Source organism: Panulirus ornatus, chromosome 46 (genome assembly GCF_036320965.1).
Source record: "Panulirus ornatus isolate Po-2019 chromosome 46, ASM3632096v1, whole genome shotgun sequence".
NCBI lineage: Eukaryota > Metazoa > Arthropoda > Malacostraca > Decapoda > Palinuridae > Panulirus > Panulirus ornatus.
In genome coordinates, this window is record NC_092269.1 from 3,084,648 (window position 1) to 3,145,595 (window position 60,948).

The following is a 60,948-nucleotide window of genomic DNA, read 5'->3' on the forward strand; positions in this document are numbered from 1 at the left end:
TCAATGACCTGGACACGGTCTACATCAATGTCCAGGACACGGTCTACATCAATGACCAGGACACGGTCTACATCAATGACCTGGACACGGTCTACATCAATGACCTGGACACGGGGAGTCAATGGTAATTATAAAGGCTTAACAAGTGATTGCCGCCTGATAACATACATTGACGTCGTCACTTTCCCTATTTTCCTCATCAATCCTTCCTTATTTCCCTCATCAATCCTTCCCTATTTTCCTCATCAATCCTTCCTTATTTCCCTCATCAATTCTTCCCTATTTTCCTCATCAATCCTTCCTTATTTCCCTCATCAATCCTTCCCTATTTTCCTCATCAATCCTTCCCTATTTTCCTCATCAATCCTTCCCTATTTTCCTCATCAATCCTTCCCTATTTTCCTCATCAATCCTTCCCTATTTTCCTCATCAATCCTTCCCTATTTTCCTCATCAATCCTTCCCTATTTTCCTCATCAATCCTTCCCTATTTTCCTCATCAATCTTTCCCTATTTTCCTCATCAATCTTTCCCTATTTTCCTCATCAATCTTTCCCTATTTTCCTCATCAATCCTTCCCTATTTTCCTCATCAATCCTTCCCTATATTCCTCATCATTCCTTCCCTATTTTCCTCATCAATCTTTGCCTATTTTCCTCATCAATCCTTCCCTATTTGCTCGCCACATTTCCCTCGCCTTCCCTTCATATTCCCAATTCTTCCTGTCTGTGCCGTGCACCCCCCCCCCCCGCTAACACCCCCCCTCCCAATCATAAAGAGGGGGAGGTTGGGGAAGTTGGGGGTTGGGGGGGTGTTCGGCTGCCGGAAGCAATCCCCCCTCCCCCCTCGCGGGCCCGGAAGTACACCGGAAGTGGACACCAGAGTCGACCACGTCACGCAGAGGCCCAGCGAGAGAGAGAGAGAGAGAGAGAGAGAGAGAGAGAGAGAGAGAGAGAGAGAGAGAGAGAGAGAGAGAGAGAGAGAGAGAGAAATGGGTAAGAGAGGAAGAAGGGGGTCAAGGAATGGGAGATGAGAGGGGAGAGGTATGAGGTAAAAAGTACTGATACTGGGGTCCCCCCAACCCCCCACCACACACACACACACACACACACAACTACAAAAGTCAATCTACCCCACACTACAAGAAATAAAATCATACACAAATAACAAACAAAAATAACACGAAAATCATCCTGACAATTAATGAATAACGTAATCAATTAATTCATTCGGCCATCTATCGTCTGTATCTATCTGTCTATCTGTGCATTCGGCCATCTATCGTCTGTACCTAATGTCTATCTGTGGGGGGAAAGAATATTATATCTATAATGGCTTCATTTCCTCCAAACGATGATCATAGTCGGTGTTTGTAGGGTACAACTCCAACAACATCCTCCAACATTCATGGCCCTAACTCCATATATTCCCTCCAACGAGACCCGACATATTCCCTCCAACAGACCCCACCATATTCCCTCCAACAGACCCCACCATATTCCCTCCAACAGACCCCGCCATATTCCCTCCAACAAGACCTTTCCACCACATTCCTCCAATAATATTCTGCCCCACCACATTCCTCCAACATGAGCCTCCACCATAACCCTCCAACAACACAACTGGACCGTCATTCTCCCTTAACAGAGCAGCGTCACACCTGGGTCTGTTACAGGGTCACTATCCCGTCACAGCAGCGTCACACCTGGGTCTGTTACAGGGTCACTATCCCGTCACAGCAGCGTCACACCTGGGTGTTACGGGGTCACTATCCCATCACAGCAGCGTCACACCAGGGTCTGTTACAGGGTCACTATCCCGTCACAGCAGCGCCAGAGATGGGTGAGTTACGGAGGGGGGAGGGGAGGGGAGGGGGGTATCTTATGTCTTGTACGGTCCTGGGGGGGGAGACTACCTCCCTGAGGAGGTGGGGGAGGGTGGGGGGATGAGGGGAAGGGGGAGGAAGATGAGGGGGGAAGAAAGGGGGGGAGGGGCGAGGAAGGAAGCTAGCGAGGAGTTCCGGTCCCTTGTGAGGGTTGGGGTGGGGGGTGGGGGGGGGAGTTCCGGCAACCGTTACAGCGGAACTGTACACGACGACCCCCGCCCCCGCCCCCCCCCCCATCCCCACCCTCTTACTCACCCCCTTCATAACTACACTCTGCCCCCCCCCCAGCCCGTCCCACCCACGACCCCCAACTGTCACCAGTACCCCCATTACCCTTCACGATTCCGCCCCCCCTTCATCATCCACGACCCCCTCACCGTCACACACGACCCCCTCAACGTCAAACACGACCCCCTCACCGTCACACACGACCCCCTCAACGTCACACACGACCCCCTCAACGTCACACACGACCCCCTCAACGTCAAACACCACCCCCTCACCGTCACACACGACCCCCTCAACGTCAAACACCACCACCTCAAAGTCACCCACGACACCCTCCGTCACCCATGACCCCCTTACCGTCACACACGACCCCCTCAACGTCACCCACGACCCCCTCCGTCAACCGCGACCCCTCCGTCAACCACGACCCCCTCACTGTCACACACGACCCCCTCCGCCACCCACGACCCCCTTACCGTCACACACGACCCCCCATTCACGTTCTCCAAGTTACCTATGACCCTACACCCCCCCCTCCTCCTCGTCAGCCACGACCCCAACACACTCCCGCACGAGTGCGTCGCAAGACAACGCACTCCCGCGTGACACACCCCTCGCCCCACACACTCCCAGGCACATCTTCGTGCAGCCTAAGTGCGTCGTGAGTGCGTGTGAGGACGTCAACGCACCCACCTGTACAACCCTGGTCCGCTCGGGAGACAGTGGGGGCCTGCCTGGCGCGGCAGACGTCTGTCAGGTAGACAGAACCCCACACCCCTTACTGTAGCTTCCTACTGTACCCTCCTACTGCACCTTCTGTACCCTCCTACTCTACCATCTGTACCTCCCACTGTAACATCTGTACCCTGCCATCGTACCGTCTACTGTACCTCCCACTGTACCGTCTGTACCCTGCCACCGTACCGTCTCCTGTACCGTCTGTACCCTGCTATCGTACCGTCTATTGTACCGTCTGTACCCTGCCATCGTACCGTCTACTGTACCTTCCACTGTACCCTGACATCGTACCGTCTACTGTACCGTCTTTACCCTGCCACCGGACCGTCTACTGTACCTCCCACTGTACCCTGCCACCGTACCGTCTACTGTACCATTCATCATCACACCAGACCGACCTTAACAACACCACCAGTTGAGATAACGATCAAGTGCGATACAGCGCCGCGCCCTCTAGCCTCACCAGGTCAACAAGGGCACGCCCTGCCTCTCCCACACCCACTACGGAATGTCTCCCTCACCACTAGCCTCCCCCAACACCCCTCTCCCAGTGTCATTCCCACCCAGGGGAGCACCACACACACACACACCCATTCCTCCCCCTCTCACTCCTTCCAACTCTGGTGATGACATAACGACCTTACTCCCCACCCCCCCTTTCTCCCCATCACCTATTCCACCCAAACCTATCACTTCTAGAATTACTCTCCCCGAACTGGGGAGAATACTCTCTCTCTCTCTCTCTCTCTCTCTCTCTCTCTCTCTCTCTCTCTCTTACAGAAAGCATGCAACTGGCGGGGGAGGGCGGGTACGGGGTTGTGGAAGGGTCCGTGGCTGACCAAAGGTCAGGCAGGGTCGTGGCCAGGGGAACCCCAGACATCCGGGACGACCCTCCCCCCCACCACAACCTCATAAGGTCCAACAGCACATTATCATCCCAGGGACATGGCCGCCTTGTGGCCGCTCGGGCATAACAATGTCAAGCAACTGCCTCGCCCTGGGTTCTGCTTGGGTGTGTCTGGGGTGCGTCTGAGTGTCTGGGGTGCGTCTGAGTGTCTAGGGTGCTTCCGAGTGTCTGAGTGTCTGGGGTTGTGTCTGGGGTGCGTCTGTATACCTGTGATGTGTTCAGAAAGTGTCACCTGGGAGTCTGGGGGGTGTGGTGCGTGGGTATCTAGGGGTGTGTCTGTGTACCTGGAAGGGGTGGGTGTGCGTGGGTGGCGAGCAAGGGGAGGAGGAGGAGGAGGAGGAGGAGGAGGGTGAAGGTTCAGAGATGCTGTAAGGCTGGGGTAGGATAAGGGATGGAAGGGAGGGGAGGGGGTGGTTGTGGCGATCCTTCCCCCTCCCCCACACACCCTCACCCAAGCCAGTCAATATTCCTCTGGTGATGATGGAGGGCAAGGAAGATCATGATGATGGTCATCATGATCAGTGTCACGTTATTGAGCGAGGCACACAACCCCACCGCCCCCAAGGCAAGGAGCACCCCCCCCCTACCCCCAGACCCCACCACACCTCCACCCTAAGGAATCCTTCCACCCCTTCCCCCAGGGAGCCCACAGCGTCAATCCGACAACCCCCACCTTACCAAACCCCCCAGAGACACATAGCCAAGAAAATACGAGTATTAAAGGAAAAAAAATTATGAAAATAAAAGGAAAAAAATATATCTAGCAAGACGGCAGCGAGCGAGCGCCCTGTGGTGAGTAGAGGGGCCTGGATCACGCAGCCCCGCTGGCGGACGTGCGAGGTGACCCGGTCAGTCAGGTCACGTGGGGGAGGGGGGGGGGCGTCGTGAGAGGGAGGAAGGGGGCCACACAAAGAATCCGACATCCTCAACTTTACCATGTTTCTCCATTAGCGACCCCCCAACCCCCAAAATCACTCCCCTCCCACCAACTCCCTACATTAAATGGCTCCCCTGCATCAAAAACCCACCACATTACATACCTCCCTTCCAAGCTACACCCCCTACACTGTGCGGCTCCCCCTCCACCAACCCCCAACACAACACAGACCCCACCCCCTTCCAGCAACACCCCCCCCCCTCCCACAACCTTCCCAGGGACGTATAGAGAAGTAGTGAAAGACTCGATATGACGTCAATGTTATCAATGAAATTTTTTATGTACGACCACCAGCCCTGGCTGAGCGAGGGCCCCTTCCCCCTGGAGCAGCCAGGTGAGGCCCCTTCCCCAACCCTAGCCAAGTGAGGGGCCCCTTCCCTAACCCTGCCAGGTGAAGGTCCCTTCCCCAGCCCTTGCCAGGTGAAGGCCCCTTCCCTAACCCTGCCAGGTGAAGGCCCCTTCCCCAGCCCTTCCCAGGTGAGGGGCCACATGCGTCTAACCCTTCCTTGTCTTTCAACTCATAAAACAGACTTTCCCAGTCCATCTCACTCTTATAACCAGGTCAAATATGTAGTCACAATCACTGAACACATACAGCTCAAACACATATAAAGACATGTATGTCATTCATTAGCATACCACCTAACAGTCGTTTCATGTGAAGAACAAGTCATCACATGGTAAACATATGTGAAGAACAGGTTCGCACGTTATATGTCTGTAAGGTACAGCTCTAACACGATTCAAAATCCGTCGAACTGAAAGTATTCTCAAACTTATTTGAAGAATAAAAAGAAAAACAACAACAATAATAATAATAATAATAATAATAATAATAATAAAAGAAACAATTAACCCCAATTGGACCTAGACAAAGGCGTTTTAGTCCCTCGACAGACAGGCCAATTAATGAGAAAATATATACACCAGACAAGCCTATAGCATGAGCTGCCATATTCCACTTCCTCAGAACGTAAAACAAGCATTACCATAACATGAAGATGGACGTGATTAAAACGGTAACATGCGACCACTGTCTGCAATGGTCGTACCATGTAGTGCATCATGCATGGATATAACTGTGTTAGAAAGATAATATGGCGCGTCCAGACATTATGTCCCACCTATCCCTCACGGGTCCCGAACGTTTCCCATCATAAATAACTTGATAAATATTTATCTTATTATGACATACATCAAGCTAGTGGACGTACAATACTATAAGAACCATGTACTATTTTACCTTTTTTCCTCAAATAAAGATTAGTTCATCAATAATATAATAATAATAATAATAATAATAATAATAATAATAATAATAATAGAGGAAAGCAGAAAATAATTCGAGAAAGTCGACTGACTGTAAGTAAGCAGGGAACTGTACATATGTGATACTTAAGGTAAGAAAGAGAAAGTGAGAGAACTGAGTAAATGAGGAGAGATAACAGGAAACCTGATGATCCATGACGAGGTTATCTGCAGGATAATAGGAGTCTCTTCTTAATATCCTATTAATAAGAGAGACAGGATGGTGAAGCAGAAGGCTAAGAGAGAGAGGGAGAGAATATCCTAAACACAAGAGACGGGTGTAGATGGCGCGGGAAAGGAAGGAGGTCGATAAAAGTGGGGAGGGGAAAGACAAAAATAATAAGGATTGTAAAATGGGGGTGGCAGGGACGAAATGTTTGGAGCGGTTTCCCCGGCGGAGGAGGAGACCTGGGGCGCAAGCGCGGCGGGTCCGCCTGTGATTCGTTGGGTAGGCCATGGCTCCGCCCACCAGGGCCGGTGCCGGCAACACAGACCAACGTTCATTCATAAGGCGGCCGCCCCCGCACCACACACACACACACATGGAAATATACAAACATCATATATATATAAACTTAGTTACATAAATAAATAATCACATAAGGATATGTGAACACAACCTAAGTATACATCCACATATACTCAAAAATACATTGGCACACACGGAAATAAGCAACCATTCACATTCATAAACATACAAAGGCACATGTATACAGAATCACATATAGACATGTAAATAAACTTACGTACATATCTTCATACATTCAGAAACACACTGGCACGCACGCACACACAGGTATATATACACGCAACGCAGGCTAATCCAGACAGGCGCCGAAAACCGCGTATCACCTACGATAATCTATGCCACAGTGGTAATAATAATGACCTTATCCACTTCTCATCTAAAATATAACTGTCTTCCAGCAGATAACCTGGCCAGGGATCATCTGGTATTATGCTGCCTGTTACATGTACGCTAGCTGACCCACAAAACTGACCCGGAATGACCTGCAATACTACCAAAGATGGAAGAGAAAGACAAGAGTTCACAGAAGCCTTTTGGTTGACTTCAAATATATGAATAAGTCAGGGAATCTTTAAAGGGATCTTCACCACTGGGAAATTTTCATTGGGACTAAATTATGTGCTTCCTGAATATAAATAAATATTGCAATTCACACTGATATACAAAAGGGCCTTAAAAAGGCCGTTTCATAGGGAAATATGCCTCTTTTGCTCTTGAGTACTAGGGAAGAAGCAAAGGCCTACTGGGGAAAATTCCCCACCACCATGATAAAAGATTTCCTGACTATAAGTTCCTGACACATCTCGACCCATATGTATAAATCTCATGCCCATGAAAGCATCTAATGCTATATACTGTACAGGATCAACGGGAACACTCCACACAGGCCCCTGCAGATGATGATGATGATGTTCACGTTCTTGAAGAATAAGGAGTTGGTAGCAATGGAGTATAAGAGATCAGCTACTGCTGTACCCAAGAGCGTTAAGTCGTTAATTCAAACGCTAATTATGACAGAGCAGCCCCTAATTAGTAAGGATATGAGGGGGTCAATGTGACTTAAAGAAATTAAGTCATAAGCAACAAAGACTTGGGGGAAATAAATGGTGTTACATGAAGTATCTCCAGGAAATGTTTGCAATGCAAATCGTCAGATCAAAAGTAAAACAGGACTTGGATTGTGTGTGGTTTTGGAGGACCAAAAGGCATCTGAAATGTCTACCAAAAAGGAGAATGGCGGGAAAAAAATCTTTCGTTTTTTCCGAAGACCACGTCAACAGGAAGGAAGAGACGATATATATAATATGTACCGCCTTGCCTGCCTCCCTAACACTGGGTGAAAAGGGTATACAGTGGTTGAAACTGGTATACACAGGGTGAAGAAATGGGTGTTGCAAACGACTCAGACACGAGACTAAAACTATTACTGAAATACGGAAATAACTTACCATTGAGACACGCATAATAATGACAAAATAGACCAAAAAAAATACTAATTCTTCCTTACAGCTTTCAACACTTCTTATATAAGACAGACTATACTCAACCCAGCTATTTGAAAGATAATAAGGATGAGTAACTGTGGAATGAGGCCAGGATATGTATGCCTTGATGAGAAGCAGATAAGGGACTTCTCCCGCGCGCGTGTGTGTGTGTGTGACTTAAATATGCTACAGTTCTTAGATTCGTCGTAAAACCGCATACTAACATTTCAAAAGACGTAAATGTGGCGAATCCTATCCAACATCAGTCCGGCCAATCCTAAGTTTGAGCGGATACAGACGAGTTACAAGGCTCTAAACAAATAGAATTTATGTGAAAATAGGGACAAAGATAATCTTGATTTGACGATGTCGACTTGGATCTCCGAGCCAGCGGCCAGCTGATCAACTGCTGCAGCACGCAAGAGGAAAATACGACAAAAAAGGAGGAAATATTCAAACAGCAAAGGAAAAGCAGACAAGCAGGGCAAGCTAAATGCACAACATACACATACATAAGACAACCATACACAAATACACAAGTACGCACAAAAATATACAAGAGAAACAGACAACAGACACAGGAACAGATGTTCATTCATTCGAGGGACATCTGCGCGCGCACCTGTCGTCTGTACAGTTGCCATCATCGACCGTTTTGTTATCGTCCACAATAATTTATCAACCATTTTTTTCTTACTGCTGACGTGACTCATTTTAGCATAAACCAATAACGATATAAATTTTCTAGCTATTGTCATTGTATATATATATATTTATATTTTTCACATATACATAAGTCAGTAAGATTTAGTAATGGTATTCCATAAACCGGCAAGCTTCGAATGGCTGCCGTGCCAACTAGTCATATTTCTTGTTTCACATCACTTGTTATACACCGTGCGACACCCACGCCGGATCACAGATACAATGAGACACGTGTTCTTGCTGCATACAATTTCCAGGAAACATCTGTCATAACCTTGATTAACCTCACACCTGTAGCGAGAGATAATGGCGAGAGAAACCAAGAGACATCATACATCAGCCATACACAACGCCCACGCTTCCTCATGCGCGCCTCCTGACGCACACACGCACACACACAGACTCATACATACATATATACTTACAAGGAAATACACACACACACACACACACATCAAAAACAATAAATAATGAGGCCCTACTGAGAGCTATCTACAATCATGCAAGCGATGTAAGAATCTGCTGTAATATGGGAAAAGATTAATTGTTACGGAAGCATAAAGTAGCATAGACACGCTTACAAATAAAAAAATGGCCGAACATACACACAAACAAATACACACGTATGCACATACATTTCAGGCGACTGTAAACGAGAAAACACATGGCTCAACAGGAGTGGTCTGTCAAAGATGGTACCAGAATTTAGAGAGCTGAATTAAACGGAAAGGCTTGAGTGAGGACTTAAATCTGGCCCACCTTGAAGGAGAGAAAAGTCAGGGGTGATCTGATCACAACCTTTATACGTTTTTTAAAAGTGATTGGCAGAGTGAACAGGTCTTGCAAAGACGTGAGGATAGAAAACTATAGGACATAACATAAAATTAAGCAAGACTTAAAAAAAAGACGTAGAGTAACTTTATATTATACTAATGGAGGCATGGAAGCAAATAAAGGAATAAACGGCAAATGCAAACAACATAAAACTGTTTAAGAGATGAGGCCCAAGAAGTGTACAACTCCCTCCCCATAGAGGATGAAAATGTAATTACACACATACACAAAAATTGGCAACATACAAACACGTACGCACATACGCATACACACACAGGAACTAACGCAACCATAGAAACACAAGTATACACACATACATACAGGCAAGGGAGACAGAATACTGCCTATACATCTGCTCTGTGTCAAGAGGGCGAGAACGGGGAGTCTGGTAGTCCTCCCCTCCTGTGTTATTACCTTCCACAAGGGAGAACAGAGGAAGGAGCCATGCGAAGACATCTTATATTACATATATATATATATATATATATATATATATATATATATATATATATATATATATATATATATATTATGTTTCCAAGAATACTCCAGGTATTTACCCAAGTCATAATCATAGCCAATTTCCCGAAAAGCATCGTAATTTTCATTCAATCATCATTAAGGTTAATACCGTCATTAGCAGGACAAGCGTCAGGGCTTAATTGCCGGGCACCGGGAATTGGTCTGGCCTGAGGGGGAGGGGGGAAAGGAACAAGTTGATCCCCCCCCCCCATCCCACAACTCAACCCCCACCGGAACTAGGAAAAGATGGTTACGACAACCTCCCCCACCACCAGACCTGCTGGTGGAGGTGGTGTTCGTTCCTCATGACCCTGAGTCTCAGGGGGGTAATTACGTCGTGCTGATGACGTGAGTAATTACGTCGCGCTGATGACGTGGGTAATTACGGACAATGACGGATGGTTGAGATGGGTCGCTTTATAAGCGCCCCTGAGAACGACAATTTGACCCCTTCGACTTGGCCCCTTGATAACGAAGACCCGACACCTTGAGAACGACGATTTAACCCCATGACCCTAAGGACCTGACCTCTTTGAGCAAGACGACCTGACCCCTGGGGTCCGACATCCTAACTGGAGCATGACGACTCAAACGCCATGATACGAGTCGACGCACTTACGATCCTGACGTTATTTGACCAGAGCACAGCTTGTGTGTGTGTGTGTGTGTGTGTGTGTGTAATAACATGTTCGCCAGCAGGAATGGTGGCTGGGGAAAATCATTTCCTGAACCTGAGATGGTCGATCATTTCCTAGAGAGCAAAACCTTCGCTGTCTCAAGCCTCACCCACGACCAACACACACACACACACACACACTTAACAAGTGGTGTATAAGTAACTTGAAGGGTCAGGTAGGGTGACACCTTTCTGTGCCACGGTCTGACACCCTTGATGGCTAGTGAACAACTATCTGTGCCACAGTCTGGCAAAAATGAGGGACCAGATAACGTCGTGTGTGTGTGCCACAGTCTGTCATACAGCGGTGCTGGGGTAACGTGAAGGGACCCCTTTAACCCCCCCTAACACCCAACCTCATGTAAAGTACACAGACCTCACAGCTGTACCGACACCTACACTGTACACAGGAACACTTAGGTGACGTCTGCCACCCACCTAGACGAACCCAGGTAAAGGACCCCTGACACCTATCCTCCCCCGCGGGTGACGCCTACCTCCATCTGCTGTGTCACCACACAGCACCCGGTGCACAGACCTGCCTTGCATGTTCTATATTCATATTTCTGCTTCGTTATCATTCCCTTCCACGTTTGCGACGCTATCATCCACTTACCTCTCTTATCACTTTATCTGCCTTATCCTTATCTCTTATCATTCCATCCTTTGCTGTATGTGTCCCCGGATACACTTGCTTCCAAGGCAGTGTAATCTGTGTAGGAGAGGGTAAGGTGGCGCCACACACACACACACACACACACACACACACACACCAGCCTAAATAAGGTACTTTTAAATCGATCAATCTCAAGACGAACACCTGGGTTGGATATGGGCCCACTGCCCAGTCCAGGATTCGAACCCGAGCGACCCCTGTGGTGACTCATAGTCAATAACACTGACCACAACACCGTGGAGGGCCCCGTAAAGTGTGTGTGTGTGTGTGTGTGTGTGTGTGTGTGTGTGTGTAACGCCTTATCCCACCCCTAACCCATAACATGTCCAGGTTATGCATTATTACCAGCACGCAAGAATAGCTCAGGCACGTGTCTACATATAGAAAGACATATGTCTTAGCATACACATCTATAAGTATGTTCTATATCCTTTCCCGTGTGTGTGTGTGCGTGTGTATTGGGGAGGAGGAGCACGCGCGCGCTCCAAAAATGCGTGCACTACACGTAATTCCTATATGTCCATATAAGTATGACTGCAAGCAGAGATGTAGGTAAATATAAAAAAAATATATAATGTATACACATAGATATACGACGTTAAATATGCCCACCATGTGACTGTCATGGGCGAGAACATGTCATATGACTCAAAAGTTTCATTCATTGGAATTCTACCTTTTTTTTGCGATATTACATTTCAAAAACCACATACGATGGAAAAAGTATATGTAACGAGTTAAAGATAAATTACAGGTGTATTTATCCACCAAATACTTTCCACCCATATCTACTACACCCAGCCAACATAGCAGCTATATCCACCTCATGCTATGTCACAAGAGGACACAGCCCAGCCACAGTATTCATAACCTGGCTATATTTAGCAAATCAAGTCTGGCTATTTTTAGCCATCGAGTCCGGCTATTTTTAGCCGGCCTGGCAAATAGCATTAGTCGTGGAGAAGCAGAGTGTCCGAAAGCAATCTACCATACCGGTATTTTAAGCTCATATTTACACATGCTACATGAGGCAGTATGAATATCTGCTGAACAATTGCCTTTGTTCTTGTACCCTTCGTCTGCCAAGCCATTTTTCACGAGAAAAATACAAAACACAAAAGTAGTGTCTTCTACGGTCCACTAACACGCCCACAATATATCAAAATTACTGGGAGTAAACGCAAAACATTTGTAAACAGTTTCATGGGCAAAAGTGGGAGTTTTCCTTTATACTCCTAAGCTGATCTGCAGGTTAAGCATTTCTGAAAATGATATCAAAAATATATCAACTACGAATCAAAGGTCACTTATTTGCCACTTCTGTATAAGATGGAAATACCAGTGTAATATTCTACGGCTAATGGGTGAATTTTTCTGGCCAATCGGTGAATTTTCCTAGTGACCTTTATAAGTTCCCTTTAGCTAATAACCAACCTATATAGTTAAGGGTCGTGCCATTTAATTCTTCAGATGAAGGAAAACAAGTGTGATGAAATTTCATAAGTGATTAGGAACTTTCAACCTGAGACCAAAGATTAATTTACAGATTCAAGTGTGACTCCCGAACATGGATGAAGCGATCATTTCACATGTATAACCTAACCATCAGTGAATGCGACAAATCCCTGTATAAACGCGACACGACACAACCATGAGTGAACGACAAAGCCGTCATTAAGCAATGCACGACGCAACTCAACCATCAGAAAACGAGAGAAATCCCTCAATTAAACAGGAAACGACATTACCATTAGCAAACGACACAGCCCTCATTAAGCAATCCACGTATAACCACCAGAGGTCAAGGGAGGACAATACACTAAAGGACAATACAATAAGCGTTAGACAATCTCCCAACAATATCAAATATACAATACTTAGGGAAATATAAAACATATTTCCATATAAACCTCTTCCAAATCTCTCATATGCCCCTTTATTATTAACGGAATACCATAAATACCGACACTATTACCATCATCTATATAAATAGATGTATGAATCAATAAATAGTATAGAAATATATGATTGATAAGCGCTTTAGGACCCACCCACTTAAATAAAGAACAATACATCGGACGGCCGGCAGCGGAGGCCATTGGCGATGTCAGGGAGAGTGTCGTACCGCCCACAATCGATGTCACAGAGGGTGACGTTACAGCAGGACGGCCGCTGACGATGATGTCACGGTAACACGAGAGTGACAAACTGGGCGCAGATGTCACTCTAGGATCCTGACATATAAAACCTTGAGAGGATTAGATGGAATATGAACATATCAAGGGGTATACAGAATGCAACATGGGTAGACAGCACGTGCGCACGCGCGAGAGCAAGAACATACCCGTCCCCCCCCCCCCCCTTAAAAAAAAAAGACCGGATGTATTACTGCCCCAGTAGCGACTGTGGGGAGGGGCTGGGAGAGCGGAGAAAGAGGTTGGGGGGTTGGGGAGGGGAGAAACTGGTAAACGGAGAACTGACAATTTTGTTGTTTGCCTCCGGAAGTGTCAACATTGCGACACACACACACACACACACATACACAGAGCATGTGAGAAGTATCGCCCATTGCTTGCACCATCTAGCTGCAGTTTTATTCTTTACTCTCATAATTTTACAGTGGAATAAATTTGATGTTGAGATGAAAATTTCGTGAGGGGAGATGATATCTTTATCAAAATATAATAAATAAATAATTAGCGGAGCGATATGAAGCACAGGGAATACGTTAATCAATTCTACAAAATTAACTCGACCGCTTTGCCAACTTCAAATAGCACCCGAAATTTAGCTTTTTCTTTTAATATCATAATCGAAATATCAAAAATCGTCTGCACTTCCCCGCCACGTGGTAAGAATGTGCGCTGCACCTTTGTTTATGTTTAGGAGCACTCGAACTCGGCGAATAAACTTCCCAGCAACTACAAACAAATTCCAAATCATAACGCAAACACTTTTCAAGTAACACTGAGAATAAAGTAACTGTTGGATGCAATGGGAAGTTGAGTAGGGTTTTCAGAGATTGTTTAGAATTCTAGAAACGTTTCGCCGACTCTTACGGTAATTACATCCGCATTTTCCAAGCCAGCAAAACCGATCTACCAAAAGCGAACTCAAAACAGCGACCAAGACTCCCAACAACTAGAAGGAAACACCAAAATGATCACTTATCAAATGTCTTAATTAAGAGACATGTTGGTTATTATGGAAGGATACCTATTTTGATAGTGTCTTGTTGATTTCTAAAAGCATTCTGGGAAACATAAATGATATCTTGATTGATTTTATTGATTTCTAGAAGTATTTTACTTTTTTTTTTTGACAACTGATCTACAACATACTACGCTGCACAAATGAAACATCAGCCATAAAATACAGAAAATGCAAACCAAAAACATCAATCGCAAAATAAACAAAAACAGAAATTCCTTAGCGAAAAATTAAAGACTGCCGCAGTCAGAGGTTGATTTATGGGCCATGAACATTTGTGGAACCAAAGACACCGTCATCGCGCATGAGTTTAATCTTATACTCAAAATTTAGTTTTACTATTTCCTCACTCCCTTGGTTTATTCTATAAGTTTTTCGACATTTCTAACATATAATCTTCAATATATTAACACGAAAAAGTTCCTAAAAATATGATGGCGCTTGTAAATAATTACATTTAACAAATTTACTCAACTTTTACATTGTCTTCAACAATACGATTTGATACAGACTCAAGACTATATATATATATATATATATATATATATATATATATATATATATATATATATATATATATATATGTGTGTGTGTGTGTGTGTGTGTGTGTGTGTGTGTGTGTGTGTGTGTAACTTAGTCTCCTGACCTGGATATATATAGTAGATATGCTGGAGAAGGTACACAGGAATGCAACTAGAAAAGTACGAAACTTTGGGCGGAATGTGCTTGAGAGAGACGAGGCAAGCTATCGATCTCTCCACTCCGGAAGCAAGAATAAGGCAAGACGTGATTACTGCAAAATAAATAAATTGAAAAAAAAAAAAAGGTGGGCCATGCAACCCTGAGACACAACAGCTCTTCAAAGTTTGAGGACAGTCCAAAAACACGGAGGCAAGAGAGAGGTGTAGGGAGGGAGGGACGTGAGCCAGCAGGTCTGGCGAGGCAGCACCACACCTGTGCACCCGTGGAAATGACTGACTGCAGATAACAATCATGGACGACACGGGGATGAGGATAAGAACTGGGGACCACACGATAGTGAAGACTTATTTCCTCTTGTGTACAACCAATCAATAATAGGTACTACACACACACACACTTCCCAAGTATCCCTCCCACCTGAACACACTCTACAAGATCCTATTCTTCCCCTGAGGTCTCCCCTCCCATGTTACGCTCCCACATTCACCCCACACACTCTCTCCCAGGTTGCGGCTCTCGCCTCCCACTCCCCACGAACCCCCCCTTCCCCCACCCACACACCCCTCTACCCATTCTCCAACGCCAGACTTTCGCCCTCCCAGACACTCCCACCCAATTCGAGACCTTTAACAGTCTGTAAGTGGCAGTTCCGACCAGTCTCCCACACCACAGGTATTTCCCTTTCCCTCGCACGCCCTCCCTGCCTCCCTACTCTCTCTCTCTCTCTCTCTCTCTCTCTCTCTCTCTCTCTCTCTCTCTCTCTCTCTCCTGAGGAAGATGATTAAGGTCCCCCTCCTGAGGAAGAGGGTTGTGGTCCTCTGCTGAGGAAGATGAGAAAGACAATGAGAATGAGGCAAGTGTACGACTGGAGAGCAGGCACAGCCATGCGTGGTATACGAGAATGATACACACATTGATGTCAGAGATAGCGAGGAAGTGACCTCCCCATACTGATAAGCTACTGGGGTATCAATGATCTCAAAGAGGCCTTACCTGACTGCCTGCCCAGCTGTGACATCAGTGACCTCAGAAGCCTTCATGACTGGCGGCCTAGTTATGACATCAATGACCTCAGAGGCCTTACCTGTCTGGCTGCCTGGCTGACATCAACTATCTACGCGACTATACCTGACAGGCAGCGGTGACATCAACGACCACATGAACTATACCTGAAAGAGAGAGAGAGGAAAAGACTCAACCATTCTCCTATCAATAACTACAGCACAATAAAGCTCAATCCAAAAATTCAATCAATAACTACAGCAGAACAAAGTTCAACCCAAAAATACAATCAATAACCACAGCACAACAAAGTTCAACCCAAAAAATACAATCAATAACCACAGCACAACAAAGTTCAACCCAAAAATACAATGCGGCGTTGGTCAAAGCCACAGATGGTGACGTATGTGACAAAATAACACACAGGTCTCCACTCTGATTCTGTCCCAGCTTCTACCAACATTCTCAGCACCTCAGTAACATAGGGAGGAAGGAGTGTTACACGAAGCTGAGGAGGAGGAGGAGGAGGAGGAGGAGGAGGAAAGGCTTCTTAACACAGTGAGTGTAACGGGGCAGTAGAAGTTAAGGAAGGAAGGAAGGGAGTAGTAGAAGTTAAGGAAGGAAGGAAGTAGTAGAAGTTAAGGAAGGAAGGAAGCAGTAGAAGTTAAAGGAAGGAAGGAAGGAAGCAGTAGAAGTTAAGGAAGGAAGCAGCAGAACTTAAGGAAGGGAGGAAGGAAGCAGAAGTGAAGGAAGGAAGGAAGGAAGTAGGGCATGGGTAAGGCGAGGCGGGCCGGGCCAGGCGGGGGGCGCCCGTCATACCAGTGTGGTGAGGGAAGCAGACGGCCCCGCTCCTGCCCTGTGACGCAAGGGCCGTCACGGGCTGCCCAACCCACCACCACCACCACCACACCCGCCCGCCACTCCCGTCTTGCCTCACCACCACCACCGACGAGTGAGGGAGGGAGTGAGGGGGAAGTGCTACCTACCCCAAGGCACGTCCCACGACAGATAGCAAAGGAGAGGTTTCCCGTCAAGAAGCGAACGCGTTCCTCGTATATCGCTTGTTGCAACAACTACCCCGTTGACCTAGATGTTTGGCCTGTGTGTGTGTGTGTGTGTGTGTGTGTGGCAATAAGTGTGAGCTAACAGATCTTCAGTGTAAGTGCGTGAGGGGGGGCCCACATGTCCGGTACATACATACTGTCTACGAGGTGGCGACACACTCAGGGTCGTCACTAGTGTCTGCTGCTGTTTCTGCTGCCCAGGCGAGGTCACTGCTGCCTCTCCACACACACACACACACACACACACACATGGACACCAGCGTCGCTTGCACCTCTGTTCTACACGTGCCCCTACTGTCTCACTTGGCCCCAGTCCCTTCCAAGCTGTTCAGTCCACCACGCTTCTCTGTGACACCCAGGACGATAAACTAAGCTGGAGGGAACACGTCAGCTTTCCGTCTCAACAGGACCACATACACCTGAAATAAACATCCACACAACCTCCATCCTTCCCAAGCTCACACACACATGCCTCACCCCATACCTGGTCTTCCTCCCTACCCACCACACAACAAGGATTACACACTGGTCCTGCTGCTGCATCGCTCACTGACCATCAACCAGACTTCAGTCGACAGTTCTGAAAGAAGCAGCTCTTGCACCATCCTCGCCACCGTCACTCCCTGACCCCTGGTGATCCTCGTCCCCAGGGGTGCATTTCGACACCACAGCCACAGCTGGTGGATGTTTGCCATCGGCATGAAGATTTAATCAGCAGAATTCCATTACTGTGTTGAGACTGATTCTTTAACACCCCCCCCCCCCCTTTCTCTCCCTCCCTTCATAACCCCATTCTCTATAGTACACATGTTTTATGTCTACGTTCAGTCTTTAACTGCAGTTAATTGAAAACCTAGTATCATTTCTATCAATCATTACTATCATCATTACCATATTCATTTACATTATCATCACAATAAAGTTCTTTTTAAATCAACTTCATGATGCAAACAGCGAAAAGTTAGTTCTTCGGGATGTGCAGAACAACCAGAGAACACAACTTATAACAAATTTGTCATAATGTAAATATTCTTACAGTAAAAGAGCAGTGGATGAATGGACTGTCTTATATGAGGATATAGTAATTCCAGACATCATACAGGAGATTACAGAGTTGTAGACAACATACATGGGATTACAGAGTTGTAGACAACATACAGGAGGTTTCAGAGTTGTAGGTAACATACAGGAGATTACAGAGTTGTAGGCAACATACAAGAGCTTACAGAGTTGTAGACAACATGCAGGAGATTACAGAGTTGTTGACAACATACAGGAGATTACAGAGTTGTAGGCAACATACAAGAGCTTACAGAGTTGTAGACAACATACAGGAGATTACAGAGTTGTAGGCAACATACAGAAGATTAGAGTTGTAGACAACATACAGGAGATTACAGAGTTGTAGGCAACATACAAGAGATTACAGAGTTGTAGACAACATACAGGAGATTACAGAGTTGTAGGCAACATACGGGAGATTACAGAGTTGTAGACAACATACAAGAGATTACAGAGTTGTAGACAACATACAGGAGATTACAGAGTTATAGACAACATACAGGAGATTACAGAGTTGTAGACAACATACAAGAGCTTACAGAGTTGTAGACAACATACAGGAGATTACAGAGTTGTAGACAACATACAGGAGATTACAGAGTTGTAGACAACATACAGGAGATTACAGAGTTGTAGACAACATACAGGAGATTACAGAGTTGTAGACAACATACAGGAGATTACAGAGTTGTAGACAACATACAGGAGATTACAGAGTTGTAGACAACATACAGGAGATTACAGAGTTGTAGACAACATACAGGAGATTACAGAGTTGTAGACAACATACAGGAGATTACAGAGTTGTAGACAACATACAGGAGATTACAGAGTTGTAGACAACATACAGGAGATTACAGAGTTGTAGACAACATACAGGAGATTACAGAGTTGTAGACAACATACAGGAGATTACAGAGTTGTAGACAACATACAGGAGATTACAGAGTTGTAGACAACATACAGGAGATTACAACAGAGTTGTAGACAACATACAGATTACAGAGTTGTAGACAACATACAGGAGATTACAGAGTTGTAGACAACATACAGGAGATTACAGAGATGTACATCAGTTACAGATGGTTGAGTCACCCACCACAGTAGAGCCACCCCCTCCTCCCCCCCGTGCAGTACATGATTACGCACACATCCCCTCATCATTGAGGCGAGCCCAAACCATCCTCATAATGAGGTTGCGGCCGGCGTGAGTCGAGTGCCTCACCACACCCCCCCCCTAGGGGCGGCTCCCCCCCCCCTACCAAACACCACCATCCCCCACCCCCCAAGCTCATGAGTGCAAAATTTCCTAGTGTTGTGAGAAACTTGGCAGCCCGTGGGGGGAGAGGTGTGTCTCCCCCCCCCCCCCCCCCCCCCGCCACGTCAGAGCCGCTCATGACTGGGTCCATTCATAAACCGTCGGCCGCGTACGAAACGCCACGTCGTATTATAACATTGGCTTGGTGGTGGTGGTGGCGGTGGTGGAGTGCGAGCCGCCTCACAATGGCCGACTTCCGAGGGAGGTAATGAGAGGTCAGTATTGGACGACAACACTTCCGCTGGGGTAACACACACACACACACACACCCTCCCTCTGCATACATGGCCCACATTATTGACTCCTCCACCCTACCCCAACCCCAACCCCCACCACCACCTCACCTCCCGTCGCCCCCACCCAACCAACCCTCCTCCACACCCGGCCCCTCCAGCCCACCCACACTTACCCCTCCAGCAACAAATCACTTGTGTCTCAATACGTTATAGAGCAACATCCGGTTTACCTTTACGGACACGACCGGCCGGCTCTCCTCCTCCGCCGCCACCCGCTTAGCGTCACCATCTCACGGAAACACTGCCCGATCATCCATAGCGATCATTGTGGCATGATCATCTAGAAAGCCTATATTCCTCCTGCGTTTTAATTGTCTTCAAATTCCCGCAGGACGAAAACTACCAGCGTCAACACGGTTCCAGTGAGAGACATCTTGCATGGCCACAAATGAGACTTTCTATAAACTTCTCCTGGCGTCTCGCGTGAGGCGTAGATGCGTCTCTACGTCAGGTATACGCGCGAGGAACAGACGAGACGAGCGGGCCACTGTTCCTTCCCTCCCTGGGGAACAGAACAGCTGTGTACAACACCCTCTACACCACTCCCGTGCTCCCTGACACCCCGTGTGCCCTACACACACACACAGACCCTTCTCCATCAACACTTGATATAACAACACTCATACGTACCTTCATCCCCTCCTCACCTCCAGGGGCATGGCGAACACCGCCCCAACACCGCCCGTGCCCCAGCCGCCCATCCCCCCTAGGGGCAACACCCGCGGCAGGTGATCCATCCTAATCATTAATTTCAAAGTCCTTTTTTTTATATAATCATATGTAGACGAAGCTTTACAGCGGTTAGCATAGACGATGGGGAACGTGGGTACGGAGGGAGGGGTGGTCGGGTTGGGGAGGTGGAGGCAAGACGAAGGCGTACAGTTGACACCATACGTCGACGCAGGTGGGAGGCCTCCCGACCCTTAACCACTTGGCTGAGCGAGGCTAAAAGATAAGGCAGGTGACCGTGACACCCAGGGGCAAAGGTCAAGTCAGCCAATCTGGGTCAGGTTTAAGTTTGCGTGGTGACGCGTTCCATTAGTAACACAATTTTTCAATAACTACCATGAGTTTTTCCTTCCCTTAGAGCCAGCTGTCACCAGTGGCCGGATCACTTTCCCCTGACAGCCAGCTGTCACCAGTGGCCGGGTTGGCTTCCAGCTGTCTCCACTGGTCGGGTCAGTTTCCCCTGACAGAGCCAGCTGTCACCAGTGGCCGGGTCAGTTTCCCCTTGCACGACCAGTTGACGCCTTGCAAGACAGTCTGCAACTCATTTCCGTCTCTCATTACGACACCCTCCCCCCCCCCCACCACAGCCACCACCCCCAAACCCCTCTTCCACAGTGGTAGGGATTTCCTGACGTTGTTTCTCAGTGTTGCACCACTACACACACCTACTACACTCCCCAGCCCTTACATGCCCTCCACCACTACACCCCTCACCTCGACATGTCTTCTCACATCACACCATGCGAACTACACACCTACACTACACCTACACTGCCACACCTCCGGATCCTCACACTGCCCAACAGAACAGTCCCACTTCTCCTCTACCACAGTATCACCCAGCTGACCTATCTTGACCTCTAGCCGAGGTCAACCGCGACTCATGAAACTCCCAACACACAACACTTGAAGAGGGGGAGGGGGAGGGGGTATGAAGAACACGCAACACTTATCAATGAATGAATGAATGAATGAGACACTCTGTACGTAAGTCATGAATGATGGCTCTTGATGCGGTGGCTACTGTAGTGGTGGGCGTCTGTGTGTGGTGGTTTATGGGAAGGTTAACTGCCGGTGTGGTGGCTGTTCATGAAGAGGTTGTTAAAGTAGGGGCTTGTTGGTGTGGTCGTTGCTACTGTGGGTGGTGGTTTGGGCAGTTGGGTAATCAATGCGTACTTTGATATATATATATATATATATATATATATATATATATATATATATATATATATATATATATATATATATATATTCCAAAAAAGGCCCAGTCCTCTGTTCTTAACGCTACCTCGCTAACGCGGGAAATGGCGAATAGTTTAAAAGAAAAGAAATATATATATATATATATATATATATATACATATATACATATATATATATATATATATATATATATATATATATATATATATATATATATAAATAACAGACAACTATTAAAAGTTCCACCCAAGTTTTCCACAAAATTCCTAAGTGAATACAGAGCTCAGTGTCCACAAGGAGAAAAAAAAAACGTAATTAAACCTACTGGAAGGCACGTAGCACGCGCGTGCTGGCTGAATCATCGCCCTCCCACACACAACGTCACTCAACATACACAAGGGAACATACACAAAAGAAAATACACATACACATTCAATACCACATACACACACAATCATAATCTCAGACACATATACACATAAGTATAAATGGTATGGCTCCTCTTGTACAGAGCTCCCGGCCTGTATGACCAAATACGTAATAACATATTGGTGATAACACACAAACGCGTATACTTGGCCGGTTTCGTACATGGTGTTCATTCATAAAACGGGAGCGGGACCGAGCGCATGCGCCCTGCGGTCTACCGAGAGGCGGCCAGACGCGAAACATCACCTGCCGAAACTTATTTCTCAAGATGAAACACCGTATTAAATTCAGTTTATACAAATGCATGTCGTTTACCCTCTGTACGTAACAATGAGGGATGTATTCTACATTAAATCACCATCTGGCGGCCGACAACAGAGGCAACGCAAGCGTAAGTCATCGCACATCTGGCCCCGGGCGCGTTCCGATACCAGAAAGACATCTGCGTGAGATGTGGCGAAGCCACCTTGGCGCACCTCACGTAGGTTTGGTTGCATAACTTCACCTTTGCTTAGACACACACCTCCTCTCTCTCCCTCTCGTCGACCTTGTGATTCTAGAATAAAAGTAATGGAGGGCAGAGCGCAACTAAATATAGAGCAAGCGTCCTTCGGCCCCCCCGCCAACGCCCAGCCATAAATCAATACGAGTGAAGAATGAATGGCTACGGAAACGCTGTCGACTCCCTCCCCCAACCCACCCTCTTCCCAGATCCACCCACCAACGCCGCGCTGAGAATTAGTTGATTCTCCAACCTTCTCCTCGTTAACCTTCTTCCTCTCTAACGTTCAACGAGACGCGTTTCGACGTTAGTCCCAACGTTTGTTTTTAATCTCAACGCTCCTTTTCTCGTTGATTAATCTTGATCTTCCTTCAGGTTCCTCGTTAACCTTACTGCTCTCCTGTTCTCGGTATCAACACCATATCCTTTCTCAGGATCCTCGTTAATTAATCTTTATGCTCCCTGTTATCTCGTCATATTCTTTCCCTCAGGCTCCACGTTAACCTTGACCTATCCTTGTAAATCCATCTTACTCAACAGAATCCCTTCATGACCTTCGTTAATCTCGTCCCACATCATCATGCTCTTAACGTTAATCCTCGTTTGACCTTAACACACGTCCACCTCATCTTCACCCTTACCTTTCCTTTCTCCCTCTCGTAAATCATCACTTTTAATATTCACGCTTACTTTACTAGTCTTTCATGTACCTCCTCGTTAATCCCAAATTTCCTTATTCACACTTCCTTACCGCGTTCTCGCTTTCTTCATCCCCTCGTTGGCCTTCGACTTCGTTATACATCGAACGTCTCATATGGTTAGCAAACCCATATTCCACGTTAGTCCCAACGGCCCACTTCGTTAAACTAAAGAGTAAATTACCTGTCGTACGCATTACGTAGAAATTTATTCAAATATGCCCGTTACGGAGACGCATCGCCTTCAATACGCTTGCCTATCGTGACAGACTTCCTCCTCTTCTTCTCATGCAACATAGCGAGGCCCCAGAGGGCTGGGTAGGCCTGTACTTGACGTCACCAGCTCCCCAGAAAGACTGAAAAAACATCGACTTCAAAATTACAATCTCAAGATTTCGGAAGCCATTGTATGTATATATATATATATATATATATATATATATATATATATATATATAAATATATATATATTTTCCCTGGGGATAGGGGACAAAGAATACTTCCCACGTATTCCCTGCGTGTCGTAAAAGGCGACTAAAAGGGGAGGGAGCGGGGGGCTGGAAATCCTCCCCTCTCGTTTTTTTTTTTTTTATTTTCCAAAAGAAGGAACAGAGAATTGGGCCAGGTGAGGGTATTCCCTCAAAGGCCCAGTCCTCTGTTCTTAACGCTACCTCGCTAATGCGGGAAATGGCGAACAGTTTGAAAGAATATATATATATATATATATATATATATATATATATATATATATATATATATATATATATATAAGCCGGTAGAAGGCTCCCCTAATGCATATTTCAACCGAGGTTCGGAATATTTCCGAGAGGGACCCCGTGACGTCACATACCGCTGCCACTTTTCCCCCTATACAAATCCCTTGTACGATGAAGAAAAAAAAAAATTCCCGCTGACATTCCTCCTGAGGTATTTCCCCGGCTGACCATTACGCCCTCTCACGCCAATGACTCGATTCACGTGGGCGTCAGTCAGGCAGGTTGGGGCCCCTCTGTTAGCCAGCAATCTACGGTCATTAACAAAGAGAGATAACCTAACCTAAAGACGGTGGAAACACACCCTCATAACACGGATGATAACTGATAACGACGGATAACAACAGAGCGGGTAACAAAGCAAGCAACATGGTTATAATAGCATTAATCTTGTAATAACATCACGATCAACGAGCTAATAACACGACTAATATCACAGGTTACACGACAGTAAACACAGCTAATAACACCTGATAACAAGACAGCATATTTAACAGCTAATTAAACCAACGTTAAAAAATATATGTGTATGTTTTACAGGTCAACTAAATACACTGAAGTATATATAACTCGTCAGAATAAACAAGACCTGTTGGGCTTTAGAAGAAATCAACGCAAGCAACGATATATATTCATTTTTATTTCATTATACTTTGTCGCTGTCTCCCGCGTTAGCAAGGTAGCGCAAGGAAACAGACGAAAGAATGACCCAACCCACCCACATACACATGTATAAACATAAACGCCCACACACGCACATATACATATATACACATGCACATATTCATACTTGCTGCCCTCATCCATTCTCGACGCCACCTCATCGCACATGAAATAGCACCCCCCCCCCCCCTTCCCCCGTGCACGTGCGAGGTAGCGATAGGAAAAGACAACAAAGGCCACATTCGTTCACACTCAGTCTCTAGCTGTCATGTAATAATGCACCGAAACCACAGCTCCCTTTCCACATCCAGACCCTACAAATCTTTCTATGGTTTACCCCAGACGCTTCACATGCCCTGGTTCAATCCATTAACAGCACGTCGACCCCGGTATACCAACCACATAGTTCCAATTCACTCTATTCTTTGCACGCTTTTCACCCTCCTGTATGTTCAGGCCCCGATCGCTCAGAATCTTCATTCCATCCTTCCACCTCCAATTTGGTCTCCCACTTCGCGTTCCCTCCACCTCTGACACATAATCCTCTCTGTCAATCTTTCCTCACTCATTCTCTCGATGTGACCAAACCATTTCAATACACCCTCTTCTGCTCTCTCAACCACACTCGTTTTATTACCACACATCTCTCTTACCCTTTAATTACTTACTCGATCAAACCACCTCACACCACATACTGTCCTCAATATATATATATATATATATATATATATATATATATATATATATATATATATATATATATATATATATATATATATATATATATATTTCCCTGGGGATAGGGGAGAAAGAATACTTCCCACGTATTCCCTGCGTGTCGTAGAAGGCGACTAAAAGGGAAGGGAGCGGGGGGCTGGAAATCCTCCCCTCTCGTTTTTTTTGTTTTTTTTTTTAATTTTCCAAAAGAAGGAACAGAGAAGAGGGCCAGGTGAGGATATTCCCTCAAAGGCCCAGTCCTCTGTTCTTAACACTACCTCGCTATCGCGGGAAATAGCGAATAGTATGAAAAAATAAAAAAAAAAAATAAATATATATATATATATATATATATATATATATATATATATGTGTGTGTGTGTGTGTGTGTGTGTGTGTGTGTGTGTGTGTGTGTATGTATGTATGTATGTATGTGTGTGTGTGTGTGTGTGTGTGTGTGTGTGTGTGTGTGTGTGTGTGTGTGTGTCCAGTCACAGGAATCAGTAAACACCTTGGCATTGTTGATGCCCGCCTCCAGCTAGGCTATATGGATACCCATGGTAGTTCGTCCTTGTTGATGAAGAAGAGATCAACAAATGTACACCCTGTCGGCACAGCTACTCTTACATCCGTGCAACACTATGCACACGAGTACTGTGAACTAAATAAGTTCACAGACTAGTGAATAGTATATAATCATCCACAACAATGGTCTATCTTAAGTACTTAAAAAAAAAATACTTAACAAAAAAATTATAGCAACCTAGCCTAGTCTAATAACAAGTTCACTTATACAAAACTTTAACCACTGTTTGTTGGACGACAGCAAACAGTTCACTCTCACTATGCAAGCCGCTCTATAATAATCGATGCTGATCAATCTTACAACGTTTTCCTGACTACATATAGAACTCAACCACTGCTGGGGGGTCAATACCCCCCGCAGAGAGACATTCTGTGCTCCCTGTATTCACCTTTTGCGCTACCGCCCACAGCAGGGGCAGGGGTGCAAGATAAGGTCGCCGCCGCCGCTCGAGGCGATGATTAATTCGTCTACCAAACCCACGAGCGAACAACGTTCTGAGAGTACACTCGCCCCACAGCATTATATTTATATAATGGGGACACCTGTGTACATGGTGACTCCATGCGGAGACACCAGTAGGCCTGGTGACCCCCTAGGTGACGTGAGGAGGAGGCCCCATGTGTACGGGGTTAGTCACCAGTAAGAGGCATCAACATCCCCCCCCCCCCAGTCTCCTACCCCAAGGCAAACACACACCCGAGGTGGATTATAATTAGCATTTCTAACACGATACGGCATCCTGCTGTAGAACCATAAATAACGTCTGTAGAGCCAGACATACGTAACGTCTTATTGTTGAACCAAATTCTACATCACATTATAGAGCTATTTATAACATCGTACGGTAGAGCCATAAATAACATCCAACTGTAGATCCATATATAAATGGATGGAATTTTCCGATATGTCTGTTCTATTTATGCCCGATATAATAAAGGCTCTTTGAATTTGTCAAATTACAAACACACACATTCATATATATATATATATATATATATATATATATATATATATATATATATATATATATTATATATATATATATATATTTAAAATGGTTTGGCAGTACAAACAATGACGCAGGTGTTCTATTAATATCTTGGAAACATTCCAACCCTCCGGAAGTACTTTATTTATTATATATGTGGTAAGTAAACCCAGGCAGCAGGCGTGGGCAGAAGTGACCAGCAGGCAAAGCAGGAGTGGCGAGCAGGCAAGTGGTGCGATCAGTACCCATCAAACAGGCAGTCCAAGCAGTTAAGCGAGGCAGGGAGGGAGGGAGACAGTAAAGCAGCATGAGGTATTAAAGAGGTGGTAAGCAGGAGGGGCAAGCAGGTTGGTAAGGAGAGTTAGCAGGTTCAAGGGGGTTCAACATAAATCCGCGAGGTAGCAAAGTAGGTTATGGATCCATTTGTGTTATTGGCGCCATTCCAAGACCCACACTCACAAGCTTACCTCCCTCCCCTTCCCCCCCAGCACACCACCACTCAGTACTACGTATTGCAGAGAGATAACCCATTCAGTAGCCTGGTTAACAAGCAATCTGAATGTTATAATACAGGAAGCATCACTATTATGTAGTACGACAAGGGAGATGAAAAGTAAGTAAAGATCCCCTATTCCCCTCCCCGCCAGGCGTGGGTCTCCATTTTCCCTCCCCCTCCAGCTGTGGGAGTTGGGGGGTAAGAGGGAGGGGGAACGGCATGATGTCTCCGTCCCTGAAGGAAGATGAAGATGTCTCCGCGCGGGTGAGGACGCGACCACTGTCATGGCGACCGTTAGGCCAGTGGGCGGGCAGCACACACACACACACACAGACACAGACACACACACACACCGTGTACGTCAAGAAGACAGCGTGGAATTAATCTATTGAATCCTTACATCTAAAAATCCTCACGAAATACATAATTTCCCACACGCCTCTAAGAGGAAACAAAAAAAAAAAGTAATAAATCACAAAATTCAACAAAAACAATAAACCAATCTCACGGCAAAAGAGATCCAAAATCCCAAGGGCCACTACCCCAGTACCCACATATTCCAAAATCCCAGTACCATATCACACAATCCTAATACCAACATATCCCACAACACCACTACCAACACATCCCACAACGCCAGTATCGACAAACATACCCCACAACGCCATACTAACAAATATATCCCAACTCCAGGGCCAACATATCCCACAACCCCAAATCATATCCCACAAAGTACGTAGACAACACTACAACCTTCTCAATTCCAATTTCAAAATTCTTTTGATCTAATCCTGCATACAAAACGTCGCTTCACACAGCATGGGTGAATGGTACATGGGTTAGGTGGAGGGTGGGGTAAGGTGGAGGTGCTGGAGCTGACAAACCCCACAATCCCCTACCACCTGAAGGAGGAGAAGCCCAACGAACTGATCAGCGGATGGTGGCGCAGCACCACAGGAGCTTGAGGGGGAAGGAGAGAAGGAGGGGTTAAGGGCCTCCCCTCCCTCCCTCCCTTCCCTTATCTTAAGTAGCAGCACACCCCCCACCCTTTCCCCTTAACCCTTCCACAGTGCCTCTGTCGTCCCGCCGACGCGGCACCGGAAGTACAGCAGCACAGAGAGGCTGACCCTCTGGGAGATGCCAGCGTCCGGTCCAGACCCGCATTATCTCGCTCCCGCCACAAACTGGTGCGATAATCGATCTTTTAATCTCCAATATCTTGATGCGAATACTACACAACTCAGGAACATCCTCTCATGTCTTCATCACTCAGTATCAAAAATACAACTGAAGTCTATAATGTACGTTGATGTCAATATACGTAATACATCGGTACCATCTTACTGTATAATGGGAAATGCAATTATTCAGACACACATATAAACTAATTAGTCAGATGTCTATATTGTACTTCTGCTAAAAACAGAACTAACTTGTTTCCTGATAAAATATATATATGTAAAAAAAAATCTAAATTTTTAAATTCCCTCCTTAACAAAGTTGGTGAAATCTATGGTTTCCTCGGCTAGATTCTGTACCCACTGTACGGCCTATCCTTGCCTCCACCTATCCCCTAGCCATGTACCATTAATCCAGCCTAAAATACTTTACGTATACTTCAAAGACATTTAAAGCTTTCAAAAGTCAAGCTTAAATTTCCGTCTTTGGCTCCATTCTTCTAGCTTAAACCCACCATAATTGCTAACCCGGAAATTCAACTCAAATTGTTCAGTATAACAAAAAAATTTTGCACTATCTATTATTCATTTATTATCTAAGCACAACGGTACAACCCTTGATCACACCGGTACGGCCATGCCATTGAGTATGACCGCTGATCACAACGGTACGACCATTCCATTGAGTATGACCGTTGAGCACAACGGTACGACCCTTGATCACAACGGTAATATTCCATTGAGTATGACCGTTGAGCACAACGGTACGACCCTTGAGCACGATGGTGCAACCCTCAGTTGAATATTCACATATGCTCCCCACATAGGAGGCCCCATTGCCCAGGCCCACTCTACCCCCACCTCAAGTCTAGAGGGAGATATCTACTTTAAAATCTGTTTGTAAACAACGTATCCGTCACGGCCACCACCATATGAATAGATATAACACCAAAATTCATATATACATATATACATATATATATATATATATATATATATATATATATATATATATATATATATATATATATATATCGTTTATCATCTCTGACCGCAATCTAAATATACCTTTTCTACCCATCACAGATAGCCTTTATTAACACCGTCTCATACACATTCTCCTGTGTATATAGATCGGGGCATAAATATTTATAAGACTAATCAAGAATCCGCTGACCCACGTTGTAAGTTTTTTCTCTTTTATGTAGTATCAAATCACCTGACGGATACCATTTCCCTTAAAAGTAAGTCTTGTCTTGACTCTATATGCAAACGTCTTCTTTAATAAACGAGAAAAAAAATGTAATAAACAAGAAAAAAAAAGTACTGTAAAGCTTCAACTGGATCAGTTACGAAAAATAAAACGGAGAGGTCCTGAAAATACTGGACAGTACAGAGGCCATACCTCTGTACTACTTGGCACACACAAACACACAACCCAACATAGAATTAATCCTTTACAGAACTGCCCACAGTATTTCCCCGTACGTGTGCATTCACTGAGGTAAACCCACAATTAGCCGCCACCACCACCACCTGCAGTAAGAGAGGTGAGGACAGCACCAACAATATCCTCCCCCCCCCCAACCCCCCTCGTTGCTGCTGCTGCTGCTTCACCTTGCGGAAGTTTTAACACCGCTCAGGCCATCTACCAGCCCCGGGGAGATAGATATACACGGTGAACCCAAACGTTGGAGAAAAAAAAAAAAAAATGTGCGGAGGTGGAAACAATGACGTCAACGGGGCCAGAGTATGAGGGGGTGGGACGGGGGATAGAGGAAGTGGAGGGGGTGGAATACACAGCCCACCATCTGGGGCGAGGGAGGGAAGGGGAGATGAAAACATGACGTCATCAGGCCCCCAGAGTGAGGAAACGAGGTGAAAACATGACGTCACCAGGACCGCGTCTGAAACACGACTATCTAATTAGGCCTGTGAACCCTGCCCAGGTATAAGGTCAGAGGAGAGTGCACCTTTCAACACCATCAAATGGTGCACATATCTCGTATGTAAGTTGAGGCACAGGTATTGGAGGCGTCATTGTTAAGTATACCCCCTTAACCCCCTAGATAATTATCCTTCTCGTAAGAATAGTGGCTGTAAATATCCCCCCCCCCACCCCTCTCCTCAATGATCAGACTAATGCAGATTTTTCACGGTGCAACATACTGCTTCTATCTTACCATACATCACGTCTTTCCAGCTCATCACCGACTAAGGATGGTACACTGCATATTAATGAGAGAAATTACATTATAATGAAGTACCCAAAATTAAGGAAACCTCTCTCTCTCCACTATGATACCCTAACTAAATTCTAAACAAAACACCAGTTTGAAACAGTACATAGTGTCAAACAAAATACCATCATCTTATGTCCTTTTCATATTAAATAGAGCTTGCACAAATCCTGCTCTTAGACAGCATATCTAAGCTACGTAAAAAGTTTGATGTAATTATCAAACATCTATATTGAAACTTGGGGGATGAAAACAAAATACCTACATTGAAAAAAAAAAATAATAATCGGAAGCATATGAGTATCATCCTCTTTACAACTTTACATATTACCTAACGTAAAATCAAAACCAACGGTATCACAATTACTAACAATACAGCTGCAGCTACTGTCATCTATATATTTTTTCCTACCTCAAACAAATCCCGCCAACGCAAAATAGTTCGATATCATCCGATCTAATTTGACCTTGCTGATGGCGTGGACAATGGCGTGAACAAAAAGTGATGTGACCTACTTAGCTGAAACGTCGCCAAGCTGACGCACAAATCACTACCACAAATGTAACGAAAAATGGAGGAAAAACGAAGCCGCGTCACGTTATGCCAACATCTGCTCGATAGCTGCTATCTCGGCAGAGATACTTGTTAAATATTCCAATAGTAACAGTAAAGCGTTACTGGTCAAGAGTAACAGTAAAGCGTCACTGGCCACGAGTAAGAGTGGAGCGTTATTGGTCAATCAAACACGCGTTAAGACGCATCAAAGTTAAGACGGAGGAAGGGAGAGGAAAGATGGTTAGGATCAACCTTCTGTACGTTTAACGAACGTCAGTTAGGGTAGGTTAGGACCGGGAACAATAATGTTAACGAACAATTAACAAAGCGAAGAAGCGTTGGATGATATAATTCAGTCAGATCGAGTGCAGACGTTAAGAACATGTGGTTACAGTAGGATACGAACCAATAAGACAAAATACTTATTTCACGGTACGATATAACGAAGTCTTTCCTGACATCATGACGGGGTTTCGTATGTCAACGAGCAACGGGGAATGTCCGGATATAACCTGCATGTTACTACAGACTCTAGTTACACAAAGTAGAAAAAGTATCCTACAGTAAAATGCAAAAATAAAACTTTCGTGAAATCCGACAACCAACACCCAATGCCTTCTTGGACATGCATTCTACACAACGCAGTCATTCAAACATGTTAAGAAGAGTTCAGTTACTAAACTCACACCACGTCCGCAAACAAAGCATAACGTTTTTCTTCAACTACGAAGTAATGGTGTGTTTGTGTGGGCGGGTGAGGGGGGGTGGAATGCATCCAATATGGGGGGGGGGGGAGGGCTGGTAAACGTGTTCCATGGAATGCATCCAATATAGGGGGGAGGGTTGGTAAACGTGTTCCGAAGTTATAATGAAAAACGAAATCGGGTGGGAGGATAAAAGATGGTTTGGGCGTGCCTGGAGATACGATGGGGAGTGGGGGGGAGGGAGGGGACGCGGACTGGGTGTAGAGAAGACCGAGTTAGGCATGACATATGGCGGTGAGGAAAGGGATGTGCGAAATTAGGTTGCTGCTAGTAGTGTCAAAGGATATAAAAAGGATTTGGGTGTGGGTGGAGGAAGGCGAGCAAGGGCGTGGGCGAGGGGGGGGGGAGAATTTTGGAGAGGTGAGTGGGTAGGGGGAAGCAAGGTGATCTTTCAAAGCAAGGTTCTGTAAACACTGGGCAACACCCAGTTTACTAACACTCGCTACACCGCTTACACAAGAGCCTTAAAATAAAACACCAGTTGAAGGACAAAAGCCTATCGTTTCCTGCATGGTGAGACACAGTGCTGAATATAGTCCTGGTCTAATCAAAGGAGACTAGAAAAGAGGGAACTGCTTCTTACAGAATTAATAACCAAGTCATAGCCCAAAGCAGGACAGCCAATTTAACCATAAATTTGTAATTTTAAAGAGGCTACTTGAACCAAGCTAAACAGCATAGAAACTCATACAAATAAATAAGTGCCTCCCAAACTATTGTTCCTGGTGTAATGACACGAACCACATTAATATAATTACAAGATCAGTTGATGAATTAAAAACTATATCATCGTCTTTTACAAAGATCATGCAGCAACTTCCCAAATAAAATAAAACAATGTCAAGCATTCAGTTTGACATTCAAAAGTGTGCTCTTATAACACTATCAATCACATGCTATACATACAAAAAATCTAAAGATTCTACATAAATAAAACTGTAAGAAAATATTGAATGTTTGTGTGTTACTTTACTACATATAATCTCTACATAATGCCCTTCTGAAAAAAAAAGGTTCCATATGCTGTGAAGCTATTGAATCAGAAATTATATGTTACACTATCCTTAATATTGAAGTAATTTTTCACATGACAACCATGATTCTAAATAACTTTTCGTTTTATCAGACTAATATAAACATTTGCATGTTCCAAACATAAGAAAAATATTCATTTTCTCCCATATTACAAAAGAAAAAATGTACAATATGTTATATTGTATAATAAAGAAAAATAAACACTTGCAATCAAGAACTGTAACTATTGTTGTCTATTCTATATGATAAACAACTAAAAACCACTTCTGGGAATTCATGTAAGTAACCAATTGAATATTTCTGCAGTTACAAGTAGCTTTTAACCATATCCGATCAACATCAGTCACTGAAGTCAAACATCAATTTAGGAGATATCACTAAAATTTTTTAAACACTCTTCATCATTATCACAAAATCAAAACATACATGTTACGAGATCACAGACAAATGCGATGATACTTTATTTTCAGTTATGTATCATTTCTAGTGAATCTTTTTGTGGACCATAACGTCAGTAGTTATCCTAACGGGATACCAAACAAAATTCACCTAATAAAGGATTAATCCTGTTAAGATAACAAAGAAATCTGGGGAAAATTAATGTAAAAAAAACAACGGTTACATGTGAGATTAATGAGTAATGAAATTCAAAGATATGAGTGACACTAAATGCATGAGACTAATGTCAAAGAAATACATCTTACTTTCTTAAGCAAATATAACAAATGCACCACAAAATGCCCTTTTCTTTTTTTTCCAAGTACAGTACTGAACATGTTTCCTTACTGCTTTAGATATAATTATACATGAGACACTGCCATCAGTAGGAAACAGTATTCTGAAGACTTGGGCAACATACCTTAGAATCATTAAATCACCATGGATGAACACAAACTTTTCAATGGGATAATCTGACACAAAAGAGGAGACACCATACGACTGAAGATGTAAACCTTTGTCTACATGTCAATTGGCATCAAAAGTAAGAGCCCAATCTTACAAAGCCTCAAAGTATTCAACATACTATTTATGCAGTACAAGGTTTTGCAAATATCATCTGAATAGCAGATCAACACTGCAAAAAGATACTGAGTTGCTTCTTCAGCAAGTCACAATGCAAAATGTATTCGTTTCAATTTGCTCCTCCCCAGTCATTCAGAAAAAATGAATCTACTCCAGCCACCTGCAGCAAAGCTGGAAGTGGAACACTAAGGATATAAAGGTGTATGACTGAATGTTACACTAAACATTGTAATGCATAAAACTTTTAAGTGGGCATTGCACAAAGTCTTCAAGAAAAAGTGCAGGAAAGATTATGTATAGGACACCTTCTGCTCAGCAGGAAACAGTGTAACAAAAGTACAGGATTGCAAACAAACATCATACTGTACAGTGGGTAATCTCCACAGTAGAGCATCCCAAAAATGAAGCAAAAAAAATTTGAGAGGGACACCTACAGTAAAATGTGTCAAAAATATATAAGTGAACATATAAAATTTTACTTGAAATCATGTAAAAATCTAAGTTGTCTGCCAATGCAGGAAAAAAATCCAAGCACATAATATCTCCAAAGGATACCTGAATATCCAGAAACAAAGCATAAAAAAGGGTGCAGATATTTACATTTCTCATGGTTATCACTTCTCCAGCAAAAATGTTTGAAGTTGCTATTCATCTGTCTTCAAGAAATCATTCGTCAGATTATTCCACACAGTCATATCTTGCATAAAAAATTAATAAAAAAAGGTACGTGTACATCACAAGCACTATGTGTAGTTCCCAACTGTTCCTCCATGCGATTCCTAAAGAATACAGTTAATAAGATTCTATACATGACATTTATTAAACAGCAGAAAATACATGCTGAACTATGGGGAATCTTAGATCACAAGATATTGTGTATTAACCAAGTCACTGCAGATAATGCATAAATGTCCAGGTGTCTTGTTTCCTGCTTATTGCAGCTGGGGTGCACACAATCATAATTCATGAAGTTGCCTCAACCCAAAATACATTGTCATTAATGTCTGTGGTGGCACATCATAAATAATTACCAGATGTAACAACATAAACTATTTCCATACACTGGTCAGTCTACGAAAAAAAACTATACAAGGTCTGTGGCCTCTCTTTATGTGACAATTTGAAATGCTGTAATACTTGCACAAAATAATGAGAACTCTTGATGAAAGTCATATACCACACACCTCATCAAGTATGCCTGACAGTATAAGTGGTGTACCTCATACACCCGGTGGCAGAGAAGCATAACTTACAGGATGTGTAGCATACTTAAGCAACTGTTCACTTGGTTGAATAGTACATGATTTTTCTTAGAAAAGTATGTACTGGTTAATCATAATAAAAAGAGAATCTCCAACACCTAGTGCATACTGGATATTAGGATTGCCCCACCAAAATTATTCAGCTTTTAATACACTATTCCTTATGGCCCGCAAAAAAATCTGAGATATGGTTCCACACACAGCATCTGCTGCAAAGCTAGAAATTATTTGCAAACATGAAGAACACTTGCATCCTTAGATATATGAAGTTTAAATGGCTATCTCCCACCACAGAAATAGTAAAGGCAAGATTCTCTAGGAGTTACCCAACACAAAATGAAAAATTATGTCAAAAATATAAAGTTGATCATAAGCTTTCATTTGTGAGCTTCAACTAACTATATCTAATATCAATTTAAAAACTGCAAAGGCACAGCTCTACACAATTCCACTCTGAACAGCCTAATTCTTATGAAATGCATATCTTATCACAATAACTGTGTATGATGTTTCATTATCCCATTATCTTTTTGAGATGAACATTAAAAATCTGTTTTTAACAAGATACATATATTCTATTGTTGGATATTCGTTCAGTATACCATAAAGGTCTTTAAATTGATCTTATTGAAATATTAACATATTCATCAAAGAACCTGGAACTTTAAAGGCAAAATCTATGATTATGGTATATCAATCTTAAGCCTCAGCGAAAACCTTTAATAATACAGTATCAAAGAAGATTTCTCATATTGAGTTCCATCTGAGGAATCCAGATCTTCAACCAACAGTTCCTCAGACAATATCCATTGAATCTTAAAAGAGATTTTATGACTAATTCAGTCTCTCCAAGGATGTTTTAATGGTCAAGAGATTTTGTGTCAAATGAAGCGTCTGGTTAAGACATAAATTCCTTATGTCGCTGGTGTCCATTAATCCTCTAACTATCTGCTCTGTTTGATGAAAAATACTCTTGACAGAGTTGTGGAAATTGTCATGTCTCATTCTAATCAGGTTGGCGGATCTCTTTCGGAAGAAAATATTACTTTATTATAGAGTTTTCACATTTTCTCTGGTATTACTGCATTCGTAATCCACTTTTATCTTGCTCTTCTATCTTTTCACTTTATCTCAAAAGGAATGATCAACTTAGATTCAGTCAGACAAGTTGGTCATTCTCTCTTCACCAGCTGAAATGCCAGCAATTCTTCCAAAAACTTCTTTAGTTTTATGTATCTTCAGTTGATTTTCCTTTTTTTTTTTTTTTTTTTTTGCTTTGTCGCTGTCTCCCACGTTTGCGAGGTAGCGCAAGGAAACATACGAAAGAAATGGCCCAACCCCCCCCCCTACACATGTATATACATACGTCCACACACGCAAATATACATACCTACACAGCTTTCCATGGTTTACCCCAGACGCTTCACATGCCTTGATTCAATCCACTGACAGCACGTCAACCCCGGTATACCACATCGCTCCAATTCACTCTATTCCTTGCCCTCCTTTCACCCTCCTGCATGTTCAGGCCCCGATCACACAAAATCTTTTTCACTCCATCTTTCCACCTCCAATTTGGTCTCCCTCTTCTCCTTGTTCCCTCCACCTCCGACACATATATCCTCTTGGTCAATCTTTCCTCACTCATCCTCTCCATGTGCTCAAACCACTTCAAAACACCCTCTTCTGCTCTCTCAACCACGCTCTTTTTATTTCCACACATCTCTCTTACCCTTACGTTACTCACTCGATCAAACCACCTCACACCACACATTGTCCTCAAACATCTCATTTCCAGCACATCCATCCTCCTGCGCACAACTCTATCCATAGCCCATGCCTCGCAACCATACAACATTGTTGGAACCACTATTCCTTCAAACATACCCATTTTTGCTTTCCGAGATAATGTTCTCGACTTCCACACATTTTTCAAGGCCCCCAGGATTTTCGCCCCCCTCCCCCACCCTATGATCCACTTCCGTTTCCATGGTTCCATCCGCTGCCAGATCCACTCCCAGATATCTAAAACACTTCACTTCCTCCAGTTTTTCTCCATTCAAACTCACCTCCCAATTGACTTGACCCTCAACCCTACTGTACCTAATAACCTTGCTCTTATTCACATTTACTCTTAACTTTCTTCTTCCACACACTTTTCCAAACTCAGTCACCAGCTTCTGCAGTTTCTCACATGAATCAGCCACCAGCGCTGTATCATCAGCGAACAACTGACTCACTTCCCAAGCTCTCTCATCCCCAACAGACTTCATACTTGCCCCTCTTTCCAAAACTCTTGCATTTACCTCCCTAACAACCCCATCCATAAACAAATTAAACGACCATGGAGACATCACACACTCCTGCCGCAAACCTACATTCACTGAGAACCAATCACTTTCCTCTCTTCCTACACGTACACATGCCTTACATCCTCGATAAAAACTTTTCACTGCTTCTAACAACTTTCCTCCCACACCATATATTCTTAATACCTTCCACAGAGCATCTCTATCAACTCTATCATATGCCTTCTCCAGATCCATAAATGCTACATATTATTATTATTATTATTATTATGATCATTATTATAGATTTTCTTGTGTTTTGTTCATTAGTTTATGCAATCCTAGGAAAATCAACTGGGAAAATTAAATGGGAGGGTATTGATTGAGAGGGTGAAGGCATGTACAGAGCATCAGATTGGGGAAGAGCAGTGTGGTTTCAGAAGTGGTAGAGGATGTGTGGATCAGGTGTTTGCTTTGAAGAATGTATGTAAGAAATACTTAGAAAAGCAAATGGATTTGTATGTAGCATTTATGGATCTGGAGAAGGCATATGATAGAGTTGATAGAGATGCTCTGTGGAAGGTATTAAGAATATATGGTGTGGGAGGGAAGTTGTTAGAAGCAGTGAAAAGTTTTTATCGAGGATGTAAGGCATGTGTACGTGTAGGAAGAGAGGAAAGTGATTGGTTTTCAGTGAGAGATATTAAGGAAAGATATTAAAAGATATTCTTTACACAAATGCTAGGGTGACAGTCAACTGTTAACAAAGGCTGGGATGGGGATGTTCTTACGAGGTTGATGCACAACCATGCAAAGTTATGCACCAAAGACCAATATTATAGTGTCCCCTAACTGCTCCATATGTCTTGGTTCAGCCCACTGACAAGTTACCCCTATATACATCAATCCAACATGCTCTATCCAAATAAATACCTTATCCTCCTTAAAGCTCAGGCCCTGAGACTTAAAAGCCACTTTCAATCCATCCATCCATCTCCTTTCTGGTCTTAACCTCCCTCTTACTTCCTCTACTCTGATGTAATTCCTCTTTGTCAGTCATTCTTCATCTATCCTCTCCAAATATACAAACCACATCGGCATACTTTGGTTAACTCTCTCAGACCGTTTACTACATCTCAGTCTTACACTGTCAATCCTAAAATGATAAACCCTGCTCAAACCACAAGGTTTATTTTTTCTGTTTAAGGCTCCAGTCATGGACAAAAGTCCACATCAAGGCCAGGCCCTATTTCTTCAAGCTCTGCATTCAGGTCCTACAACTCACACCTATTCAACACTGTCAGGGTTACAATACCTTCAAACATCCCATCTTTGCCCTACCAGCCAACACCTCTCATTCCACATACTCAATGGACTCAGGACCTATGCCCCCTTCCTCATCTTATAACTCACTTCCGCTTCAATGTTTCCATCCACTGCCATGTCCACTCCCAGACTTTCTCAGGGTTTTTCCATCTCTAACTCACACAACCTATCCTTCAATGCCATCAATATACTTCATTACCATACTTTTGCTCATAATATTTCTAAGCATCTTCCTTTAACACTCTCCCATACTCTGTCACTAACTTCTATGGTTTCACTCTCGAGTCTGGCATAGAATCTACTATTTCTGGTTATCAATTAAAAAAGGAAAGTTGTTATATCGTAAATTTCTTCAAACACTATATTCTTGGTACCTTTTAGGTGAATCTTCTTGCTACCAAGGACAATCAATAACTTCCTTTTTAAACTGTAAATCTCCAAGTCCTGTGGTTTCAGAGTGAACACTTTATATGAACCAGTCTCTATCAATATTAATTCACATTCCCTTTCTACATAGCATCCACCATAGACAACTGAGCTCTAGAGGATAAAATATCATTTGACTCTCCTCTGTTCCTTCTTTGAAAAGTAGTATGGGAGGAAAAGATTTTCGACTCCCAACTCCCACCCCTCTTAGTCACCATCTATGACGTAAGACAATAATGCAATCATAACAACACCAGTTACACCATATTACCCCAAGCCTTTTCTTCAATTTGATTTTTATTTCATTTTGGTATCTCTAACAGCAAATAAAAAGGAAAAGTACTACCAAACTATGATGCCAAAACATAATTCCAGACACAAAACTTCAAGTAAAAAATATCAACATTTCACAGCATTTCATGATATGAACATGAACAACAAAGTGATAAGAACTAAATATTTGAAGCTGTGACTAAGCCTATAAAGTGATGAATATAGTTTCCAAAGCTCCAATGAAAAATGTTCTAGAACACTGCTCCAAAAGTTTTAAGAGTAAGATTTGCTCTCATTTGATATTTCACTTAGTGCTGATATAAATCTGTGCCGCATCTTATTCCAGATTATGCATTTCATGGTAGCCTCTTAATAACATGATGTACTGTACTAAAGTCAACATTCCTCGATGAGATACACATATGCACACATGATCTCATGATTACAAAACCATACGTCACAAGAGCTCACTCTGTATGTTACGATATCTTCTGAATACCTAGAAAACTTACAAAATTCTTTGGTATCTTCAAGTGATTTTACACATTCTTTTATCACTAAGACAATCTGTTTCTCCCTACTTAGTGAGGCAGTTAAGAAGCAAATGAACAAAGGCCTCATATACAAACATCACTCTTGCTGTCATATATAATGCACTGAACTCAGCACCTAACATTCTGATAATGCATTGAAATGAGCAACTAACATTCTGTTCCATGATTTAACTTCATTTTTTCATATGCCCTGATTCAGTCCACTGACAGCAAGTTACCCCATCCCCACATACCTCATCAACCTGACTCTTTCTATGGATATATATAATTCTCTTCAAAACAATAATTATCATTATCATTATTCTTATTATTAATATGTAACTCTAAAACCCTTTCTATGGGGATCCTGCAATTTGAAAGCTGCACTCCACATGCGAGCAGAGTCCTTTACGATGAGAAGGTCCCTTGTGACCCTGTACTCTTTTCCATCCATTAATATGATACAGCCTCGTCAGAGGTGACTTCTCCCTTGCTGAGTTACCACTTGTGGGTGGGGTCCATTAACAACCTTGAAAACAATATATGCATTCAATATAAATTCTATTGACATAACTGATATGATATCAAATCCCACAAAATACAGTGTGAAGATCCAACTAAAATATTACAAAACATCTGTTACCACAGCACCTGTGACTCTCCTACTTTACAAAAAGGTATCCCACCTCACCCCAACATCCTTTAGAAAACACTCCTGAAACAGAGTATCTTAGTAAATATCTCCTGCATTATTTCACTAAGATATTATATGACCTACTCAAGAAACTAAGTGGCATAATTAGACTCCGCCTGCTTGTGGTTATAATGCAAATGAAAAGTTACCTTTGGTAATATTGCAATAGAGCAAAATCTTATGGCAGAACTTCCCACTCCACACGAGACCATCCTTTCCCTACCACTGATAGCAGTGCAGCTTTGAAGCCGCAGGAACCCCTGGAGAGATGATCATTGAGGTTATATGATAATAATAATAATAAGAAGGTTGTGAGGCATGGGCTACAGAGAGGGTTGTGTGGAAAAGGGTGGATGTGTTGGAAATGAAACGTTGGAGGGCAATATGTGGTGTGAGGTGATTTGATCGAGTAAGTAATGATAGGGTAAGAGAGATGTGTCATAATAAAAAGAGTGTGGTTAAGAGAGCAGAAGAGGGTGTATTGAAATGGTTTGGTCACGTGGAGAGAATGAGTGAGGAAAGATTGATTAAGAAGATGCATGTGTCAGAGGTGGAGAAAATGAGAAGTGGGAGACCAAATTGGAGGTGGAAAGATGGAGTGAAAAAGATTTTGAGCGATCGGGGCCTGAACATACAGGAGGGTGAAAGGAGTGCAAGGAATAGAGTGAACTGCAACAATGTGGTATACTGGGGTTGACGTGCTGTCAATGGATTGAACCAGGGCATGTGAAGCGTCTGCGGTAAACCATGGAAAGTTTTGTGGGGCCTGGATGTGGAAAGGGAGTTGTGGTTTCGGTGCATTACACATGACAGCTAGAGTTTGAGTGAACGAGTGTGGCCTTTGTTGTCTTTTCCTAGTGCTACCTCGCACACGCACAGGGGGGTGCCATTTCATGTGTGGTGGGGTGGCGGCAGGAATGGATGAAGGAAGCAAGTATGAATATGTACATGTGTATAAGTCTGTGTGTGTATATGTATGTATAAGTTGAAATGTATAGGTATGTATATGTGTGTGAGGGTGTTTATGTATATACATGTGTATGTGGGTGGGTTGGACCACTTTTCATCTATTTTCTTGCGCTACCTCGCTAACATGGGAAACAACGACTAAGTATAATAAATAATAAATAAAATAAGAAAGTAATCTGATAATAACAACCTGACAGAAAATATTTATCACATGTTATGTAAACTTCTCTGACTTTTAAAGTCACACCATGAATTGTTAACACTGCCAGCAGTATTTCTAAGGTATTTCTTTATGTAGAGGCTATCTGCAGCATTATTTAAAGAAATAAAAAGTTTTCATGTAAATCAATACAAGCAGCAATCCAAAAGTATTTCCATTTTTCTGAGAACATAATAAGGCTACTGTGAACCTCCAAAGTGACTTCATTATCTTAATACATTTCTGAGTTTATACCTGTAAACTGAAAAATATAACAGTGGCATAGATAATGAAATTCACCACATACATATTTCTATGTACATAACACAAGTATAAATTTCACACAATATGCACGTTATTGTTCAACTTATGATATATTTTCTTTAAATATTACACTGCAGCATGACAAGATGAAGAAGTAATGAAAGGTGTATATAAGAGATTTGGTATAATAGGAAATGGAAAGTGAATGAACTGTTGTGCAGTAGAGCGAGTGAAACATAATAATTTGAGATGATCTGGGCATGTAGAAAGACTTGAGAGATGGTAAATTTGCAAGAGTGTATGATAGTATGATTAAAGGAGTTAATGTGAGAGGAAGACCACCAGTAACATGGGGATATACAGTGGAAGAGAGTAATGGAGGGGGGATGCACGGAATGGTGTATAAGAGGTAGGCATGTACGGAGAGGGACACGCGGAGACATCTGCCACAGCCACTCCCTTAATGGAAGTTTCCGGAGGGAACTGGCAACATAGATATAGATAGATAGATACAACATTGTACGACTCATTAAGGCAAAATTTCCTTTTTTTACAAAAAAAAAAAAATTAACCATTAATAAACTGCACACAAGCCTTGCCAGACCCAAAATCTTTTTACCAATCTGTAATTCTCAGGTCTCTGCTAATGCTACATTTTTCAATTTTTCATCCACATATAATACTAAGAGACTACATCGCACTGGCCATAATAAAAAATTCTCTACTGGTACATCTGTCAGTTGTTCACATGGCGAGGTTTGACTTGAATAATACTTATACAATTCACATGGGAAAAATCACTTTTATGTAATAAGAGGAAGTTTGACCTATACTTCTGACTCACAATTTTCCTCCAAATCCCTCATCATCCTTGCCCTCTCAAACATGAAGAATATTTTCCTGAGTCCAAACACTAGCTAATAACCCCCCCAAAAAAGTAATGACCACTGTAAAATCATATTTATCATTATCCCATAAAAAGGAAAAAGTGTGACAAATATATATGTCCTTCAATAATCCTCTCATACAATAATATGTAGCCTTGAAAAAGAAAAAAAAATCATTTCAGATCAAAACTTGAGAGCCAGCTATGCAATCAAAACAGAGGATTGCATCATTTTTTTTATGTTAACTATACTTAGTGAGATACAATCAGAATGGTGTAAACTTTTCCTGAAATACAGGATATAAAGGTCTGTTCAAACATATCACTGCAATTAAGTGCTCTAGAAAAGTTATGATCACAGCACAGAGAATTCCCTGAAACCCAATCTTATAATAATAATTACGACATTGTATGTAGCTTTGTCTCCTATTAATCAATCAGAGATTCATGACACAAACTTCAAATAAGGGCCATTACCTATTTGTTACAAAATATATTCCTATCCTGGAAAGCACTATCAGCACTATCCTTCTGAAGACAACAAGAGCCACAACCATTTTTCTTGTGTTGCATATGAAGTCAGAATGATGCTTTACAAGTTACTGATGGCTCTCAAAACTATTAATGAGGTACTTCATTGATGTCTAATTCCACAGAAAGCTGAAGAGAGGAGTGTTAACTACTAAGAATAAAGTATGGCCTTTAACTGGGGCATATTCTGCCCACGCCATTTCAGACACTATAAAATAATTTGCTTAAAAACAAAATTCTATGGTTCAGCACAAGGGTAAGCTCCCACAAGGCTCAACTGCATTACCCACAATAGAAATGAAGTAATTATGAAGAAATATTCAGGAAAATAAACATTTACAGAAAAACACACAACCAAAACATTTGAGGCACTTAATTTTCCTTGACTTGTTAAGGAAGTTTGGTCAATGTTTGCTAAGCAAGCTTTTTACTCTGGTCAAACCTAAAAATGCATGGTGTACACACATTACTCAATACATCCTTGTCAATATGAAAGCATTTAAACAATAAGCTTCAAAAGTAGATGGTTCAGTAACAATTCATTACACAGCAAAAGAAAACCTGTCTTGCATCTAAAGAAATCATATTCACAATAACTGTAATCAAAATTAGTGATTTGCACCACTATACAATAGCACAACTAACAAAACAACAAGCAGTGTATGGTAATTCCTTTGTACTTAGTAATTTCTTTCTTCCCTTTTCTTTTCATACTTGTTCACCATTTCCTGCAAAACAAGGTTGCACCAGGAACAAACGAAGAATGGACTTGTTTGCTCACATCATAATGCTTCACGACCTGAGTTTGACAGTAATTTGTCACTGTAGACAGCCTCCAAGCACAGAATTCCAATCCCTGGTTGTGCCACTGAAACTCAAATTAAAAATTAACAAAACGTAATTTCAACATTTACCATAATTAGGAAAACCAGAGGAAACATTATAAAAATCCATGAATTAATCTAAAACTGTGTAAAAGGAAATAAGGATGTTTTCAGAAATGTTAGAGCCAAGACATCTTGGACATTCTGGAATCATGTAACACAAATATTTTCAGAAAAAATTATCCAAAAATCATTTGAAAAATATCAAATTATGTTCCAAATAACATTTCTGATTGTACTTATGGCTTTATAAAGTCTAAAAAAATGTGTGGAGAATATGCATCACCGTGATACAGCTCCACAACATTACTCACCACCAGTGACCATACCTGAAGTATTCTGTATGACACTTCAGCCAGTGAACATGATTAGTCCTGCGACGAAATTAACAGCGAATGTCATGTGGTGTCTCAACACTTGGAGTCCTCCCTTCTAGTTTACCGCCACAAAAACTCTCATATGAAAACCATCACAATGAAGCCAGACGGTGAGTCATGAATCACCATTCAAATCAAAATGGTGGTAAAGAGAGGCAGCTTACAAAAAAAATCACACAAGAGATAGAGAACCTCAACGCAGAACTCAAACATGATATACAACAAACAACATAATGCCAAGTTGACAGTAATCATGCTCAAAATGTAGTACAGGCTTTAAAAGTTCATATCACAGTACATTACTAAATACCAAATACTAAAGAAATATCAAAATTGCTGCCATCATTTTCACCTTGTCCACTATCCTCCTACTCTGATAGATCATGAATCATGAATTCAAATACTGGACAATAAGAAGAGCACTTCCACCTGCTGCAGTATTCAAGTAAATTCTTTAAGAGTTTATCTTGAGACTGTAAATGCTTTATAAAAAAAAAATTAATATATTGCAAACATAATTTTCCAAATATGTGAAAACAAGGCAAGACAATTCTCCAACACAAAATACTATAGTAATAGTGCTGAGTTAAACACTGATTTTGGTCAAATATTGAACAGTTTTGTAGCTTGACGAGAAACAAAAAATTATACCAAATACAGGTATATTTCAGTACAGTAATCTAATAGGATGTTCAACAGCACACTACCTACTTTACACCTTCAACCAAATTTTCAGGTGGACTGACATACCTCATGTGTTAGTGATCAATTACAAAAAAGAACCTCATGCTTATGTACTGCTCTACATCGGTAGTATTTACTGGAATGTCATACAAGGTTAGCAACCTTTAAATCTGAATATCAAGTAGGAACATTATGTAGGAGCATTAGGTAGTAGACATCAGTAGGAACATTCGATGGGAGTCTCTGCAATAACTGCATTAGAATTGCCCTCTGCTAGTGGCCTGTTACAGGTGAGGCACTAAAGGATAAGAAGCAGCACTTGAGTTTACTAGTTATGGAGACTATCACTGTGGCCACCCCGTTGAGGGAGATCCTGGTGGGAACAGGCATCAGAGATATAGAGAGATATATAGAACTTATCGTCAGATTGTTCCTGAATCACACGACACTAACTTAGCCCAGGTATTTTCCTGGCTGTGAAGAAATAACTTCTAAGATAAAAAACTAATTCTGTTAAATTCACTGAACATACTACTCTTGCCAATGTTAGCAAAGCTCTTCCCAACAACAGCACTAATATGCAACATATTTTCACTGAGTTTGGAACTGTGGTTCAGTGAGTACACAAAACATTTCATGGTTTACCCCAGACACATGCCCTGGTTCAATCCATTGACAGCACATCGATCCTGGTATACGACATCGTTCCAATTCACTGTTTTCCTTGCATGCCTTTCACCCTCCTGTATATTCAGGCTCCGATCGCTCAAAATCTTTTTCACTCCATCCTTCCACCTCCAATTTGGTCTACCACTTCTCCTCGTTCCCTTCACCTCTGACACATATATCCTCTTTGTCAATCTTTCCTCACTCATTCTCTCCATGTGACTAAACCATTTCAATACACCCTCTTCTGCTCTCTCAACCACACTCTTTTTATTATGACATATCTCCCTTACCCTTTCATTACTTACTCAATCAAACCACCTCACACCACATATTGTCCTCAAACATCTCATTTCCAACGCTTCCACCCTCCTCCACACAATCATATCTATTACTCGTGCCTCACAACCATATAACATTATTGGAACCACTATTCCTTCAAACATACCCATTTTTGCTCTCTGAGATAACGTTCTCACCTTCCACACATTCTTCAATGCTCCCAGAACCTTTGCCCCTCTCCCATCCTGTGACTCACTTCTGCTTCCATGGTTCCATCCGCTGCCAAATCCACTCCCAGATATCTAAAACACTTCCCTTCCTCCAATTTTTCTCCATTCAAACTTACCTCCCAATTTATTTGTCCCTTAACCCTACTAAACCTAATATATATATATATGATAGAGTTGATAGAGATGCTCTGTGGAAGGTATTAAGAATATATGGTGTGGGAGGCAAGTTGTTAGAAGCAGTGAAAAGTTTTTATCGAGGATGTAAGGCATGTGTACGTGTAGGAAGAGAGGAAAGTGATTGGTTCTCAGTGAATGTAGGTTTGCGGCAGGGGTGTTTGATGTCTCCATGGTTGTTTAATTTGTTTATGGATGGGGTTGTTAGGGAGGTGAATGCAAGAGTTTTGGAAAGAGGGGCAAGTATGAAGTCTGTTGGGGATGAGAGAGCTTGGGAAGTGAGTCAGTTGTTGTTCGCTGATGATACAGCGCTGGTGGCTGATTCATGTGAGAAACTGCAGAAGCTGGTGACTGAGTTTGGTAAAGTGTGTGAAAGAAGAAAGTTAAGAGTAAATGTGAATAAGAGCAAGGTTATTAGGTACAGTAGGGTTGAGGGTCAACTCAATTGGGAGGTGAGTTTGAATGGAGAAAAACTGGAGGAAGTGAAGTGTTTTAGATATCTGGGAGTGGATCTGGCAGCGGATGGAACCATGGAAGCGGAAGTGGATCATAGGGTGGGGGAGGGGGCGAAAATTCTGGGAGCCTTGAAGAATGTGTGGAAGTCGAGAACATTATCTCGGAAAGCAAAAATGGGTATGTTTGAAGGAATAGTGGTTCCAACAATGTTGTATGGTTGTGAGGCGTGGACTATGGATAGAGTTGTGCGCAGGAGGATGGATGTGCTGGAAATGAGATGTTTGAGGACAATGTGTGGTGTGAGGTCGTTTGATCGAGTAAGTAACGTAAGGGTAAGAGAGATGTGTGGAAATAAAAAGAGCGTGGTTGAGAGAGCAGAAGAGGGTGTTTTGAAATGGTTTGGTCACATGGAGAGAATGAGTGAGGAAAGATTGACCAAGAGGATATATGTGTCGGAGGTGGAGGGAACGAGGAGAAGAGGGAGACCAAACTGGAGGTGGAAAGATGGAGTAAAAAAGATTTTGTGTGATCGGGGCCTGAACATGCAGGAGGGTGAAAGGAGGGCAAAGAATAGAGTGAATTGGAGCGATGTGGTATACCGGGGTTGACGTGCTGTCAGTGGATTGAATCAAGGCATGTGTATGGGGGTGGGTTGGGCCATTTCTTTCGTCTGTTTCCTTGCGCTACCTCGCAAACGCGGGAGACAGCGAAAAAAAAAAAAAAACATATACGGGAAATAGTTCTGTGGATGCTAATGGAATATACCTACAAATGATATCATAATATACCTAAAAATAATATCATGAGTGAGAAATTACCTCTGACAAGCTTTGATGAGGTTGTATCATCGTCAGTGGGCAGAAAAGAGAAAAGATACACTAAGGGCCTTTTCATCCCAAAGGAGCCCACCTTATCCTGCTTCTGCACGAAGAGTAGCTTCATCATTGCACAAACCTCATGAAAGCAGTCCGAGAGCTGAATAATAATAATAATAATAATAATAATAATAATAATAATAATAATAATAATGGTAATATTTATAATAATAATAATAATAATAATAATAATAATAATAATAATATTTATAATAATAATAATAACAATAATAATAATAATAATAATAATGGTAATAATAATTCTTTTTTTTTTTTTTGTCGCTGTCTCCCGCGTTTGCGAGGTAGCGCAAGGAAACAGACGAAAGAAATGGCCCAACCCACCCCCATACACATGTATATGCATACGTCCACACACGCAAATATACATACCTACACAGCTTTCCATGGTTTACCCCAGACGCTTCACATGCCCTGATTCAATCCACTGACAGCACGTCAACCCCGGTATACCACATCGATCCAATTCACTCTATTCCTTGCCCTCCTTTCACCCTCCTGCATGTTCAGGCCCCGATCACACAAAATCTTTTTCACTCCATCTTTCCACCTCCAATTTGGTCTCCCACTTCTCCTCGTTCCCTCCACCTCCGACACAAATATCCTCTTGGTCAATCTTTCCTCACTCATTCTCTCCATGTGCCCAAACCATTTCAAAACACGCTCTTCTGCTCTCTCAATCACGCTCTTTTTATTTCCACACATCCCTCTTACCCTTACGTTACTTACTCGATCAAACCACCTCGCAACACACGTTGTCCTCAAATATCTCATTTCCAGCACATCCATCCTCCTGCGCACAACTCTATCCATAGCCCACGCCTCGCAACCATACAACATTGCTGGAACCACTATTCCTTCAAACATACCCATTTTTGCTTTCCGAGATAATGTTCTCGACTTCCACACATTCTTCAAGGCTTCCAGGATTTTCGCCCCCTCCCCCACCCTATGATCCACTTCCACTTCCATGTTTCCATCCGCTGCCAGATCCACTCCCAGATATCTAAAACACTTTACTTCCTCCAGTTTTGCTCCATTCAAACTTACCTCCCAATTGACTTGACCCTCAACCCTACTGTACCTAATAACCTAGCTCTTATTCACATTTACTCTTAACTTTCTTCTTTCACACACTTTACCAAACTCAGTCACCAGCTTCTGCAGTTTCTCACATGAATCAGCCACCAGCGCTGTATCATCAGCAAACAACAACTGACTCACTTCCCAAGGTCTCTCATCCCCAACAGACTTCATACTTGCCCCTCTTTCCAAAACTCTTGCATTTATCTCCCTAACAACCCCATCCATAAACAAATAAAACAATCATGGAGACATCACACACCCCTGCCGCAAATATTAATAATAATAATCATAATAACATTACTGTCATATTACCCTAGTTCTGTATATCCATGAAAATGTTCTCTAAATATAGCAATATATTCTTTCTTCAATTCTGAAATACGACATAAATCACTTGGGTATATAAAATAAAAGAAGAAATGGCTTGAGGAAGCTCCATCTATTTAAAAAAAAGTTTCCTTCCACAAAAAGAAAACCTATTGAATAACCAAGACAAAGTCTTTTGAACTTAAAACCACAATCTTCTTACCTTTCATCTATATACTCCAATTTTCTTTGTACTATGAAAAACTTCCAAAACAGCACTAAACTTAATGAAGAAAACACCCTCTCCTGCTGACAAAAAATATTTATTCAACTATCAAACAGTTCTGTACTGCAGTCAGTCGGTAATAATGTACTCAATTTCCTGTAAGTTAACAGAAATCTTATGTATTTAAATAAATCTGCTACATACTCTTAAAACAATCAAAAACAAGACTTAGAAATCTTATTCAAACATACCATAACATCAAATAATTTAAAGCAGGCTATCAAAGCATTCAGGAGGACTCTGATCTGTAGATAATTCTAAAAAATTCCCACTGTGACACAAATACTAAAAAACTGAATCTATGGCCTAGAAGTACACCAGAGAAATGGAAGATAAGGCAATTCAAAAACCCAAGTGGGTAAACGTACAATTGTGAAACAATTCAGAATCGATATAAAAATATTCATGGTACTTCATCATGGCAAATTCTTGTACATCAATTGCAACAAGATTTGCACTAACTGACAGGAACAAAAAATTATGAAAGCTTAGGCCCAATATTGGAACCTTCATGGTACATAAATGAACTGGTTACATCACTAACACCTTTAATATGAAAACCTCAACAAAGGTTTACTTTCAACAAAATCCTTTTATGGTAGGCCCTTCACTGTACTTGACTACTTTCTTACTAAAACTGGCTCATTCCACAGGATTTTCAATCTATGAACTCAATATGAGCTATATTCTCATTAAAGTTACATGTACAGTATTTCATATACCTTCATTATAACCCATGCTTTTTCCTATGATTTGAGAAAAATCTCAACATACTGTTTTACAGACATGAACATGCAGCTGGTGTACATATTTAGCAAGATGATCTCCAAAATCATACCCTAAAGCTTCGCATTACTGATACTCACAGCAGGGCCTAAAATGATAGGACTTTTAGTAGTATGAAGACTATGTAACTGGTCAGTGCCCCCCATGTATATATTTTCAAATCAATTTACTGATCTTTAAAATTTCAAAAACATATGCACAGTTCTTCCAGTTTATATTGGTACATTTGGCCATTTCCATATGTTTTATACTTACTTATTCTACAAGTCATGCTGTTAGTCGCAAAAGTCCATCACTTATAACAATAACCATCTAAAATAGCAAATGAAAGCAGTATTCTGTCTCCAGAATCAGAGATTCTTGTCTGTATTTAAATCTTCAAGCCCCAGACTTCCAGCAGAAAAAAAAGCTACCAGATAAAAAGTTGAAGCATCCGTGTAATAAAAAGTCTCAAAAGTCTTAGAAGTATCTTCCGTAAACAAGTCATCTCAACCATTTCTAAACCAAAGGCAATGTAATGTCTTACATATATCATAAAGTGCTTCACCCAATCCGCTATCTTCATGCACTAGTTCCAAAAAACAATCTACCATCTTATGAAATTTCAGTCAACCTCAGAAAGACACCAAATATCATCAAAATTAACCAAATGTTCACAAATCTATAACACTTTTCATCTGACACAAATGCCCTAATAAACATTTTGCTTTTCTCAGGGGTTTCACATTATGTTCTAGATGAAAGATCTAATAAACATTTTAATTTGTGGTTTCACATGACACTAAAATCATGACTCTATGCTTATTAACACACAACCTATGCTTACTTAGGTAGTTCCTCCAAAGAAAGAACGAAACAGCAAACTAATGTGTGCATGTTAAAACTACACAACCTGATCATGAGCAATAAGTAAACAGCTCATTACAGTACATATATGGTCTTCACACACACTGTAGTGAGGTAAATGAGGTAAAATACTTTAAATCTTAACACACTGGATATACATAGTACTTATACTTTACACAGGAGAAATAAACAACTTTAATCACGAAGAATGGAATTGAAGATATATCTAATTGGATAAAATTTACAGAAAAAACATGTGACTATGTCTATACGTTGGCATTTCTGCAATGCCTTACGTTTTAGTGATTGGTATAGCCAAGTGACTGGAAATCTGTCAAAACAGTAAGTGGTAAGAAATATAATCATTGTATGTAAACCATATCACTCCTAAATGTACAAAGGAAATGGCTGCAGCTTCCCATAGTTTCTGTGATGAGACTGCTCACACAATATTTGACTTTCATGATGCCTCATTCTTCCTTCAAACAGCAAAGCTGTGGCCTTTTCTTTCTCCTTTTGCCCTTCCCTTTTCCAATAATCTTTCTACCTTTACGAGTCAGGTCTACAAACACCCATGGAATGCAGGTTAATTTCTACATTATTTCTCTCTCATTTTATTCATTTTACCCTTTGACTGGGACAAGTTCTTCTTGTGACATTTCATTCAATATCACAAACTATCCTGCTTAACTCCTGTGTCATGTTCAACTTTCATAAGTTTGCCAATTCCATGCAGGACCCAGCTTTCTTAGTATCAAACTTGGCACTTTTATAGCCACATCAGTGGGGTTGCTATGGTAACCACAGGTTACCAAGGGCCACAGTATATTTACCAATATGAATAATAAATCAACTTCAGTCATTATTTGCCAACCAAAGTGACGACATCTCATGCCGTCATTCATTTCAGGACTGCTTTAAAGTTCATGTAAATTTGTTTTACATACACCCTAAATCAATAAATCATATATACAATGTTGGATAAAGTACTGTATGGTGTGAGTGCTCTAGTGACAATAACCTTAATGCAGAGATTTACTGCATAAGTGTCTCCCCATCTCCACCAACTCTTGGGACCAACCATGTAAATTCAAACCTTCAACTCAACCATTCTTCAAAGTCTTAACTTTAAAAACTAAAAGCATAATACACAAAAAGACACACAAAAAATCTATTAGCACTGTGTAGAACGAAGCCAGAGAGGGAAATATTACAAAACTGTATCAGTACAGTATATATATGAATATCAAAAATTCATCAAGGTAGTGGGAAAACAATGAAACAATGTAGCAAAATATATATCAAGACTACAGCATTTATAAACATTTCCATACATATCAGTTAAACAAATTGCTTCAATGATGTCCATATTACTTTTCCCAATTTCTCAGACTCCAGTTTAAAATAACTGCATAATATCTAGGCATACTATTACATAATCTACCATGCAAATATGCAAACTCAAACTGTAAAGTGCATGTAAAGCAGTCAACAAGGGCAATCATTTCATAACTCTCAATATGCAGCACACCTATTACACCAGACTATTCTACAAAATAATACTGTACCTTCTGAGGGTTGGAATGTTGCAGCTCAAAGTTTTTTTCTATTTTACTTAACAATTATTCCCAGCTAACAATAATAACAAAAAAACAACACTAAGATTAATCCTATACTTTTACCCTCTTAATAATTATTTCTGGTAATCATAAACATCACCAACTATTCAGACAATCAACTAAAGAGTATTTGTTTTGTAAATGCTATGAAAGTGAATTTTTCCCATCAAGTTCATCATCAACAGCAATGGTCTGAAAAAGGAATCAATAAGGACATCTGCCAAAAGTATAAAATACCATAAAGATCTGTTAAGAGCAAAGGGCATCTTAAAAAATAATACTAACAATGGATTATGAGTTAAACAGTTTTTTTTCATAAGAGTGAAGGTGACTGGAGAGATATATCTCATCTTAAAACCTTAGTGTGCAAAGCAATTACCACAGAATGCTCTAATTAAGATGAAAGGTTCTCTTCATTGTCAAAGTACTTAAACTTTTTAATATGTCTGACTAGCATATGAAGCTGTATGAAAATGACCCACAGAATGTAGTGGGTATATAAAATGAAATCATTCAAACATACCACATGATATATATATATACGTTTAATACACATAAAAAGATACTAAAATGTATTAAAAAATAGGGAATTCCAATCAAACTTCACTCTGCACTACAGGTAATCCACACACACAAAAAAAAATAAAAAAAAATTGCACTGACATGTGGTATACCTTTATATATACAGTACACATAAGAAATCTAAATTCTGGAGGAAGAATTACAATTAGCAATATAAATAAAAAATTTGAATGCACAGGCCAAATTTTTTCCTCTAGTGAAGATGCAAAACTTTGCAAGGCTTATCAATATTCTGCAACATTAAAATGACAAGCAAGCTATGCTTTACTGCAGACAGAAAAGTGCTGCATCAGTATCATAAAAAACATAAGGCAGAATTAAGTAACATTCCATCCAATGTAAAATTATCTCCAGCTGTATGCAAACTGTTTGTATTCACTGGAGATAGTCGTCCCACTAATAACAGTAATTTCAAAATCTTGCATCATTTCCTAATGAAACCTACTACCATAATGAGCAATAGATCTATCTCTTGTAAGGAAATTCTAATCATCTATTAAATAGTGTCTGGGAATCGTTTATATGGCCACAGTAAGTAAAACAGATACAGAATATGATTCTCACCAGTCAATCCTTCAAAATCAGTTTCAAATTCAAAGAATTTTGAATGCATATAGAGAGTAACCACTTTTGGAATAGTTTTTCATATAATTCAGCATACGTAGGTAAAAAGTTTATACTCGCTGTAATATGGCCCAGTTAACCTCAGGTTTATCTTATGATCTTGCACTGCATCACCTGCTACCTCTCAAGAATAATAATTTACAACACCTCTTGTAAAAATCTGCATCATGTACAGTTCATTCTTGTCCTTTTTGTTAATTGATACAGGAAGTTTTACTGTATGTCACAATGACTTATATATCAAAAAAGCTTGCCTTTCAAATTTCAGCCTCATATCTAATTTGGTCACCACTTTAATATAATTAACAAGCACCTTGTGATTAAAATTTCAACCACATACTATTGCAATGAAAATTTCAACCTTTTTTCAATCATTTTAAGCATAAACAATCATTAACAACTATTTGATGATCGCTTTACTGAAACACTAGAATTTCTTCCTGTCGAGGAAAGTGAGAATGCACCAAACATGCCATTATAAATCTCACTATCCACAACACTGTTAATCTCCAACACTGAGAACACGTGGAAGAAATAAGTATATATATATATATATACATATATCGAAATATTCCGTACCTGCTGGTTCTTTTATATTTATATGTGATGCCGGAGTTTCAGGGAGGTTCACTGACTGCGCTCAACAGCTGATCACCCTTGACCGAAGAACATGAACTGATTAATCACATGTTAATTACCTAACCTTCCTCATTAAATCCCTGTAATACCCCTGAGCTCTCAACACGTCCGAGCCTACAGTACTCCCCTCAGCCCCCACCATGTGCCCTCGACTGCACCTCTGCTTTTTTACACCACGTGACTTCCATATACGAAGTATTACGGTGTGGTGTGTTATCTTTAAGGAGAAAATAAGAAATAACTTATCAGACGTTTGACGCAGTTTGCCTGAACGAAAACATACCATTACTGGACCTGGGGTTCCCGTTTTATCGGGCCCCTACAGCTGGGAAATCGATATAGCAATCATGACACCATGGCCAGCATCCTGGCAGACTTACCTTTCGCGTGGGGACCGCCAAACCCAGCTGGCTTTATCGAAAAACTTAGCACCGAGGCGTCCCAACTCCTACAGGTTTCACCAAACCAAAACAGTAACAGATAATGTTCCTGCGTCCGGTTGCCTTGGCGACTCGACCAAACAAATCCCTCTAACACACCACTACCTCAAAACCGGCTGTATCTAACGACACCCCGATGATTAATCACTGATGCTGAGGCTATTTTGAGTTTACCAGGAGGTGTCAGGCGGGATGAAACGAGTAATTTTGGAAGGTAAATGTGGTGTGGTGGTAAAGGTTTCGAGGGGTTTGAACGCCGTGTCGATGGCAGCGCTCTCCCCCCCAACATCTCTTGAGAAACCGCAGACTGGCGCCAGGTTCAAACCATGAGAAAATACACTTAAAACGGTTCTTTGGGGTTTCTCTCTCCATTCCCCACTACATTTTAAATGAAAGAGACCTTGGAAATCATTCTGTTATCCATCTACACAGGTTAATGGGAGTTTACGGCGTTTAAAGGGATCGCGATCCGGTGTTCTGAACAATGGGTGTCATTTCCTGCGGATGAAGAAGTAATCATAGTATGGATTTACCAGACAACCGAGTCCTTATGGCCCAAAGCGTGAGTCAACCACAAAGGCTGACCAGATCACCACACCACCCGTGTCTGCTGGTGGCCGCCCCCGGCTTTCTGTACTGTCTTTCCGGGTGACTCACACTGGTCGGCAAGCAGAGTTGAGTCATGGTCATTGTATTTAACGTTTACATTATATATATAAAATTAATTTAACTCATTATCATGGTCAACAGATTCCTAACAATATCGGGTAACTGTCACCATTTCAGTCCCACACTTACATAACCTGAAAATGTTGAAATGAAGTACTCATTCTCCAACGCCCAATCTGTAACAGAGATTATGCGTATTTCATTTGTAACTTTGCTGAGTCATTAACCAATTATGAAACAAAAAATCATAAAATGTATCGAAACATGAGACGAACATTTCAAGATTTTGGGAAAGTATTCCTAGCCCTGCCCTCCTGTCATATCAAAATGGTGGAAATAAAGCTCAGAAAATCAAAACTCAAGTATTCTCTAATAAGTAAAAAGACTTCAGATATTACCACTATGACACAAATATGTAAGTATGCAGCGTTACTGGCATATACCTCTGTAGGAATATAGTTCATCATGTTTCTAAACCATCTGCAGTGAATGGTAAACCTTAGCTCTGCTGATCAATATCACGGTGCCTACAGTACACTCTACAATACTGACAATCCCAAAAGTACTTTATTGGTCATCAACCAATATACACAGTATGGATACAAACATGTACCACAATTGCTTGGCTCTTCAATCAGTTTTCAATTTCCGTCGATATGTTTCTAGTAAATCCTCAGATCACCCAGCCCTTACGGCCTTGAACTTTCAAGGTGGCACTTAAGGCCTTCCTTTAGAGTTCAACTCATGCATTTCTTACTGGGGTTATTTGGAGAAGTTTTAATTAGGTCTTTTTCATTAACGACAGTCGGTTATCATTTTTTTTTTTTTTTTGCATCTTTCACAGAGTAGTTGCTTTATCGCATATACGAAAATGACGTCAAATTAAGTTATCTAGTATATCAAAAATGGTCAATCTAAAATACATATATGTGTGGGAAATCTGGGCAACTTTGGTTTTGGATTGAGCGCAAAATCTTTGCAAAACAATGCAAATTTGATGTTCAGTGATGGCAAATTTCGAGGCCATACTTCATATTTCTTCTTGAAATGGAATAAACCTTTGCTGATGTTGTTTGTACAAAAGAGACCTCAGCAGCCATGTTCCAGTTTCCGTGATTGTTTGGTGGTGGTAAAGTAGAGGCAGCTTGTGGAAGCAGGTCTGCAGCTTAAAGGCTGGTCAGAGGCTGGGGAAATGCGTGCTGGGGATCTGTGGCATTTAGCAGCGTCTGGGGTATTGATTAACATGTCTTAAAGGATCAATGTGGTCCGGTTATGAAAACTGGCTATGGATACCTTAACAAAAATCTTAAAATTGTTCGATTAATACATATATAGACATATAAGTAAATAAATAATAGACAAAGATGTGAGATGAAATGATGAGTCCATATAAGAACGAGTTTGTTGGTTTAAACAGCAAAAAATAGCATGGAAAAAAGTAGGGAAGTAGATAGCGTGCTTGTTCCAATAGAGCGTTGACCGCCGTCCACCAGTAAATTACCGAGTAAAACATTAATTTGCAGGTCAGGAGAATTCTTATCTGTTCCAGAATGGTTGGTGAAAATATGGTTTGTTTCTATATATAGCGTAGTAGACCTAGAAGTTCTTGTCAGATGGTTCAGCACTCGCAAAATAATTTAGATAGGATTATATACACTTTATTGCCAAAAATCAGGTCTCGGCATTACGTCTATCCTAAATCTAAAAGTACCCAGAACATGTGTAACTTAATTAAGTAGCATGCAGGGAGGCTCAGAGGATATAATAGAAAATATCATAAAAACGAGAGTAGTCGGTGTAAGTCGTGGTGCACATTAGCTAATGAGTGTGTGGACTAGGTTGTCCGGGTGTGGCCACCAGCCACCTACCCAGCAGGGCGGGGTCTCTGCCTCGCTATCCGCTCCGTTTATCGTATATATATATATATATATATATATATATATATATATATATATATATATATATATATATATATATATTAACGGGAGCACTATCATGAAAACCATAGAACAAAGCGACAGGCAAGAAGCCTATCTAAACAAGGAGCCAAAAACGATGTGGTCCGACGTATTCAATCAAGAAGAACGAACGTTGTATAAATGGCTGCTGATATAGGCAATCAGGGGCAGTACAGAATGTACTAAGAGAAAATACAGGTATCGAATTAATACACTGAGTACGCGAACTGAAGAATGAGAATACCTCGTGAAGTATACAACAGTGTCACGGGAGTAATCACTGCCAATGGTTAGAGACTGACGAAAGTGTGGACGCAGGCTTCAGTTTCAACCAAACGAATCGTCATTCTTAAAAGCTTTACGTAAATGGTTAAGCACCACTGCGGCTGCGTGGGAGACAAGGTTGAGGATGGTACTTGGGGAACGATGTTAAAGAGAACAGGTAGAAGAATCGACCTACGTCAATAAAACAGCCAGGCGCTCAAGCAACAAGGTCAAGCTTTAAATGTCAGATGGTCGACATTTGCACTCGCGGGCGGAGGCAGCGGCCGCCTTTGATATCAAACTTATCGCTTGATCAGATGACGAAGACTGTGCCACAGGCTTCTGATTACTTCAGCATCTGCTGCCCTTCCTCATCTTCACAGTCAGGTCTGCAGACCGTCCCAGAAAACGTGCAAATGGGGAAAATACATGAGGTTTGGTGCTGCAGCCGACCCATGCAGTGAAAAGTCGAGTTAAATTAAGTCTCTCCGCTATGTTGCTATACTTATACACAAGCTGAAGTTCTTCTTCAGGCACAACAAAATATTCCCAGCAGGACCAGGGAAACGGAAACAAACCCATTACTATTCAACCATATTCAAAATCATTTCCTCTGTAATGGCAGCTCAGAGGAATGTTTCATACACAGAACAAAAAGAGGGCGACGCACTTTTAGTTAAGAAATTCGTATATCAGGGCGTGAAAGACCACAAAAGACGGAAAACCATCTGGCCAAGTTATAACCTTGCACTTTTTCTTTATTTCGGGACAAAACACTAGTTTGGAATAAAACTGCTGGTCCAGCCCTTGAATAAACCAAAAGGTGACAAAAGAAACGAGAAAGTCTTTGAGGTGAAGAAAACTGCAATCTTTTTTTAAAAAGGCCAGGAAGTAAATGATTGGGGGGAAAAAATAAAATATCCAAACTTGGCGATGCAGAGAACCAGACATCACTACAGTCAACCCTTGAGGTGCCAACGGTATAATGTATACTGTAAGCATGTGACGCTGTGGTTTGCTGAATGTTACGTGGTTTACCTAATAGCACTGGCACGCAAGCAACCAGTTCCTGGGAGAGGAAATCGAAGTATTAACCATCCAAAATCATAAACGTGTTGGTCATGATCATATCCTCCTATCTCGGAAACCCCACATAAGGACCTTCAGAAACCTGCTTCCCCAAAGCTAGGAAGTACTGTTTAGCTTCCATAATCATTTCTCCATAATTACACAGGTTTCATTTCGACCCAGTACGGTGCACTGCTCGTGCATATCTCTTTGCCAAAGTGGAATCAAACGCTTTCTGCCTCATCAATTCTCTCGTCAACCATACCTTTCCATCTGCTGTGGTGCTGCCGCCTTCAGTTCTAAAAGTTAATATTTCGGCCACTGCTATCATGAGCAGCATGCGTGTGCCCCTGCCGCAAAGGCTTGAATCCATAACAAGCCTCTGGCTTCTGCTTCCCACGGTTTCTTTCATCCAAGACGGCATTGATGAAGGCATGTGTCTACCAGTGTCATGTCAGTCACTTCTAAAGCAAGAGAAAGGACGGCGACGCAGGTTGTGGTCTGAGGTCAGGCTGTAGGATTTGATGAATAGTATTCCTTTTAGATTCGACAATGGGATCTTAAAAGAAAAGCTAATCCCATGAATACGACGACTTAATGATTTGAATACGATGTATTTAACTTCCTGAATTGGACGGCTTAACTTCTTGAATGCGATATGACTCAACTAATTGAGTACGAAAGCTAAAGTCATCGTACCCAAGGATAGGATTAAATCGCGTTTAAATGCAAAATCAACAAATCTTTAAATCCTTTACAAATACTCTCAGGGTAATTCTGGGGGAATGATAATAGTCACGCTTTAGAATATGAGCG

At 41.9% G+C, this 60,948-nt stretch overlaps 1 long non-coding RNA gene across 1 annotated transcript; it reads right to left on the reverse strand.

Annotated features, from left to right (window-relative positions):
• Positions 1 to 34,257: 34,257 nt before the first annotated feature.
• On the reverse strand, positions 34,258 to 58,747 carry LOC139763057 (uncharacterized). The gene is made up of 3 exons (XR_011716022.1): positions 56,114 to 58,747; positions 41,614 to 41,724; positions 34,258 to 41,299 (listed from the first exon to the last, which is right to left on the reverse strand). It is a non-coding gene; the product is annotated as an uncharacterized lncRNA (long non-coding RNA).
• Positions 58,748 to 60,948: the final 2,201 nt, after the last annotated feature.